This window comes from Salmo trutta, chromosome 31, assembly GCF_901001165.1.
Source record: "Salmo trutta chromosome 31, fSalTru1.1, whole genome shotgun sequence".
Taxonomy (NCBI): Eukaryota; Metazoa; Chordata; class Actinopteri; order Salmoniformes; family Salmonidae; genus Salmo; species Salmo trutta.
The window spans coordinates 14,345,076-14,400,815 of NC_042987.1; the positions used below are offsets into that span (position 1 = coordinate 14,345,076).

General features: G+C 39.7%; 1 protein-coding gene across 9 annotated transcripts; it reads left to right on the forward strand.

The window, feature by feature from the left end:
• Positions 1 to 13,294: 13,294 nt before the first annotated feature.
• st18 (ST18 C2H2C-type zinc finger transcription factor) lies at positions 13,295 to 54,700 on the forward strand. 9 transcript variants are annotated; one of them, XM_029725361.1, is made up of 22 exons: positions 13,295 to 13,792; positions 28,152 to 28,270; positions 31,417 to 31,468; positions 32,378 to 32,408; positions 32,871 to 33,064; positions 36,492 to 37,289; positions 38,357 to 38,491; positions 39,906 to 39,996; positions 40,099 to 40,191; positions 42,515 to 42,804; positions 43,426 to 43,640; positions 45,839 to 46,081; positions 46,600 to 46,712; positions 47,450 to 47,512; positions 47,887 to 47,955; positions 48,770 to 48,832; positions 49,124 to 49,204; positions 51,020 to 51,244; positions 51,434 to 51,522; positions 51,701 to 51,804; positions 51,891 to 52,037; positions 52,336 to 54,700. In XM_029725361.1, exons 1-22 carry the CDS (start codon positions 13,633 to 13,635, stop codon positions 52,474 to 52,476), a joined length of 3,516 nt encoding a protein of 1,171 aa, XP_029581221.1. In that variant the 5' UTR covers positions 13,295 to 13,632; the 3' UTR covers positions 52,477 to 54,700. The 9 variants fall into 9 exon arrangements, with proteins under 9 accessions (XP_029581221.1, XP_029581223.1, XP_029581224.1 ...); XM_029725363.1 differs by having other exon boundaries at positions 43,429 to 43,640; XM_029725364.1 differs by having other exon boundaries at positions 42,578 to 42,804.
• Positions 54,701 to 55,740: the final 1,040 nt, after the last annotated feature.

Consider the following 55,740-nt stretch of genomic DNA (forward strand, 5'->3'; position numbering starts at 1 on the left):
GAACAGGCATAACTATAAACTATAATGATCGCAGAGTGTTCTATGATGGAGGTGTCAAAGGTCAGAGGAAGTTCCCTCCAACCAGTCACAGTAGTAGGCGGAGACTATTATGGCGAATTTCCACCAGAGATTTACCAAAAAGGCTTATGAGGTTGAAACACACTGTGGCTTGTGTTTCCCAGCTCCACGGCAATGGCCTCAGTGGATCTGTTCTGACTTAGGGCCAAGGCCAGGCCACTGGTACCTTTCAGCTGGCATTTATATAACAATGGCTAACTGTGGACTAACTGTGGGTTAAAGGTAGTCTCAGCTAAATGGAGTTGACACGAGCAGCACCGCAGATACAGTATTGAGATGAGCGAGATGTTAGACTTCGCTCTCACAGACACACACAGTATTTGTGTGCATGTGCATGGGTTCGCTTCACACTGTTCACAGTATGGTAGCCAGGGCACCAAAACGGGGGAGAAGTTGAGGCTAGCGCTTCAACGCTCTTAGTTGTTTGCGGAATTTGACCCAATATTCCGTTTACTTTCAGCATCTACATCCTATCTCTGAGTCTACCTTTAGCACCTTCCACGGTTAATACATTACAAAGCACCTTCTCATAAAGCAACTGCCTTGACGACGCAGAGGTTGTTGATTCTGTATGCCTCAAGTCTTGATTCTAGTGTCACACTCCTGATGGAAACAGTTCCGGGAAAAGAATTACACTAGAGCTTACTTAGGCAATAAGGCCCGAGGGGGTGTGGTATATGGCCAATAGACCACAGCTAAGGGCTGTTCTTACAACGCATCACAGAGTGCCTGGATACAGACCTTAGCCACGGTATATTGGCCATATACCACCAACCCCTGAGGTGCCTTATTGCTATTATAAACTGGTCACCAATGTAATTAGAGCAGTACAAATAAATGTTTTGTCATACCTGCGGTATACGGTCTGATATACCACGGCTGTCAGCCTATCAGCATTCTGGGCTGGAGCCACCCAGTTTATAAATTCATATAAACGCTGGCAACACTGTAGGTTAAGTCTCAGTTGGAATTGCACTCCATTAGAAATCCAGTAGAGATCCACCATCTTTGATACAGCATGCCTCTGTAAGATGTAGGGGAGTGACATCAGAAGCAATGTATGAAGTCAAAAACTTAAGCAAACTTACAATAAACATGTTGGTTGTTGTGCTGACATGCTAGCTAACTTACAAGATCAAAATTACAAATGTGTGTGGTCCAACTGTCCACAATTTGTGAAGCTAAACTATAAGAAGTGAAAATATATCAATTATGAATTTAGAGCCTTAAAACGTTTTTTTTGTGACATGACAAACTAACTACTTGCAACTTCAGAATGGGAACGCTTCTGAACACAACTAGAAAGAGCTACGGAAATCAACGTGCCGATATAATTCATCCATCTTATTGTTGTTTGTTATTTCCCAACTGCCACAACTCATAGAGAGACTACAGTACAAACATGGCTGTGTCCCCCAAAAGAAGAACAAGGAGTGGTAGAGGTGAAGCGTCAAAGCCAGCTGCTAAACAGAAAAGCTCACTGTCTGTTCAAGTTGGGAGGGAAGATAGTTTGCAACAAAAGTTGCACTGTTGGCCTGTTGAGTGTGGTGGTGTGGTGTCAGCTGGTCCCAGGCCCAGTGGCCCTCACCGGGCTCTGCTCTGCTGACGGGAGGGAGGGAGAGTGGCTGGTGGCTGGCCACAGCTCAGGACATGGCCTCGTTTGTTCACGGTCCCCCATCTCTGAAAAGAGTTATGCTGTCTGTTTTGAATGGACAGCGTTTTTCTTTGTGTGCTGGATCAAAACAGAGGGTGCAAAGTTAGTCAGCAAGTTGCATAGCTATCTGCATTCTAATTCTTCAAGCCTCTTTTGTATGTAGTTTGGACACAAAGTTTCACACTGTGTTTGACGTGACTGGGATGCTGGAGGTAAGAGATCATTTTTTACCCCCAAATACAAAATAGAACAGGCTAGATTCTAATTCAATAGTCAGCTACTTCTCAGATATATAGACTACAGCACTGTACAGTAGCCTACAATCATCATATAACCTCAGAATATAAGAAATGGTGGTACAGTGAGTATAGGCTATGTAGCTCAAATATTTATATGCTTTTTTTAATCTGATCTATTTTCTAACCACAAGGTATTTGACTATGAATCCCTGGCACTTTTTATATTACCTGAAGGCAAATGGTACAGATTTCTACAAGTTATTTACAACAACAGCCAAACCATTCCTCTGGAAACTAGGCTGCAGATCAAAGGATTGTTTTGATCTCTACTTAGCATATTTGTTTAACCTAGCCAGTGATTCTGAAAAGTGCACAAGCTTTTGCCGTGATATGCAGAGCACCCTTTATCCGTCTTTTTCTTGTGTTAGCTCTGGATTTAAGTACTTTCTGTATTTAGGAGACAACTGGATTTGCCAGCTTTTGAAATTTAGTTGCCCACTGCTAGCAGTCTTGGCAGCCAGGGATAGATAACTAGGTATGTTCCACAGCTAATCCTGATCGGCCTTCTAATAGTATTTGTGGACTGTACAGCACTCAATTAGGGCATAATGTTCTATTTTTATTTCCTTTAAGTTGGATTAAATGACAAAATGTGTTTTGCAGTTTTTGCATGTCTACTATTTACTTTTTGAAGTATTGTTTTATTTGGCAGTTTTATTCGGGCAATGCTGCTCTGCTCTCAACACACATGGATGCAAAATGTCAAGCAAAGAAACAATGTCCAAGCGCCCTAAAATAAAATACGTCAGGGCAATCAGCACATTTTCTGGAAAGAGAATGCTTATGCACACAATGCCCTAATTCTCTCTTACTTTGGGCTTTGGGAAAGATGAGCACAGGTTTATTGAGAGCCAGAAAAGGGGGCAGATGGCTCACAAGAGGGATAAACCTGGGAAGTCATGCTGTAAACGTGTTTTACAGAAAACAATGAAAGGAGCGGACAAAGCGATTGTGGCAAAGTCCTTTGGAAAATGGAAAAGCAGCTCTCAAAGGTCCAGGACCATGGAGAAGCCGGATGAGCCGTCTGAAGAAAGCAAGGAGGAGAACCTTTCCAGCTGCACCTGTGAGTCCCCACGAAAAGGCAAGGAACCAACAACCTATGGAGGAAAAGTACCTCATTTCCTTATTTCAAATAGTCATAGGCCTATTTCTCTCAGCTTATTTTTCTTGTGGCCATTTTAATTTTTACTAGCAGCATTGTTTTCAATTTGACACTCTCTAGCTAGCCTGCTCTATCCAGCCAGTGAACAAACAAACCACATTGTTGGGCAGGAGAATTCCTTTTGAGCGAAAGTGTGTCTCCAATGATACCGCGTTGCCAGGAAAAAGACAAAGCAAAAAATAGCAAACACAAAAACAGTCACAGGTGCATGGGACTGAGAGAGAACCCAGTGAATGGTCACTGCAGTCCCTAGGAGGTCTTTCAATGTAAGCCAGTGCGGTGGGTGGACTTCTGACAAGGACATTGGTGAGCAGCCAGGTGGAGTGTGTAACTGAGAATGCTCCTGTTTATTCTTTTCACATGCTAATGTGGCTCCAATCTGACTTCTCTCTCTATGCGGCAGAAACTTTACTTTGGGTCTACGTTCATTCTTTCCTTTCAATACCTACAGAAGCATTTTGATACCTTGCATGCATTCAACGTAATCATTTAGGATATGCATTGAACATGAATTAGTATGCGGTATTAAACTGCTGCAGGTGGTGAAAGAACAACAATCCAGTGTGACATGGAGATTAACAGGCCTTTTAGTGGTACTCTCTCAACATAAGGTCTGACTTTCCACTCCTATTTGATGTACCCCTATTTACTTCCACGCTTACATTAACGTGTGTTTGTCTTATCAGCATACACAGTTTGCATCAAATATCCGGAAAGGGCAGATACGCTCCACGTTCTGTACACAAGCACCAATATGAGGACAGAGGAAAAACTGGGGAGTATGTGGATGATACAAACAGGTCATTTAGCCCATCTTGGCTAATGGACCCGCAATTCTGTCCAATTGATCAATTATCCATCTTGTTACCCTCTCATAACACCAACCTTATAGTAAATAGCTACCTTTAAAATGTATCATAAGCTATCATCATACGCTGAACAAAAAAATTAACTCAACATGCAACAATTTAAAAGATTTAACTGAGTTACAGTTCATATAAGGAAATCAGTTAATTGAAATACATTCATTAGGCCCTAATCTATGGATTTCACATGACTGGGAATACAGCTATGCATCTGTTGGTCACAGATACAGTACCTTAAAAAAGGTAGGGGCATGGATCAGAAAACCAGTCAGTATCTGGTGTCACCACGATTTGCCTCATGTAGCGTGACATCTCCTTTGTATAGAGTTGATCAGACTGTTGATTGTGGCCTGTGGAATGTTGCCCCACTCCTCTTCAATGGCTGTGCGAAGTTGCTGGATATTGGCGGGAACTGGAACACGCTGTCGTACATGTCGATCCAGAGCATCCCAAACATGCTCAATGGGTGACATGTCTGGTGAGTATGCAGGTCATGGAAGAACTGGGACATTTTTAGCTACCAGAAATTTTGAACAGATCCTTGCGACATGGGGCCGTGTGTTATCATGCTGAAACATGAGGTGATGGCGGCGGATGAATGGCACGACAATGGGCCTCAGGATCTCGTTACGCTATCTCTGTGCATTCAAATTGTCATCGATAAAATGCAATTGTGTTCATTGTTCATAGCTTATGCCTGCCCATACCATAACGCCACCGCCATCATGGGGCACACGTTGACATCAGCAAACTGCTTGCCCACACGAGGCCATCTGCCTGGTACAGTTGAAACCGGAATTCATCCGTGAAGAGCTCACTTCTCCAGCGTACCAGTGGCCATCAAAGGTAAACATTTGCCCACTGATGTCGGTTACGATGCCAAGCTGCAGTCAGGTCAAGACCCTGGTGTGCAAACCCCCAGTTTCATCAGCTGTCCGGGTGGCTGGTCTCAGACAATCCCGCAGGTGAAGAAGCCGGATGTGGAGGTCCTGGGCTAGCGTGGTTAAATGTGGTCTGCTATTGTGAGCCCGGTTGGACTTACTGCCAAATTCTCTAAAACGACGTTGAAGGCGTCTAATTGTAGTGAAATGAACATTCAGTTATCTGGCAACAGCTCTGGTGGACATTCCTGCAGTCAACATGCCAATTGCCCGCTCCCTCAAAACTTGAGACATCTGTGGCATTATGTTGTGTGACAAAACTGCACATTTTAGATTGACCTTTTATTGTCCCCAGTACAAGGTGCACCTGTGTAATGATCATGCTGTTTAATCAGCTTCTTGATATGCCACACCTGTCAGGTGGATGGATTATCTTGGCAAAGAGAAATGCTCACTAACAGGGATGTAAACAAATGTATGCATACAATTGAGAGAAAAAAGCTTTTTGTGCATATGGAACATTTCTGGAATCTTTAATTTCAGCTCATGTTGTGTTTATATTTTTGTTTAATGTAGTTCAATCGTTTACGTATCTGTGCATATCTGTCTTTTCCAAGTTCAGTTCCTGAAAAGGGCAATATGGCAATATGGCTCCACTGTACTACAAAAATCCCTCCTAGTGTAAACTCCATAAATAGCATCAAAGGCAGCATTGTCACCTGCACCACGAGCATCTTTTCTGCATAACCGACCACTACAACAGGCAGTCTCAGGGGACATACAGTTTTCCTATTCCAGCCCCAACCCTGAATTACTGTGTGTTCAGTGTAATTATAAAGGAGGGTTGTTGCCAGGCTATAATGCAGAATGCCAGGTGCACACTAGCAGTGTCTCCCATTCCCACTAACTCACAGAGCCGTATCTACATAGCCTACAGGAAGGTACCCTAACCTCTAAGGGATTGTGCTGCTACTTCATTCAGCAGTAATCAATTTAGATTTCTCTCTCTATTCCTTGTTGAAATGTTGAAACCTGAAATCAGCCATATGTCTGCCGATAAACATACATCATAAAGAGGGAAAGGGAGAAAGTGCAACACTTGGTGGTGCTCTATTTTCCTAAGCCTGCTTAGGTTATGTGACTGAGCCACAGTTGCTCTGTGAAATTGTATCCCGATACTGGCACTGCATCCTTGTGAGGGAGTCTTGTAAAATGGGTTTACTTAGCGCCTTTGCTGGCATTTTCCGAAGATAGCAAATGCACAAACACTGCCCATGATCGGATTAACTGTACAACAAAATGATGTAACTCTTTGTCTTGCTTGTGTGGCATAGGTTTTCCTCTGCATGAGTTTAGTGGTCAGCTCAAAATGTAGACAGGGATGTTACAGAGCCAACATGCAGTTCAGCCATAAGACAAGTAGCACTATATAATATACAGTATATGAAAAGATTATGTATCTTCTGTAGTTTACCATTGGACATGAATTGATTGTAAAGTGCCCGTCTCCAAAACATGGCATTTTAAACGACCGGGTCATTGAGACCTGCTGAGAGTGAGATACCCTTGCCCTTGGGCAACCATCCATGGAAGCAATCTCCCATAGTAACACACACTCCATCAATCTCAATCGAAGTATACACCTACTGAATAACACTTATTAGTTATTATTAATGCCGTTGCCCTTTTTTGCAAGCACACACGTCTTGTTGATGTCCTTCTCTAAGGCCTTCCTATGGACGCAAGGTAGTTTGTAACCATGTATACACATAATATACTGTATAACACTGAAATAAACCAAAGAATGCAGTATCTTGTACAAAGTATACATGGCCCACACATGTACTGCACACCTAGTATTCTACAGAGACTAGAATACAAAGATGTATCAAGACCTTTCTTTAATCACTCAATTACAAATCAGTTGAAATATCTCCACGTATCCTACTTATTTACATTTTAATTACTACTATTACTTATTTTTCATTTTTTTGGGATGTAACCATAGAAAGCTCAATTCCTCCCCTACACTAGAAAGAAGCAAAATGACTGTTTTTCACTGGAGGTTTAGATGCTTGTTTATCACTTTTAAATACCATCATCTTTGCTGAAATCCCCTCTCAAAAGAACCTTTCACTTGCTGGAATAAATTCAAATTAAAATTTAAATCCCTCTTTGCATTTCTTCAGCCTCTTTTAAAATAGCTGCCTCCTTTTAGAAAGCTGTTTATGTAGTGATCTGTTCATAATCCAGTTTGTTTCTCAACAGCGAAAAACACAGAAATCGTATTATCACTATCTTGGAGAGATGATGCGAGAAATCAGGAAGTATAAATGTCTGGATCTGTGGAAGTTTTCAAAGTGCTAAATCTGAAAGAATAAGGCGAAAGCCCTTTGATGAAGTACTCTGAACAGTAGCATTTGACTTGCAAATATCGATAGTACATTGTACTGAGAGAACTCAGAAACGTATCAAATACCTTTTGTGATGTTATTCAAAAAAAAATGGACAATGGCTGTTCCTTGAACGAATATACAGAAATCTTTCTCTCATTCACAGCAATCTGAAATATGTGCTAGGTAGATAACTCATCAGAAATGTTCTACCATGTGATATACAGCTTTCTGTACTGAGCGTATGAGGATTTAACCATTGGCACAATGGGGGAACCTTACATGTCAAGTCTTCCATAATTCTATAAACAACAACCCTTCCCAATCTCACAAGGCTCACGTCTAATATTTTGTAGAAATCAAAATGTAATCAAGAATTTAATTAATAAAAACTGAAAAGTGCCTTGTGATAATAACTATCCAGTTGAAAATATGTAAAATAACTGGGAAGAGCCTGTTGGAAGATTTAATTTGCTCCAGCTAGATTGGGTTTATTGTTGGAAACAAATTATAATTGTGCCTCTAGAAAGTTAACAAAGATCTAAACAAAAGGAAATCAATGGCCGAGCCCATTAATCACTCAAAGCAAGCTACTTGTGCTGAAGAAACTTACTTGATAATCAATTTCTTTGTTTTGCTCAAAAGGGCATTTGCATTCTGATTCACGTCAGCAAGCTTCCTGTATTGGGCGCAATCAAAACATTGTAAACCACATTAATGGGAGTATTTCTGTATTTTCAAGTGTATCTCTCTCTGTGTAGGCATCATGAAAGCTGTGGCTGTCATACAAACTGCTGTAAACGGCTGTTATTAACACGGACCCCTGCACTACTAATAAGGGTCAGTGTTGATTTGTCAACAACAATTATCAAGGTGAAACATTGTGCCAGACTCTTGTGTTTAATTAATTAAGACTTATGATTTTGGCATTGATAATACTGACCTTCGAGCACAAGTACAAGCAATCCAACTCTGTCTGTAGAGATTCTGCTGAAGATCATAGGTTATAAAATGGAGGGGAATTTGTGAGCTACGCATTGCCGAATGCTACTTATTATTACTCATATCTTTACAGTCTACCGCTCATCAGTGTCATCGTTACAGAAGCAGTTAGACACCTGTTGCCATTGTTTGTGGTCATCCTTTTGCCAGGCCATCCCAGGGGAACCATTGCTCCCCTGGCCTTTGTAGGTGGGTCTGATTGTCTCCTTAACAGACATGGAGTTAAGATCTGTTGAAGACCCGTTGAGACTCAGACCAAGACCCAACCTCTTTATACTCAGACCCAGAACAAGACCCAACCTCTTTATACTCAGACCCAGACCAAGACCCAACCTCTTTATACACAGACTCAGAACAAGACCCAACCTCTTTATACTCAGACCCAGAACAAGACCCAACCTCTTTATACTCAGACCCAGACCAAGACCCAACCTCTTTATACTCAGACCCAGACCAAGACCCAGCCTCTTTATACTCAGCCCCAGAACAAGACCCAACCTCTTTATACTCAGACCCAGAACAAGACCCAACCTCTTTATACTCAGACCCAGAACAAGACCCAACCTCTTTATACTCAGACCCAGGACAAGACCCAACCTCTTTATACTCAGACCCAGAACAAGACCCAACCTCTTTATACTCAGACCCAGACCAAGACCCAACCTCTTTATACTCAGACCCAGAACAAGACCCAACCTCTTTATACTCAGACCCAGACCAAGACCCAACCTCTTTATACTCAGACCCAGACCAAGACCCAACCTCTTTATACTCAGACCCAGAACAAGACCCAACCTCTTTATACTCAGACCCAGAACAAGACCCAACCTCTTTATACTCAGACCCAGAACAAGACCCAACCTCTTTATACTCAGACCCAGACCAAGACCCAACCTCTTTATACTCAGACCCAGAACAAGACCCAACCTCTTTATACTCAGCCCCAGAACAAGACCCAACCTCTTTATACTCAGACCCAGAACAAGACCCAACCTCTTTATACTCAGACCCAGACCAAGACCCAACCTCTTTATACTCAGACCCAGAACAAGACCCAACCTCTTTATACTCAGACCCAGACCAAGACCCAACCTCTTTATACTCAGACCCAGAACAAGACCCAACCTCTTTATACTCAGACCCAGACCAAGACCCAACCTCTTTATACTCAGCCCCAGAACAAGACCCAACCTCTTTATACTCAGACCCAAAACGGTGGCAAACTCGAGACCAGTTAAAATGTTGAAATGCGATCCAGACCAAGACCATTGTAAAAAGTCAGCAAAAAAAGGCATATTATTCCTAAACATTATCCATTCATGCCCAACAGGCTCACACATTAGGGAAGCAAGGCGCCCTGGCACTTGTGTGTTTAATCATTCCTTCTTGGCCACATAACTCTGGCAAGAGGAGGTATTGGGCGATATATCTTAACCATGAACTTAGATACTACTAAAACCATCTTGTCCAGAACCATTAGTCCAGACCCACAGCAGAACATTGGGTGCCGAGTCACAGATCCAGACATTTTGGGCACTGACACCCAGACCAATGTGATCCTTAGTGGTCTCAATATCAGGACCATGAGATTGAGACTCTAACTCTCACTATCTTAGTCTGATAAGGAACCGGTCCGTTTTGTAGACCATGGTACACCAACTTAAAGGAAGACTTATGAAAAGTACGGGAAAAGTCTGCAATCAGACTTTTCCACCATCACAGCAGATCCCTCAGTTATGCTATGTAGCTTTTGCAGTACTGCAGTAACTTCGACGTAATGTAACGAGGCTTCGATTAAGCATTGGGTGTGCGTCTTTAAAATATAGCGTAAGGTCGCCCACAGTCATACACTAGTTCTCCTCAAGGGTGCTGTCGGGCAGTACTAATCGTTTCTTTAACTGCGATGTAGTGACATGCAGTGAAGATAATGATGCCCGTGGAAAATGTCGTTTATTTTCAAAGAAACCTTCCCTGCCTGCTGACATCAACATAAAGATAGTTACACATCCCGGAGCTACATCAACAACATGCACTTATGTTTTGTTGCTCCATATTTGCATATGCAAATTTTATTTATTTAATGTACCAGTCTTTTTATGTGACTCTTTCTGCGATGAACAAGGCATCAAGTGGTTGCACAATGGCAGACGGATGAGTATACGGGGTTCACACTATAAACCAGGAGGTGGTGATTGGCTATTCATCTTATTTGAGGACAATTATGAAGCGTTTTATCTTAAATTAACCTCACGTTATTTTAGAATATAATGATGTTAACATATCCGGTTAATGACTGGAGAATATTAATGCCTACTTCGTTGTATTGAGTGAAAACTAGAGCTTTGTTTTGCCATGTAGTTGACTGTATTTGAATTGAGATAAAAAAAAAGTGATATGGTTGGTTGACCTCATAAAGGTCATTTATGGTTCTTACCATGAAAAAAAAGAAATAATGGAAAACATTATACAATACATGACCAAAAGTATGTGGACACCTGCTCGTCATTCCAAAATCATGGGCATTAATATGGAGTTGGTCCCCCTCCTTTGCTGCTATAACTGCCTTCGGGCAGGTAGCGTTCTTCCGGTATCTGCCAAACCCAGATTCGTCCGTCGGACTGCCAGATGGTGAAGCGTGATTCATCACTCCAGAGAACGAGTTTCCACTGCTCCAGAGTCCAATGGCGGCGAGCTTTACACCACTCCAGCCGACGCTTGGCCTTGCGCATGGTGATCTTAGGCTTGTGTGCGGCTGCTCAAGCCATGGAAACCCATTTCATGAAGCTCCCGACGAACAGTTCTTGTGCTGACGTTGCTTCCAGAGGCAGTTTGGAACACAGTAGTGAGTGTTGTAACCAAGGACAGACGATTTTTACGCGCTACGCGCTTCAGCACTCGGCAGTACCATTCTGTGAGCATGTGTGGCCTACCACTTCGCGGCTGAGCTCTTGAAGGGCAGAAATTTGCCGAACTGACTTGTTGGAAAGGTGGCATCCTATGACGGGGCCACATTGAAAGTCACTGAGCTCTTCAGTAAGGCCATTCTACTGCCAAGGTTTGTCTATGGAGATTGCATGGCTGTTTGCTCGATTTTATACACCTGTCAGCAACCGGTGTGGCTGAAATAGCTGAATCCACTCATTTGAAGAGGTGTCCAAATACTTTTGTATATATAGTGTATATGTAGGTTTTACACAAAGCCTGTATGGTGCTCAAAAACAATAGGGTGCTTTGACATTTCACTTCTTTGCTAACATAATTTGCAGCAGAATGCAAAAAAGCTTTTAGACACAGATGTGACCAATTGTAATACTTTTCTGAATGCAATCAAACACTTTCTATAAACACGAACAGGACTTTTGAAATGTGAACCCTTTTCTGACATGTAATTTCCTCCAACCCACTCCTCTTTTCATTCCTCCACTAACTCACCCCCCAGTTTTGTGCGTATTTCCTGTTGATGAAATAGTTTTGAAAACACTATAGGCTGGTTAACGGGTCATGTTGTAGGCTTTGGGATAAACCTTTTTACAGATTAATCAGGGACAAAGCATATTTTTTGCGTGTTTGCGTTATACTTCCACTGAATTTGTGAAAAACCGAACTGCTGGTCCTACTACACTGTCCTCTGTAATGGTTTTCATTTTGTCAGGATTGTTGTTGACAAGTTGATCCTTTTTAGGGTTTTATTTGATCAATGTGTTATTCTCACATTACAACAGTCTTACAGTAGTTCAGGACATGAAGTAATCAGTACTTTCTTGGACAAATGCATATGATGTTCTTTCACTATGATTGTCTGCATCGGCTAAGGAAAGAAAGGAACATGTTTTTATTATTTGATATGATTTTTAAAGTGATGCCTCTATGCTTTCATATTTTCTAAACCACCATCTCACACGAATGATGCAAAAGAAAGACCAAAAGGAACAAGACTGTACTCTGGCAGTCCCTCTTTTCAGCATGTACCAATGGCTCTTGAAATACAGTTACAAAATTAGACTTTCAAATGAGGTATTAAACAAGTTGATGATCAACTGCCAAACCTTAAGTAATGATATACCCCAGCCATCCTCAAGTCCCCAGCCTTGCATAACCAAAATTCGCAGATGACAAAAAAGCACAGAAAATTCATTATTATTACACATGGTGTTCACACGTCTCTCCCCGGAGACTGGAGCGGCATAACCTAGAGATAAGCGTGTTTGGGTGGCCCCTGTTGTCAGCTGGGGAAGGGGATGCTTGCATCTCTAAGAGGCCCCTTACGGGTATCACTTATTTGAAAGGCTAAGCTACGGCCCCGTACCCCCATACTAACCCCCCCTCGCCGTTCTTCCTGCCCCTCCCCTCCCGCCCCAGGCTCCACCCAGAAGTGTGGCTTCCTTTTGTCATTGTAATCTGGCCCTGTTTGCTAAACGCTTCCACTGTTTACTCTCTGCTACGGGGGGCTTGTATTAACAGGAGTCAGCAGGACGCGGGTGACATCACTGGCGCTGGGGCTGGGGGGCTTTTGTAAGAACTGCGTTTGTTCTCTCTCTTTATTCCCCCTTCTCTCTCTCTATCCAGGCCTGTCTAATGCATGAGCTAACTCAGGAGGCTGACATGGCCTACAGGGAGGAATTACACCGAATTACTTAAATATCTGCTATGCAGCAGCTAGCCTTCCTTCCTTAGTCACCAAACATCACTTCCAGGTCCCTGCCTTTTACTGATAGCTAGTCCTCTCCGGTAACAGAAAAGGTCTAGGACAAAAGGGGTATTCATTCATTCAAATAGGAGAAGAAAAAAAAGACAGACAGGTACTAAGATACAGAAGGGGGAAAAAAATCAAATTAACAGACAAGGCTTTCATGACATACTTTGGTTGTTGTTGCCGTAGCGATAAAGTCGCAGACATTGAAACTCGTCTGTTGAGCCATTGTTATCATCCCTGGCCATCTGCTGCCGAGGAGTGACATTCCCGCTCATTTGCATGATGAGTGATATATGGGAAGCTTGGGAGAGCATATGCCCCACTCAGTCCTATGACAAAGCAAGTGAAAGTTTTAGAAGCATTAATATAAGGGGTGGAAATTAAAAAGGAGGGAAAAAAAATATGAAGATAAATCAGCGTGTGTTCATGTGTGCGCGTATGTGTGCAGTGTGTAATTGTGTGTAGTGTACTGTGTGTGTGGAGGGCTGACGCCTGCATCTGCCTCCTTGTGCGCCTGTTTGTGTGTTTGCGGATGTGGGAGTAGAATGAGGAGGGGGTTGTCTGCTGTTGATGTGCAAATGTGCATCATATTGAAGGGCTGTGAATGGGGAGGTGTGACGTAAAAAGGGACCCGAACGCAGGTGCTTATCTCCAGGCTGTCAAAGGCACAGTATGTCATATTCCTGGGGACTACCTTTCAAAGACACAGCACCAGCTCGGCCATCAAGCGACTGGGGGGAAATCAAACTTTCTGGATCATAGAAGTAGGTTTGTGTCAAATGATTTTCTATAATAGTAATGTAGTGGTTATGCTGGTGTTGGTGGTCAGTTGTTTTTGTCATTGACATCAATCGTAGACTGTGAGTGCATGTGAAAGACGAGCGTTTTTACCCTCTTGATGTTTGACGCTGTCATATGACTTCATCAAAAGCTGTTAGGGCTATATACCATCTATGACTGTTTTACAGTTAATGCACATGCTTAAAGCTATTTGACAGATGACTACTAACGTGTTAAAAATGAGTTTGCCATGACTAGTTTTACGATATGAATACACAAATAATATAAATTGTGCACTTCAAGAAAGTATTTTTCAGCTAAACACAGGATGGTTCTGTGTTCTTAGAAAACCTAGTGGAAAACAGCTTCTGCTCAGGTCTCCGACTGTTAGAGAGGAGATTATATGGCTCAAACTGTTTTTTAAGAAGTATGACCTATTTTTTATCATCCAGATAACATTAGATGCTGTCTACACAAATGCTGTGTGTTTAATTTAGCTAGAGTATAAGCTACGGTCTTAGAAGAACGCATGTTAGTATTGTGTGTAGAGACAAAGCATTGTCAGGTTGTGCTGGACGGCTTTCGCAGTGACAGCTGTACACACGACTGTCGAGCCGTAATGCACTTAAACTTTGACTTAGCCTTCCGGTAACATGGGAGTTTGTTGTTGAAACCGTTTCTTACATTATTTTTTTTTAAGCTTTGGACTCAGCTTATGTACAGCAGGACTTTATATGACGGTAACCAAAGACAAAAGTTGAATGAATGTTTGTTGGAATCCTGTTGTATTCTAAATGTTGTATTATAGTCGGTGATAAGTGTTCATTGAGACTTTGCGGTGGCATACATGGTCCATACCTTACAACTGAACAAACTCTAAAGAGACACAGTACTCCAAGGTCTCCAGGGAAACTGTTGATTTAGTGGGAAGGATGGATGTTGCAAAAGTTGATCATTTACTGGTAACTATCAATAGACTTAGGACTGTGCCTTGGAAGGGCAAAGCTAGGAGAATATTTTAAGGGCTAATTTGGAAGAAAATGAATGCATTTTTCATAACATACTGTAGGTAGGGATTTTATCGAGACAACTGGTGGGTTGATAAGTGAGTTGTGTATTGAGAAATACACAACTAGTGCAGCTCAGGATTTTTTCCAGGCCTTTGCATAGTACACATGATTACATTAACATACAGGCGTAACGTGTTGTGCGGGTGAGAAGACTTTAATTGGATTAAAATCCTTAAAGTAGTCAGTAAATTCGCATCAGCTTCTTTTTTAAGATGTAAAAATGTGTATATTTGTTTGTGTAGTTTTCTATTTCTACCTTACGTTGTTTTGTTAAGCTTAAGTAAGCATGCAGAATAAATTTAAAAAAACATTCCAGCTTGTCTTTTAAACAGCATGTTCCTATTGGAACAGTTTAGAACAGACCTCTCAAATATTACATTTTGTATCCTGTTATTGAAAAACCATACTAAATAAAACAAACAACAAAATGACCTATTTATCAACTCCCAAATCCCTGAATCCCATTTGACCTGTGACATTTTAAAAAGGCAGCGAGGTATACAGATACGCCATGTCATATATAATAATTCTTTTCAAGTTAGACATGTCCAATAAAACGAGTTAGAGACATGTAACAAACTGAGACAAACCACCAAGACCATGATCATATAGTCACTCTTTACATGCTCTTGTAATACCACAGCTACAACAACACAAAGATTCCGGATGATATGGTATTGTAGTGTAAACAGTCATCTCCCCTCTACACTCTTGCTGTACTTTATGAAGCCCCCTTCCTGCTCCAAGCAAGTCAGTTGCTACATAATAGGGTAATGTTAAATCTGCCTGCGCTCCTGTATGACAACAGGAGCTGTCCATGGTACCTAGAGAGTAACGACTTTGTTGTCCAGAGGGGGAGGTGAAGTGGCAAACTCCACTGCTGCATGTCGGTTTTTTTCTTTGTGAAAAGCTTGCTAAGTTGAGTTCTGTGACGATACATTGATTGTTCTATGGGATATCAAGTGCCCTCCTGTGACTTGTTAACTTTGTCACTTTGCACTCGACAAATCTCTCCATAACTCGACGAATAGATTCAAATAGTTATTCAAGACAAGAGCACACTTTACCTTTCAAAAAATGCGATTGAAGAGCAAGTCAAATATAGAGAAAGTAACTGTTGAGCATTGTGAAACACTGCAGGCAGAAAATAGTTACAGTAGAAAATAATTGCAGGAAATGCTCAGCGTTCAGTGTCCTGTTTTTCCACACTCAAACTTCACTTAGTTAATCCATGAAAATGAATTATGTGGATTTAATTCAGCAAGGTTTCAGAAATGTTCCATCTGCTGTTGAGCAGCTGGTGAAAGGATAAATGTAATTAATTACTTAACTTTTGAACAGAATTCCACAAAAGCGGTTCTGTTCGTGTATGATTGGGAATGAATTTGAAATCCCAAATGTACAACAGCAGTATGTATTTGTTATAACAATGCTGAATTAACCTTTTTGCTGCATGTGGTTGGTTTTCGGCCAACCACTGATATTCACACCAAAATTGTATTTTTCATGCCTTCAGAAAGTATTCATACCCCTTGACTTATTCCACATTTTGTTTTCTTACAGCCTGAATTCAAAATTGATTAAATAGATTATTTTTCACACCCATCAACACACAATACACCATAACAAAAAAGTGAAAACCTGTTTTTAGACATTTTTGCAAATGTATTGAAAATGAAATACAGAAATATCTCATTTACATAAGTATTCACACGCCTGAGTCAATACATGTTAGAATCACCTTTGGCAGCGATTACAGCTGTGAATCTTTCTGGGTAAGTCTCTAAGTGCTTTGCACACCTGCATTGTAAAATATTTGCACATTATTATTTTTAAATTATTCAAGCTCTATCAAGTTGGTTGTTGATCATTGCCAGACAGCCATTTTCAATTCTTGCCATAGATTTTAAAGCCGATTTAAGTCAAAACTGTTACCAGGCAACCCTGCAACATTCAATGTCATCTTGGCAAGCAACTCCAGTGTATATTTGGCCTTTTAGGTTATTGTCCTGCTGAAAGGTGAATTAGTCTCCCAATATCTGTTGGAAAGCAGACTTAACCAGGCTTTCCTCTAGGATTTTGCCTGTGCTTGGCTCTATTCCGTTTATTTGATAAAAAAAAACTCCCCAGTCCTTGCAGATGACAAGCATACTCCTAACATGATGCAGTCACCACCATGCTTGAAAATTTAAAGAGTGGAACTCAGTGAGGTGATGTGTTGGATTTGTCCCAAACATAAAGCTTTGTATTCAGGACATAAAGTTCATATCTTTGCCACATTTTTTCCAGTTTTACTTTGTGCCTAATTGCAAACAGGATGTATGTTTTGGAATATTTTTATTCTCTACAGGTTTCGTTCTTTTCACTCTTTCATTTAGGTTAGTATTGTGGAGGAACTGCAATGTTGTTTATCCATCCTCAGTTATCTCCTATCACAGCCATTCAACTCTGTAACTGTTTTAAAGTCACCATTGGCTTCATGGTGAAATCTCTGAGCGGTTTCCCTTCTCTCTGGCAACTGAGTTAGGAAGGACGCCTGTATCTTTGTAGTGACTGGGTGTATTGATGCACCATCCAAAGTTTAATTAATAACTTCACCATGCTCAAAGGGATATTCAATGTCTGCTTTTTTATTTTTACCCATCTACCAATACTGTAGGTGCCCTTTGCGAGGCACTGGAAAGCCTCCTTGGTCTTTGTGGTTGAATCTGTGTTTGAAATGCACTGCTTGACTGAAGGACCTAACAGATAATTGTATGTGTGGGGTACATAGATGAGGTAGTCATTCATAAATCATGTTAAACACTATCATTGCACACAGAGCAAGTCCATACAACTTATTAAGACTTGTTAAGAACATTTTCCTTCTGAACTTATTTAGGCTTTCCATAAGAAAGGGGTTGAATACTTATTGACTCATGACATTTCAGCTTTCAATTTTTATTAACTGTTAAACATTTTTAAAAACATAATTCCATTTTGACATTATGTGGTATTGTGTGTAGGTCAGTGCCACAAAATCTCAAATGAATCTCTTTTAAATTCAGGCTATAATGCAACAAAATGTGGAAAAAGTAAATGGGTGTGAATACTTTTTGAAGGCACTGCCTCTGTTTTATTGTCATGTTGGTCTTCTTACAGATCTATATGTATAGGATTTCAGCCAATATGATGTTTAGTAACCCATATTTGTGCTTTGGCTATATCAAATTAATATAAAACCCACAATGGGTTAAGTATATATAATGGATTCTGTATAATGATGAAGCAGTAATCCTCTGAAGATCAATGTACTTAAGGCTATATATGTTTAAAATGCTCTTGTGGATCTGAGTGGGATCGACTATACATTTATTCCTGGCTGTGAAGTAGCAGTTGTTAGATATTTCCTTATGCGGACCATGAGATAAGTATTTAGTGATAAATACGAAATGTTGAAATACTATATAAAACTTTGATATTATAAATGTTGTATAACCTAACTCAGATCATTTGATATATTCATATGTGATCTATCTAGAAATAAATTCACTGAAAAGTGAACAGGTAGTATTATTTTTAAAAGAGAATAGATGTAAAAATGTATCGTTTTTAGTGAGTGGTTTTGTATGCTTGACATGTTGGAGCTATAAGCGATGTCCCTAATTAAAATGACATGGGATTTGTTTCCGCTCTTTTTTATTCAAAATATATTTTAACATTACCTTGATTGTAATGTTACCTCATTGGCTGCGGTTTTGTTTGTTGGCCTAACTATAAAGGATCTGCTTGTACCCTTGTGGGTTGGGAAGAATTAGGATTTATGAATTTATTTCCTCTGTTGTATTGTTTAAACAGCTTTGGTTTAGTTTTGATCCCTTCCTCTTGCCTTTGAGGCTGTTCCACGGTGTCAGCTGTTGACTGATAGTAAGAGAACTGCCTCACAGTGTGAATGAAAGAAAACTAGCGGTTGGTAAACACTGATAAGGGATAAATAGAAAGCGGTCAGGCAGAGATAGTTCTGTGGGAGCCCAGATTGTGTGCGGTCTGTTAAAATGAGATTCTGAGCCTGTCCTTTTTATTCTTACCCCCCTCCCTTCCCCTGTTCTGTGTTTGTCTGGAAAATCTCCAGTGACCCTGCACGGCAGTCCCAGGCACTATTCTCTTTTTGTGTTTTGTTTTGTTTTCTAACAAGGGTCAAGTTGGCCAATAGACATGTCCCTGATGCTTATAGACAGCTGTCATGACTGCAAGTACTTACAATAATTCATTTTGCAAGGAATTATAGGTCTGCTGCTCTACAAACACAGCATCAGTGAAATTGCAAAAAGAAAAGCAAAATGTGTAGAACATTATCAGAAATGTCCAGCCTTTTTGTCTGTTTGACAATTTATTGTCTTATAGTTTCACTTCCTATTTCTTAAAAAAAAAAATGTTAATGATTTGTAAGCTATTTGAGAATTAAAAGTTTTGGACTCAATTTAAATTTGAATCAAAATTGAATGTTGTAACAGCTTATACAGTTATAATTTAAAGTGAAATGTTTAAAAAAAAAATGTAACAAACTAAAGCACAGATACAAAGATACTGTACATACATTACATAGATCTATGGACACATACATAGATCAAGTATATAGATAGCTACATAAATCTATAGATACATGCACAGATCTATACATAGATACACATAGATACATAGATACATACAGTACATACATACAGTACATACTTAAATATGCTGAACTTCATCACCATATAATTATAAGCATATGTGTCTAAATACATAAAACCATGTCTTGATATGATCGTTTAAACCAGAAATTGTCTACCTCACACCTAAAACGGAATATCTTCCACACAATGTTTTATTCAATTCTTTTTTTTAGGGGCAATCTGTTCATTCTTTTGGTCATTGATTTTTGGGGGGGATTCCATCTTTTATGTGATTAAAAAGACCTTCAGAGGTCTTACCTTGAGGGTCACCATGTGGTGTATTTACACAGAAAATAATTCAGCCCATTGTAGCCTGCCAGCTAATGAGATTGGTTGTTAAGTGAATGACACAAAGGCTACAAAAAAAGCTTAGCTGCTCCGTTGAATATCACAGTGTCCCCGCGCGCGCGCACACACACACACACACACACACACACACACACACACACACACACACACACACACACACACACACACACACACACACACACACACACACACACACACACACACACACACACACACACACACACACACACACACACACACACACACACACACACACACACACACACACACACACACACACCACGCGGCAGCGTCACACTGGACTAGCCTGGCTACCCACCCACCCCTCTCCGATTTCCTTCAAAACCATCACCTCCTTGATGTTACTATGAAAGGCAAAACAAAGGCTAAAAGGGGCATGGTAAGTCAGGCTAACAATTCTGTCCTGTCGGAAATGTTCGTGTCTGTGTGTCTGTGTGTCTGTGTATCTACGTGTGAGTGAGTGAGTGAGTGAGTGAGTATATCTGTGTCTGTTTTGTGAATGCAGAGCTTTCAGAGTAAATAATGCTCTCAACAGATTAGTAGATTCATGAAAGGTTAGCGTAGCTTCTAAGGAGACTTTCACTTCCAGACATATTGGCTAATGTGATAGAGGACGAGACCCAGCTACCACATGAAGTTGAGACCGTTTCCTCTCCTTGCTTGCTTCCTTACTGTGACTTGACACGCTAGGAACCCCCTCCATTACGTCATGGTAGTTTCTTCGTGACTCCTCTGGTCAAACTCAAGTATGCATTCAGTTCTTTAGAGCGCTGTCCAAGTGCTGAAAATAAAAGTTTTATAGGTTGTTTTAAAGGGGACATGGTAGTGTATTTCAGTGCATTCTTTTTGGCTATTTCTTAATATTACAAAGTTACTAAATATCTGTCTGTGTATTCAGTTCATGTCCATAAAGTATTTTTTTTCTGACTTAAACTTATTTCTGGCTTAGACTTTGTCCTATGCTCACGGGACAGTAGCAGTAGTATTCTCTACAGTTTTAGGCTGGTTTACATATATGTCAGTATATTATGTACCCTACATCATTTAAGTGTATCAAAATATCATGCATGGCCGGCAGACTGCAAAGTGGGTTAAAGTCCATCTTTTTTATTAAACCCTGGAGTTAAGTCAAATTTACATTTGTTAAAGATTATTCATTTTATTGATGCATATAATCATAATCATGGACCATCTGCTGATCTGGCAAGCTTGGTCCAAACTCTAAAACAGCCCTGCTAACCTTTTAAGTACAAAATACTATAGTCAGGGCTTAACTCTTCTATCCCAGAAGTGTGTGTGTGTGTGTGTATGTGTGTGTGTGTATGTGTGTGTGTGTGTTTGAGGAGATTGTATAGATGTTGGATAATACTTTATTCAGATCCTCTAGGGCTGCTCCAGACATATTTTTTATATCACGATCGCTTCGATAACCATGATATTAAGCATGATAAACTGCCAAAACAGGCTGGCTAACGGTACACATGACCAACTTGTATACTTTGACTGCACCACACACCGAATGTGTACATTGTCATAGTTACAGGCATTTAACTGCATGGTATTGTAGTTGTTCCTGGTTTTGAACAATATTTGTAAAATGGTCAATGGAAACTATTGTATTCATTTCCCCCATTAGAATAACTAAATTGCTTTTATAAGCGTTATTGCATTTTTTCGAGCAAAATAAGGATTTTTACAGTAAGACATCTCCATAAGGCATACAATACTTTTAATGTACTACTCATTCCAAACAAAGCTGATGCAGGCTGAGAATTCATATGCCAGAGGTAAATCCGAGTTAACACGGAATTATACTGGCATGAGTTAAAGGACTAGAGTTTGTAATCCAGGTGGCCAGGGGATCACACAGTGGCAAAAATCACTTAAAACTCCCCCAACATCCTGAGCCACGGAGCTCAGTGAGCTGGGAAATTTTTCAGAATTGATGACAGCACAGCTATATCAGAGAGTAGAGCTGAACACACACAAACTGTGTGTGTGTGTGTGTGTGTGTGTGTGTGTGTGTGTGTGTGTGTGTGTGTGTGTGTGTGTGTGTGTGTGTGTGTGTGTGTGTGTGTGTGTGTGTGTGTGTGTGTGTGTACGTCTGTCCACCTGCGCATGTGTATGTGGGTTGTGTCTGTGTTTATTGGGATCATTTACTTTCTAAATGTATATACTTACTCAGTAAGAGTTGAAGCCAGATAACATGAGACCTTGACAGATTGGTATTATCCCCCTTTGACAGGACGAGGGGCTAGTATTCTGCATCCCATCTGCATGAGCATAAATACATGTTTGGAGCTGAAAGTAAAGGATAATGGCCTCTATTTTAACAGCCGTTGACTCCAACTCTTCATTAGTAAAGTGACCAAGTCTTTTTTTTGGCTCCATATCCAGAACATTGTTGGATGTGAGTGGCGGTGCAGGATGAGAAGACATGGATCGAGTTTGTGTTGTTGTTGTTGTGTGTGTGTCTATTCGCGTATACATGTGTGTCTGCGTGTTTTGCGTGTTTTGAGTATATGTGCGTGTGATTGTGTATGTGTGGAGGACAGGACAGGGCAGGACAGAGGAGCAGAGATAGAGTGGAGTTGTTTAATGACAGGAACAGCTGACTCATTTAGAGAGAGCAGTGAAAGGTAATTAACCCTGGGAAAACTACAGCTGCCATGCGAGCTGTTCACTTCAGCGCAATCTGATTAGGAATCAGGCTACAGCACTGCCTGGCTCCTTTCAGACACACAAACACTGTGTACAGTGTGTGTGTTTGTGTATGGTGTGGATGCATGTGTGTATAGGGTGCATGTGTGTGTGTGTGTGTGTGTCTGTCTGTGTGTGTGTGTGTGTGTGTACTATGTAAACTTTTCCCTTAAACCCTGAGGCCTCTAGACATGGGAGACCTGCCTTTTGTGGCAAGGGGATTAGCTTGAACGGTTACTACGTTTCTCCAAATTGCCGACCACCTGGTAGCATTCAGGCAACCCTCCTGCGTGAAAAGGGTCTCCTTGGGCAGGAACAATGGCCAGGATTACTTTGTAGTGATGACAGACACCCGGGCTGGAACTTCTTTCCCCCAAAACACCTGTCAATGAATTAGTCTGTGTTAGTGTTTTGAAAAATCTATCTTCACTGATGATTTCAAAAATGCAAACTAATATAACATATGTGTTAATGGATTGTGCCTCGGAAAAGAAACGTAAATGGGTACAATCCTGTAATGTAGGCTAAATTTAATTTGGAGTATTATTTATCTTGGTAGTTATAGCTAGCATGGTAGCCAACCATTCCACAAAACAAAGCAATCTGCTGTTTTTGCATTCTCCAAATTTCTGTTCTGATTCAGATTGATATTTGATAATTGAAAATGATCTAAAAAGCCATATTTCATAGAATAATATAACTACAAAGGTACCCCAAATGTTGTAAATAAAACCACCTGAAATTGGCTCTCTGATGGCGAAAGAAGAAGAACCAATCTGGACTTTGTGCCACGATGACGGTGTGGTCCTGGTCCAGATTAGCTCAATTGAGAAGGGAAGGCTTTGGGGTGACTTTGGAAAGTGATTACAAGATTTATAAATCACCTCAGCGCAGGTGTCACCGTCTGACTCTTTTATGGGGTGTCTTGCTAGCTGGCTCCAATAACGAGTTTCCCCTGTAGTTATGCCATCATAACAAATCATTGAAGCAATAGTGGCTGGCCAGCCAGGCTCCTAATTGTCTGTTACAAATTCTGGGGAGCCTCACCCTCTTTATTGAAGCTTCTCAGTCTTGGGGAAGTGATAAGAAAGAAGCCAATTTTGTATAAAAGTACTAATTTGGCATTAGACACAAACACTTTGCTTAGCGGCCAAGATGGCTGCATGAGAGACTGTAATGTCTGAAATCACAGTTGTCTTCAAGATTTTGTCTCAGTGTCTTTTAGAAGTCTGGAAGCGCCCCTCTATGAGGAAATTGATGCGTAAAAAGTGAAAGTCCATTGATCAGAAGATATTCTGTCTCCCTTTTACTTTATTTATGTGAATGGATTGGTGTTCTACAATTTGGCGATTGTTCATATGGTTTCTCTTCTCTCTCTCTCTCTCTCTCATTGAATGTATATTACATTCTCAATACTGATGTAGTGGGGAATTAGGCAAGTCAGGTATGGCTTCTTCCATAAAGATGTAGGATCTGCATTTGATTGCTCTTTTATTGCTGAGAATTGCCCTCCACAGCAGAAAATGCTAACTTGTTGTGTATTTGAGTTTTAAAAAGGCTCCTCAAGTTTGTAATTTCTATCTCTGAAGTTTCAGAGTTGATTTGCGCTAACAAAAAAAATGTATCAACCCCTACAAATATGTTCATTTATTATAATATACATAATAATTCACATTTCCTGTTGCTGCAGGATTATTTTCCTGCTAGAGCAAACTGGCTGAAATTAATATCCTGCATTTGTACTTTACATGTACCTGGCTTAGCTTCTTTATCCTACTTGCTGTCACTGTCCACAGTTTTCTCTACTGTTTTGACTTTTTCTACTTTCTACATTCTGTCATCTTGTCATGGTATTGAATATACAATCTTCACAATGGAAGAGGTATACTGTGAGGATTTTTGATGGGATGAGTTGGGAGCGTTACAAAGACCACTACTGTGTATGATATTTTGAACTTCTATAGTCCTTAAGACAATTTTCAGTAAAATTGCAGGTGTTGTCACAGAGCTGTTTCTCACGAGGTCCTTTTTTTTATTCGTTCTGAATCATAAGAAAGTCACCAATAATGAAACGTCTCTGAACCCGTTTGTTAATATGGAACGAATATGAGATACTGCATTTTATAGAAACGTTACCCTAATTTTCTCAAGAGTTTATAAAATGCATCTGTATGAAATCTAAAAGAGAATGTCCCAATCATTCTAAAGGCTGGCTTTGATATGAATAGGAAAATCAGAGACCCCCCCTTCCTCTCTTTCACCCTCCCCCTCCTAAAACGTCTCTTAGCTATTATTCTAATGTCCAGCTGCTAGCTTTTTAGGCAGAGGGCATCTGATGGCTGCCTGGTCACAGCACTGCAAATAGAAAATCCTTTTTTCAAAAACTTGTTTATCAAAATAGTCTCTGAGCAGGGCTTGATTAACTCACTATGAATGAATTTGCATGTCAATGAAAGGTGGTGAAAGGAGTTCTGTGTTCCTTACCATCATATAACATTTCAATTTGGCTCTCCACTGACAAGGTTTATATCACTGTCTGCACACAAGCGACCACCATTATTGTAAAGCGTACCTTTTTTGTTGTAAAAAAAAAAAAACACTTTACATATTGCTGATTCAAAGCACAGTGGAGGATAACAAAACCCCATGTTACATGTACAATTATGATCAGCTTGCCATATACACGTAGACATTCATTACAAGGAAATATTAAAGTAAATTGTGATATCTCTTGCCGTTTGCTCTTTATTATGCAGAAAAAGAAAACACTTAGCATGTAAAATGAATGTGACATTTTTTCCTGGGATAAACTATAATCACAGAAGTTACACCGCACATTTCGCCTTTTTTTTCTCCTTCCCATAGATCAGAGTGTAATTGCCAGTAATCAGGTCTGTTTGCTGCTGATAAAACCACTCTGAATGCGATGAACCCTCTTTGTGTGATGACTCAATTATGCCAGAAGTGGCTCATCAAACCTGGCCCATCAGCTGCTTTAATAAATAAGGAGGAAAACTTGCTGCAGGCGCATTATAATTCCATTCATTCCATAATTAAATCCATTCCAGTTTTAACCCTTCGTTCGTATAGTCTGCCTCTGGAAGAGGAAACAAAAACAGGAGAGGGGGGGGGACTGAACAGACAGTGACCTTGTGCAGAGCATCTACCCATCCCCATAATTCAAAATGATACTGCTAAAGAAAGGTTAAGAGAAAAGGCCCGGCGAGGGGAAAAAAAGGATAGGTATCAGTTCAGATAGAGCTCTCTTTCGTTATTTATGCATTGTCTCCGCACACAGCTTTAGACAGTAATTATGTTAAAAGTGCAATCTAATCATAACAGTTGGTTGGGGTGAGTGTTAGGGAGCTGACATTTTAAACATCTTATTTGGTGTAATCTCATTTGCCTAGCTATCGTCCTGCCTCTGCCCCAATCTGAAGGAAATGTAAACAATGTCATTCCTTTTCATGGTCTTTGAAATATTACTTGCACAACTGTAAGGTTGTATTGGTTTTTAAATGATTTGCCGCCAGTGTCATTGACTTAGTTTTACTTTATCACAATAGTGCCGACGTTAATTACACGAGGGTGTCCCAAGTGCAGGGATAAGCTGGGAACAAGGGGACATTTCAATGGCTCAAGGTCAATGGTGACGATTATTGTACTCATGAATATCCCTATTAGTTGGCTCAGTAGCAGCGCAGCAGTTGTTGGGATGGGTCAAAATAGTAACAACGCCACTTGTGTAGATGGCGACATACAGGTGCACCGTTAGTGTCTTGGTAATCAACCACAATAGTAGTAGTCCTAGTCGTAGTAAGTGGTAGTAGTCATTGTAGATAGTGGTATAAGTGGCAACAGTGGTTCCTTCAATATCAACAATATGCGAAAAACCGCAGTACCTTGTCAATGGCTAACCTTTTGAAGTTGAATTCAAGCAAATAACCTCATATCTGTAATCATATGTATATTTCCCACTTGTAGTATGTACAGCAATGGTGAACAATAATTATGAACAATATAGGCTTGATTGCATTTATGTTATATTCATTCACCTCCCTTTGATTAGAGCAGGGGGAAACCACAGTTGGATCCTAAGTAACATATCCAATGGATAAGCGGTCCCCATTCAACCCCTCTCCAAACAGTGGATGAGGCCATGGTTATTCATGACTGCTTGGACTGAGAAGCCCTCTCCTCTCCCAGTCCCAGTCCCAGTCAGTCAGTCCCATTCTCTCCTCTCCTCTGTGGTGGGAAAGGTAGCAGATGGGGTTAGGATGGGGATTGGGCTGGGCCCAAGGACAGCAAGCAAAGCAGCCAGATTAGCACATAGAGAATCACATAGAAACCCTGAGCATCAGGCATTAGGCAACTCAGTATCCCCAGAGAAATCTGCCCCACACATGGGCAAATAGTCCTCCGAGAGCAAGACGTTATTTGTCTATTTTTGTTGGGAGGGGCAGGAATATGACTCAGAAGATGACAAACCCACCGGCCTGCCTCAAATAGTAGTGGGTCTCTTTTTTCTTATGCTAATGTCTCCCAGAGTCCTCCCTTTTGTTTTCCAGAGGGGAAATGCTCTGAGTGCCTTAATTAAGATGATGTTTTCTGTTTTTCCTTTTTTTTCTTTTTCAAAGCTAACCGAAATAAATAATTCCTGTAATAAGATCTGTGAAGTGAAGAGGCTTAATGTACTCATTGTGTTCATCCTTGTTTTCCCTCTTGGATGTTTTGTATTAATTAGACTGCGCTCAATCTCTGTCAAGCAATCAATTTGCATCTTGTTCCTTCATTCCACTATGTGAGGTATTATCATGTTTCCTGCTCCCCACCATCTCAGACTGACTGCACGTTACTCACCATGTATGTCTATCATGACCAGAAACCTTTAGCTAGCAGTGAGGCTTGGAATAGTAAGATCATTATCGGTAATTCATTATCCATTATAAACTGGGTGGTTCGAGCCCTGAATGCTGATTGGCTGACATCCGTGGTATATCAGACTGTATACCACACATATGACAAAACATTTATATTTACTGCTCTAATTACGTTTTTAACCAGTTTATAATAGCAATAAGGCACCTCGGGGGTTTGTGATATATGGCCAATATACCACTACTAAGGGCTGTATCCAGGCACTCTGTGTTGCGTCGTGCTTAAGAACAGCCCTTAGTCATGGTAAATTGGCGTTACACCACACCCCTCATGCCTTATTGCTTAAATATACTATGGTAAGTTGATTCTATACAAAATTGAAAATAGTGCATTTCGGTGAGATAACTCACAACAGTTCTAAAGTTGTATCTTTCCACTCCACTTTTTATTTTATCCTTTTATTTATTTATTTTGCATTAAAGGTATATATATATATATATATATATATATATATATACCTTTAATATATATATATAAACTGGGTGGTTTGAGCCTTGAATGCTCCGCTTTGCGTCGTGCCTAAGAACAGCCCTTAGCCGGGGTATATTGGCCATATACCACACCCCCTCGTGCCTTATTGCTTAAATATATATATATATTTGTCTTTACAGAGAATGAATTTCTCACTCACATCCTGAAACAAGTCAACAATTGTGCACACATCAACAAAGGTGGACTGCGTGGACCTTGCAGCACGTCGTATATATTGCCCAGAAAACTGCAAACAAAGGTAGGCCTAATAATATATTTGTATATATACTGAACAAAAATATAATTGCAACATGCAACAATTTCAAAGATTTTACTGAGTTATAGTTCATGTAAGGAAATCAGTCAATTGAAATAAATGAATTAGGTGCTAATCTATAGATTTCACATGACTGGGCAGGGGCACAGTCATTGGTGGGCCTGAGAGGGCTTAGCCCAATCAGAATGAGGTTTTCCCCACAAAAGGGTTTTGTTACAGACAGAAATACTCCCCGCCCACTCCTAGATGATCCCGCAGGTGATGAAGCTGGATGTGGAGGTCCTGGGCTGGCATGGTTATATGTGGTCGGTTGGACTTACTGCAAAATTCTCCAAAATGACATTGGAGGCAGCTTATGGTAGAGAAATTAAGATTCAATTATCTGGCAACAGCTCTGGTGGACATTCCTGCAGTCAGCATGCCAATTGAATTGCACGCTCCCTCAAAACTTGAGACATCTGTGGCATTGAGTTGTGTGGCAAAAGTGGACTTTTATTGTCCCCAGCACAAGGTGCACCTGTGTAATGATCATGTTTTTTAATCAGCTTCTTGATATGCCACACCTGTCAGGTGGATGGATTATCTTGGCAAAGGAGAAATTATCACTAACAGGGATGTAAACAAATGTGTGCACAACATTTGAGAGAAATAAGCTTTTTGTGCGTATGGAACATTTCTGGGATTTTTTTATTTCAGCTCATGAAACATGGGCCCAACACTTTACATGTTGCGTTTACATTTTATTCAGTATATATTTTCTAGTAACATTTGGATATTATAGCATGCTGCTCATGGATGTCCTGAAAAAAAATAACATTATATTTTACCAATTCACTTTACCTGTGAACGGATATAGTTGTGTATTTCTAAGGCTAATGGAAGTGGTAGCCAGGATGTTTTGGATGAGCAGCATGTTTAGCAGTGTCGTGTCAACGCCCTTTTGACCCCTGTGAAATCACAGACTCAGATATTGTTTTACATATGCAGGGATGTGTAGCTAGCTTCGCTGAGTGTGCTGCTTTGTTGTTATACCACAGCACTTAACTAATAAGTAATGTATCTTACTTAAGGTTTAAGGTAGGCTGAAGGTTACCATGCCTCCCAGTTTATGAGTCCAAATTGGCTAACTGAAACCATAACAATGTCCGGACAGCTTTGTTTAAGGATAGCCTCTTTAAAAATACTTTGATCACACTGTCAACAGTGAAGAAACGGGGACATATTTTGTACTGACCAATGACCACCAAAGAGCCATCATCATTTATAATGTCATACAGTTTTGTGGCATGTCAGGAATATATGACACAAACAAATCACAGCCTGAGAGTGTAGTAAATATTAAACACAAACAAGGTCTTATTTGAATAGTATGTATCTATTTGTACTGCCCATGTAAATACTCTTTGAACGTCATGCGTTCTCTCCCTGTCTGCACAAGTTTTCTACTTCTCTCTCATACCCTTAAACATCCACTGGAGCTGCTCCATTACCATACTTCCGATTCCTCCTCTGCAGAATTAGATACAGCTAAACAGCTTTGAGTATAAGGACCGACGATAGCAGTTGTCAAATGGGTGCCAAAAGCACATCCTCTATATACCCTCTCAGAACCTTTGTGCTGCTCATGAAGCAGAAACTATAATGTTGAACATAAAAGGTTCGATCGGTTCCTTCGTCTCCCCTCAATAATACATTTAGTTTAATAGATACAGGCATTTGAAGGAGTACAGTACGTCATTGAACTCTCTCACAAACATATTGACTGCGTTTGTAAAAGACTGATCTGCTGACAAATGATCAGTGAAATTACTGTATGTACTCCTCAGTGTCAGAACCAAGGTCACCGGGGATCTAATGTAGATAGGAGCATTAGTATATTCAATACTTGTTACCATAACGCTTTAGTGTTTTCATAAAACATGATATTGTGGCTTGACTTGTAAGAAAGAGGAATCGAAATACTTAATTTACAGAGCATAAATAAGGTATTAAATGTTCTGGTACAAGAGGTTATATTATGAAATATTGTTTAAAACAAGTAGATTTACATAATGTGAGTGTTGCTTCTCAATAACACAGAGGTGCATCATTTGTAAATATTTGTCAACCTGTGAAATGAATACAGCAATTACGCTAGCTGAATTTGAAATGTATTTGTGTTACTGTAGACATTGTAGCACATACACAGTATCTATAAATGCTTACAAAATGAGTGAGTTGTCTGTCTGCATGTGTGTGTCTGTTTGGAAAAAGTGTAATGAAGTAATCAGGTACATTAGTTGTTACAGAATGTCATCTATAGTGTTTGGGTAGTTGTTTGTCTCAATAGGGCCCTAGTAATCAAAAGTAATGAACCTATTATGTGCAGGTCCTCTGAGGGCCCGGCGTGGCATTAAGAGTGTGGCACATAAAAGGTTTATTAAAGGAAATTAAGGTTCATCACTGCCACACCTGCTCCCCTATTATAAATGTATGACAGGTCAGTGCCTTCAATCACAACAGCAAACCAGAGAGAGGAGTCATGTTTCCCATTACCAGGAAAAGTAACAGCGGATCCTGTGACTCACAGATTTCACTGGCCTGTGACCACTATACACCGCCATCAGCCAGGAATAATTACGTTTAATAGGTTTTATTTGGGATCCACACGTATGGTGGCGAGGGAGAGTGGATGGAATTTAACAACTATTTTGGTCTAAACACACTACTGTCTGTCTGTACGCTACCACCTGCACTTTAATGTCATTATTTTGCATTATTACATTTTTCCCACCTCAAAGTTTTTTTTGTTTTGTTTTAACTTCACCTTAGCTTGGCATTTTGCTTTTACATGCTACATGTGTTTTCGTGACTCTACACCGATTAAATGCCACAGATAATTTGCACGTAACTACATCAATGTTTCGGGGGGAATATAGGCTATTGTTGATAGGAACGGTCGAAATCATTTCAAATAAACTTCAACCACTGACGTCAAGGGCTCTCCAACGTTAAATGGATCCACCGTCTGCTGATAAAATGTTAACATCATTTTTTCACTCCCCAGTTGTCAATATTTACAGAATCTGTACTTCGATAGAAATGAGGGTTACATGCATAATGATACATAGTGTGTTCGTTATTTACAGATGGATTCAGAAGGAGAGGATAACACACTTCGAACATGCAACGGGGGCAAAGGTGAGTAGCTTCAACAACTCTTACCATGTTCAGGCAAGCACATCAATAGCAGTAACCGAGCGCTTCAGCTATTCATACATATTCCCCTTATATAGCTCTGGGGTCTAGGGGGATATCAGTTCAACAATCCAACTTTACAACTGTCAATTTTAACGAATGATCTTACCAATTTGAAGAGCACTGCATTGCCATTACATTACTCAGATGGAGAATTACTTCATCAAATTGGAACAGTGGCTCAAATTAGTTAAGGAGTGCATATATATATATATATATAGTGTGATTGAAAACCTCTAGACAGGCGATGCCATTATGCTAGTTTTCAAAGCCTCTGAAGTCTGGTTGGTGGCACCAGAGCCATTACTACATCTGGAAAATGTATTATGGAGTTGTGCTTCATGGGAATACAGTGGACCTCTGAATGAGATTTGCCTCTGTGCTGCGTGGCCCTCTGGGAAAATCGATTTGCCTTTTCAGATCATGTTGTCAAAGCTGTCAGGAGGATGATCTACAGTGGATTGGGGGAGTGGATTTGTTATCAATATAAAGGGAATCTTTGCGATAATTTTGTTCATATTAGAAAGCTTTTAAAAAAAAAAAAATAGTAAAACATTTAAATATAGCAACACGTTTTTTGACAAGTAACACTAACTCTTTTTTTTATAGATAATCTGCTAGAGTACGCTCCAAAATTCATGCTAGGCGAACACCCCACTACCATGAGTGTACAGTAGTAGGCCACAGTGTTCCTTCCCGACTGGTTATCCAAAAGGTGGAGCTACTAGATCAGTAGCCTTGATCAAGATTTTGTTTCCCAAGTAGACAGATGCAGAGCCTGAGTCACTCCACCAAGGAAATGTGAACATGACTATTTACCTGACATACCTCTGCTTCTGCTTCTGTTTCTAGTTCCAGTTGAATGCATCACCCAGGCTCCCGGGTAAGGGTTCATGACCTCTATTTGAAAATAAACTCTTACAGATATCCTCTAACTCACCCCGGGTTTCTATGTCCTTAAATACAGAGTGAAATAGGCATCCTTTGTTAGTAGATGTGGTATGCTGGCCATGCTCTTATCTTGATAATAATGGTTATAATTACATTTGTCCCCGTAGCTCTTCACTGCTTCTACATACATCATTTTTTAATGGTATTTTTGGGGGATTTGTTCATCATCTCAGCTAAATACAGTTTCTTCAACCTAATGTTGACCTTTTTTTCACTCTAGCTACAAATGACACTTGTACTTTCTGAGTCCCACAAAAATACAATCGGTGAATAAACTGACAATGTTACATTTTAGGTTCACTTTCAGTTCAAAGTTTCCAGATGAACCCCGGTAACGGCTATGGCACTTTGTTGACCCCGTTGCTCTTTTTATTCATCCATCCCCCCACAATAGCACATATGGGTCTATGGCTGCTAGGAAAAGACTCGCCCAGGAAGGGGTGCAGGGCGCCCCCGTCAACAAGAGAAAGTCTCTCCTGATGAGGCCCCGCCACTACAGCCCCAGCGAGGCGTGCTGTGAGGAGGAGAACGAGGACCTGGCACCGTCACAGGACAAAGAAGAGCTGAGGAACATTGACACTCCAGCAGGTAGACAGATGTCCTGTTGTTTTGTCTGTTTTGATGAACAATTGACGCTGAATTTTAAAATCCCATCTGTTGCATTCATATTTCCGTCCCTCTCAATTGCCTTTTAGGGCCCGGCATCAGCCAGACCCCATAGTCATTATGTACTGGAAGTGAAAGACGACACTGCTGGGTCTACATAAGTTGTGTCTGTCTCACATCCTCAGATTGAAGTTCATCTGTCATGATTTTTTTTTTGGCATGGCTTTTCGCCCACTTTTTTGATGAGGCCAGATTTCGGACTTCTCATTTTCTTTTTTTTCTGATGTGTTTGGTTTTTCGGGAAAAGCCATTCAAAAATAGGTTGAAAACACTGAGAATTGAAACATTATGATCGTGTTTGCTTGAAGACCCTTCTGTTTTGAATCACATCTGTTGCTGTTAAAGAAGTTAGTTGAGTTGAGTGTAGAATATACACTTCATTGATTGATTATTAACACAAGCTGATGTTGAGTCTTAAAAATAACCATCTCCCCTTCTGAGGAGGACATTGGCATTGCCTAAACATGTTCTTATAAAACCAATGTCGCTGATGCAATAGAATAGAATACACTGGTGCTCATTTGTCAGGAGATACTAAGCCCAAGCTACGTACTCAACGACTTAAGGAAATATTTGTGTTTATTTCATTTAAAAACATTGTCCCCCTCCAAAAGCAAAACATTTCTATTTCCTAATGAATTGAATTTTGAGCATTTTGGCCACAATATCCATGGTTTACACATGCATTCTCACCCACTATAATCTGCACTTATTTGGTATATTTTTAACGATGTAACTAAGCAACAAACGTAATTGTCCCCTTCGAAAGCTTTTGTTAGGCCCTCTAACACAGTCCAAATATACATAATTAGGCATAATGTCTACAGCTCATTATAGTACACATGTGGGTAGTTAAATGGACCAAGAGAGTAGCTCAATGAATTGTGCAGATTCATTGGAAATGGAATTTATTTGTTTCTGGGGTTCATATAACATTACAATTATCGTAACCCTTTTTGCACTAGCTTTGCCATCCGTTTTTTCCCCCTCTGATAACTTTCTTTGTTCATATACCTCCCTCTCATGGTCTGTTTGCATTTCAAGCAGAGCTTTTATGTGTCTGCATTCAGTCACCACTACTTTCCGACTGCATTATAACATTTTAATCAAGAAAAGTATATATGTTTTTTTAAAATCAAAATAGGGCCCTTGCCAACAGCAAGCCCTATAAAATACAGTGAACATGTATCAAAAGTCAGGCAACACAAACAAATGACTGCACATTGGGTGGTTAACATTGATCTACATACATTTGTAAATATAATTTTGTCACAATCTGGTCCGGGGCTATTTTATGTGAAAAGATTGTGACAGTTCAAGTGGATAGAACAAGCAATAAGAATGTAACAGCGGGATACTGTTCATATCTGCAGTTCATAACAAAAAGAGGGAAAAATAAGCCTCTCATTTGGTCGAGCCGCATTGCGTTCAACTCCAGCCAAGCTCCAACCCTGCTGCAGAGCGCCGGTAATGGCTATTCTGGAGTACAAACTGTTCACCTGTTCCAATACACAAACCACAGGAGGGATCCAAGTGCAGTCTCTTTTCCACTGCACTTCTCTCACTGTGTGTCATCCATCTGGACAAAAATAAGTACTTTTTTTGTCTGCTCTGCTAATTGTAGCTAAGCATAACTGACTTTTACTCTTTGGCCAGGCTGCTATTTGTATGCCTCTGTTTCGAAAGAAATGTCTCTAACAACAAAGAGATTATTAGCCACGTTTTGCGTTGCAAAATCCAGCTTGATATTTTGTGGGGTTGCGTCTAAAAAGGAGTTTCATCAAGTCAATTTCATTCAACTTCTTGCTCTGCTGCTGGTATGTTTTGACCTGTCCTGTATTATATTCAATACATTTACCTACATTTGCACAACCTAAAATCATATGCTTCAAAACAAAAGCCAGTTTCTTTTTTTGCCAAAGGTCCGTTTCCAGATAACACTTCCTGCATTTAGCAGCTTTTCTTTTTTTGTGGGATTATGTTTTGTACTGTGGCCTGACTATAATGACGAGTTGTATCTGTTTGATCATGTCTATATCATCCTCAGCGGAATCCACTTACAAGCCTACGTAGCCTATATGCATCCTAAATTATTCCCAAATCTATCATCAACCAATTGGATCCCTCTCATTCCATTCTCTGTGGGCTACTTGTAGTTTGGTCCATGACGTCTAGCCACTTAAGAGGATAGATCTACTCAGTACAGTACAGCCTACTTATGATTTATGAAGTAAAAACCCTTATGGCCTTACCAAAGAGCTTTAGCACAGAATATAAGTTTAAATGATTTGGAGGATCAAAAGAGATTTCATCGAATCAATCCAGATGATAGCTTGCCATTGTTAATCATTGACCATGAGTTAATATTAATATAATCAGGGGTGTTACTAAAATAAAGTGTCATTTAAAATGCATTTTGGGGAACTAAGAGGCCTAGCTTTCCTGTCAGTTCCACTTAAACTGACTAAGCTGGAAACCAGAAAATGAATTGTCAAATATTTGACCATTACTCACAGTCCTGGGATACATTAAACATTTTGATATGTCAATAAAAATGTCCACTGGTAAACAATTTAAAAGCTTTCTTTTAAAACTGTTTAGTAAAGAATCAATATAAAAATAAATTACTAGGTGCACTCCACATAATGACATATTGAAAAAAATGTAATTAAAGAATGGAAAAGAAGAGGAAAACAATGGAATATTTATTTTATATTTTTCACTGACATTTTCGCCACTTTCTTGGTTCTTATGCTTACATATAAATATGGTTTCTTAAATGAGTTGTATACGAACGACTACACGTTAATATCTAAAAATCATAAAGCCCTGCTTAGCTTACACCTAATAACTACTTAAAACTGATGTTCAGTGTCACAAGCGATGTAGGCTAAATCTCTGTCATAATCTGGTCCGTCTTAATCCATATCAAGTTGTTGTATTCTGATTGGAGATTTTAAAGAAGACGAAGACAATCTTTTTCTTTATCTCTAGGTTTCATGTTCAACTAGCCAAAATAAGTGTCTCATGTATTATCTCTGACGTACTTGAGGAATTGCAGCATAATCTTGCAGTTGCTGTCCTGTCCATACTATTATTATTTTCATTACATATTTGATTTGTCAATCCTCTTAACAGTCATTTAATACTACAAGACATGAAAACGGTCATGAAGTGTGCGTTGAATGTCTCTGCTAAACATTCTAACTAAGCTCAAATGGGGACATACAAATTGTTACTCTCTCTGCCCAGACAAATGTTCTCGGAAAAGCATGGCCTTAACATGAACAATTGATTCAAAACTGACAGCATCGTTTTTTACTCTCTTTGCTCCTACTTTGTTTCTTAGATGGTTGCCAAGATACGCTTAATGAAGTGCCCAACATAAATGGCTGCCAGGACTCAATAACAAAACCCCATGATTCCTTTGGATGGTCTGAAGTGGTGACTGATGACTCTCTCCGTGAGGAGGTTGCCGCCTCGGAAACTCTGGAAGATGAAGAGGTGGAGGAACGAAACCAAGAAGAAGAGGAAGAAGAAGACCAAAGTCAGGACAGGATGAGTATGACTTGCAGTTCCTCGCCACGTAAAAGCCCATACGGGGACAGCCGGAAAGCCGAGTGGGAGCCTCTGTCCCTGTCTCATTCTGCCAGGGTGAACGGCTCCATCAGCAGCCCCTCCAAAGACACCACCAGAGAAGGACACCCATTGGGCAGGAACGGCCACCAACACATGAGAGACGACAATCCTGACTCGGACCTGAGGGGGTACAACATGGGCAGAGTAGGCCCCTTCCAGACAGGGGCCCTGCGGCTCTACCGACCAACCCCCAGTGAGGAGGACAGTGAGGGGGAGCCAGAGGTGGAGAGGTCTCCCCAGCTGGAGGCCTGGGCGCTGGGCCTGCAAGAGATGGAGAGACCGCTGGGCCTGGAGATGGACAGAGACAGAGGAGACAGAGACAGGGACAGAGGGAGGGTGAACCTGAGCCTCCTGGAGCAGGCCATGGTCCTGCAGTCAGAGCAGAGGCATGTCATCCACAACGCCTACAGGGAGATGGACAGGTTCCTACTGGAGCAGATGACCAATGAGAGGAGGCACCAAAGGCTACTGGATGTGAACTCCAGGGTGAGCTATCATGGATGCAAAGGTATGGATAATAGATTTGAATATGTCTTATTTCTTTGTCAATTCAAGATTTTTGCTATTTTATCAGGTTTACGTTTTTTTCACAACAGGCTTTATCAACGTGATGACAGAGAGGACCCTTTTCTTTAAGCCCTTTCTCTGTTTTTGTTTGGGTACTATTTCAGAAACTTGAGCACAATAGAACTACATACAGTGAATATTGCGCTTATTGTAATGAAGAGTAGTGGGCATAAAAGAAGTACGCAGCAGACATGATTATGCATGTTTATCTAGTACGTTTCAGACCTCTTGTGATTTTAATAATGAGGCTCTTCGAAACATAAAAATAATAAAAGAACCATATTCCGAGGGGGAAATCGGAGGGAGGAGCAGGGTAAAAATCCTCTTAAGTACTAAAAACATTTTGGCAACAAATGAAGTAATAAATAAACAGACTAAAATAAAAAAAATAAAAAATCTTCTGATGGAATTGCTACTACTCAGAAAATTGGATTTTGATAGGAATCATCTGGATATTTAACCATGACCATAACTCTTAAATCCACCCAAAGTACCCCTCATGTTTTCCACTGATTCTTCAAATGACTGAAGCCTAATGTGTAATCCCAGATGTAATCTTTCGATGGATGGGCATTAAGAAATGAATGCCCTGTGTTGAACTGGAAGCCTTAACTAAAATGACAGATTAAAAGAAGCATTTTGCAAAAAGTGTCTAGCTCTTTGCATGATACTGTCCTGCAATCTGTAAGTTTCTATGTAGCTACTGTATATCTATAGCCCTGTAGCTTCAGTATTTAAGTGTGTTTCCACTTAGCAATTCCCAGAATCTCACTTAAAATACATTTTCGAGGAACATTCATGCAAGAAAACCTCTACAAGTTTAATCAAATTAAATTAGGTTCATTAGCTAAGACAATATTTCCAAAATACTTTTTAATGAACCTTTGTTTGTGTGGTAAGGAAGGTTATAAAGCATGTTAAGAATGATACTGCAACATTCTTAAAGGTGACGTTATGTATGCCTATGTACAGTATATGTGAATGTCAATGCTGATTGTCTCCTCCCAGACTCTCCACGGCCAGACAAGAAGGATATTAGGTGTCCCACCCCTGGGTGTGACGGAACTGGCCACGTCACTGGTTTGTACCCCCACCACCGGAGTCTGTCTGGCTGTCCCCACAAAGTCAGAGTTCCCCCAGAGAGTAAGTTTTTGAATTTTACTGTTATTTAATCTAGGCAAGTCAGTTAAGAACAAATTCTTATTTTCAACAACAGCCTAGGAACAGTGGGTTAACTGCCTTGTTCAGGGGCAGAATGACAGATTTGTACCTTATCAGCTCAGGGATTTGAACTTGCAACCTTTCGGTTACTAGTCCAACACTCTAACCACTAGGCTACACTGCCACCCCCTGCCGTCATATAGACACCTGCTGTATACATCATACATACACAAGCATGTACACATAGAATAGAATAGAATGAGATGTTGTTATCAATCATGAAATAAGTTCTGATGTTCGAACGAAATCATGAAGTTATCAAATACAGATGTAGGATCTTAATTTGAGCCAATTTGCTACAGCAGGACAGTAATCCTGGAACAACAGGACATGTGAATTATTATGTGGATTATAATGAAGGCCATTTTTGTGGGGGTTGATGCATTTTTCGTAAGGGAAAATCAAGTCTGAAATTTGAAAGTGGAAATTACAGATGCATTTATAAACCTCAAATGCACTGCAAGTTTAACATTTCCTGCAACAAGGTGGTCAAATTAAGATCTGTAGTTGCAGAAACTCTTTGATTGAAGGGCATCTCTACATTTCCATTTATAGAATCATGCAAATAGAAAAATAATACTTGTTGTCACCTAGGAACTTGGAGTTTACTTATAATTTCTGAATATTGAAAAGGCTTTTTTATTGGCTGTGATTTAGTCATTTCAATGTAACATAATAAACATCCAACATTAAACACTGATGTTACAAAAGGAACATAAAAAGCAATTACATTTTGTTCAATATGAAAGCATGTGCTCTTAGACCAGAGGCAGTGTTTGCAAATCAAAGGGGTTACTAACTCTGTATTCAAAAATAAATAGACAAAACCAGCAAACTAATTGGAAAATATGTACAGAAAATAAAAGTTTCCAAGGATACCGAGTGGAACTCCAACAATGACAATGTTTTATGAAAAAAATATCAGCGCTTTCTTGTTATAGTCTTATTTCCACTAAGGTATTTACATTATGCAACCAACACACAGTGCACTGACAATGGGAACAGTGTTAGTTAGAGATGCTTGTGTCTTCAAAGGATCTGTGCACTATAACCATGGTTTCTTTCTGATGTCAGTACATAAGCAATGTGTTAATTGAATAAAATTATCAAGAAATGAACAAGCCGAATGTATGCCTATAGTTTTCAACTTGATTCTTTTCCTGTCTTCTCATGTCTGTTAATTATGTTAACTCTTGGCACTCCTATGACTCCTATGCCTACTCTAAATGATGTCACCGCTGATGCAGTATATTCACCACTGATGTACAGTACAGCTCTCCTGCTACTAACCCTACTGTTTCACCTACTGGCCCTCTCCTCTCCTGTCTGTCCCCAGTCCTGGCCATGCATGAAAACGTCCTCAAGTGTCCTACTCCCGGGTGCACAGGAAGAGGCCATGTAAACAGCAATCGTAGCACCCACCGGAGGTACAGCCTGCAGGACTAACCTATTAAAAATGACAAACTGTACATAGACAGGTTCAATGTCAGACTAATGGGTTTGATTTCCTCCTATTCCTCCTCCTCCAGTCTCTCAGGCTGCCCCATTGCTGCTGCAGTGAAAGTCTCCAAACCTCAAGAGGAGAGCCCCAAATGCAGACAAGCACCAGAACGATTGTCCAGGTAAAATCACATGGACTGAGAATGTATGTTATAACACATGTTAAAGCTGTAATATTGCAGTATTGTCACTCAGACTGTTGACGATTATTGAAGCGCATGTGGACATACATTATGATGACAGTAAACCGATGAGACATTGAAAACTATACTATAAAACATTTATTCTGAGAGCATAGTCCCTTTGATATAAAACAGTGTTTGTGCTCGTTGACTATCAATATCATATCAAAGCAGGAGCTATGCTGATTAACATTTACAGTATCGTGTCCAGTTTATCCAGTCAGTGTATTGTAAAAGGAATGACAATATATAGCCTAGCAAAGCATCACAGATATGGTTTCTCAGTATCATTTGTTCTTAAGCAATGGGCTAAGGTCCCATGAGATTCTCCCTATTAGAGACGCAGAGCATAAGAACCCTTTGTTCCCTGAAGAGAAATGACAGGCAGACTGCCTACTCATACAAAATGAATTAGTTGGGCAACATGCCTGTGTGATAACGTACAATACAGATCAGATCCCCACAATCCAGGAAGAAGACGTTGATATCACTATATGATTCAAACGACACCATGTCCATTCCTTCACAACCACCTCGTATTGATATTATTCAATGTTCTATTACTTCCACAATCACCACCACCTCTTCCACGGCATGTTGTGCATAATGTGCATGTACAGTGGCAAGAAAAAGTATGTGAACCCTTTGGAATGATCTGCATTTCTGCATAAATTGGTTATAAAATAAGATCGGATCTTCATCTAACTCACAACAACAGACACGCACAGTCTGCTTAAACTAATAACACACAAATTATTGCATTTTCTTGTCTATATTGAATACATCATTTAAACATTCACAGTGTAGGTTGGGGAAAGTATGTGAAACCCTAGGCTAATGACTTCTCCAAAAGCTAATTGGAGTCAGGAGTCAGCTAACCTGGAGTACAATCATTGAGACGAGATTGGAGATGTTGGTTAGAGCTGCCCTGCCTTATAAAAAACACTCAACAACATTTGAGTTTGCTATTCACAAGAAGCATTGCCTGATGTGAACCATGCCTCGAACAACAGAGATCTCAGAAGACCCACGTTTAAGAATTGTGGGCTTGCATAAAGCTGGAAAGGGTTAAAAAAAGTATCTCTAAAAGCCTCGATGTTCATCAGTCCACAGTAAGACAAATTGTCTATAAATGGAGAAAGTTCAGCACTGTTGCTACACTCCCTAGGAGTGACCGTCCTGCAAAGATGACTGCAAGAGCACAGTGCAGAATGCTCAATGAGGTTAAGAAGAATCCTAGAGTGTCACCTAAAGATTTACAGAAATCTCTGGAACATGCTAACATCTCTGTTGACGGGTCAACGATACGCAAAACACTAAACAAGAATGGTGTTCATGGGAGGACACCACGGAAGAAGCCACTGCTGTCCAAAAAAAACATTGCTGCACGTCTGAAGTTCGCAAAAGAGCATCTGGATGTTCCACAGCGCTACTGGCAAAATATTCTGTGGACAGATTTAACTAAAGTTGGGTTGTTTGGAAGGAACACACAACACTATGTGTGGAGAAAAAAAAGGCACAGCACACCATCAAAACCTCATCCCAACTGTAAAGTATGGTGAAGGGAGCATCATGGTTTGGAGCTGCTTTGCTGCCTCAGGGCCTGGACAGCTCGCTATCATCGACAAAAATGAATTCCCACGTTTATCAAGACATTTTGCAGGAGAATGTAAGGCTATCTGTCCGCCAATTGAAGCTCAACAGAACTTGGTGATGCAACAGGACAATGACCCAAAAGACAGAAGTAAATCAACAACAGAATGGCTTCAACAGAAGAAAATACTCCTTCTGGTGTGGCCCAGTCAGTCCTGACCTCAACCCGATTGAGATGCTGTGGTATGACCTCAAGAGAGAGGTTCACACCAGACATCCCAAGAATATTGCTGAACTGAAAGAGTTTTGTAAAGAGGAATGATCCAAAATTCCTCCTGACCATTGCGCAGGTCTGATCCGCAACTACAGAAAACGTTTGGTTGAGGTTATTGCTGCCAAAGATGGGTCAACCAGTTATTAAATCCAAGGGTTCACATGTTTTTTTCCAACCTGCACAGTGAATGTTGAAACGGTGTGTTCAATAAAGACATGAAAATGTATAATTGTTTGTGTGATTGTCTATTGTTGTGACTTAGATGAAGATCAGATTACATTTTATGACCAATTTATGCAGAAGTCCAGGGAATTCCAAAGGGTTCACAGACTTTTTCTTGCCACTATATGTGTCAATTTCCTAGTTCCTTACATGCACTTTATTTGACACATACAGTAGCCACTCTCCTCATCAAATCCAACAACAACACCTCGTCTTCTTGGATTCTTCTCCAACCAGACCTCTCGGCCCCCTCATGAAGAAGTTGGAGTTCAACCAGTACAGCTACAGGTTCGCCCATCACCATCCTGTCACCGCCGCCTTGCAAGCCAACCTCACCAAGGACATGGACAAGTACAGCAAGATCCGCTTTGATTACGCCAGCTTTGATGCACAGGTCTTCGGCAAACAACCTCTGATGGCACCCAACCAGGACCAAAAAATCTCTCCTTCACACTTCCCTGACTGTGAGTTTCGCACATTTTATTTGATTCCGGGGGGGGGGGGGGGGGCATGTGTCAAGCCACATTAAATGTGCTTGTGATTTAATGTGCAAGTGTCGCTCATCTTCTGCCACAAATGTGCAGCCCATAAATGGTCAGACAACATCCAAACTATGAGTATGCAACACACTCACAAGGTTCCTGTAAACAAGACAATCATGCTTGTTTAGTATTGCTTACATTTACAGTTTAGTCATTTAGCAGACGCTCTTATCCAGAGCGACTTACAGTTAGTGCATTCATCTTAAGGTAGCTAGGTGGGACAACCATGTATCTTAGTCGTAGTAAGTACATTTTTTCACAAAGTAGCTATCAGCAAAGTCAGTGCTAGTAGGATTTTTTTTGAAATAAAAAAATAGTTTTTAACAGATCTGTCAGATCCTGAGAGAATTGTCATTTTATCAAGAAATACATGTTTTATCAACACAGACTTTATTTATTCAAGCACAGACTGATTCCATTGCAACCACACAGTAACAGCAAATGTATAGCTGGTTGCACGATGCACCATAATATAGTGAGTATAATCAGTTGTTCCTGTATCTATCTCTGTGTAACTTGCTGAATGTGTGTTCTGTTATCTAGCAGCTCTACAGTACACTGGCTTCCTGGGTGCCCCTGGCAACCTCCTGCCCACGCCTGACCCCGGACGGCACAGCCCACCCACCCATTACAAACCGGGATGTGAGGGGCTCCAAGACACCGCAGCCACCACCGCCATCCTCAACCTCTCAACCCGCTACCGAAGCAACATGGAGGCCATCTCCATCTCCGGCCGGCCCCTGGCATCCTCCACAAAGGTAATCAAATTAGACCACTTGGAAAGGTATTTAATGGGGTCATTTTAAAGCAACTCTGATTTGTGTATAAAAAGGGAGAAACATCAAAAGGACTGTTTTTGGCAAAGAGATCGTGTCTCTGGTGGCAGGGAAACAAGAGGTTCCCTTCCATAAAGCTTTAATGTACACAAAAGAAAATTTATATAATCACATCAAAAGAAAAAAAATACTATCAGCCTTATTTCTCAATTACAATTAGACTCTGTAGTTTCTACTTTTATGGTAATAGTCACAATTAATCAAAGATAACCGAAGAAATCTGTCATTAATTTTGATGTTTTTTGCCGATGAGATCTTAGTCGCTCAATTTTACCTCTAAATAAGATGTTTGGTGCAGTATTTCTAAATAAAAAAATGTGCATGAAAATGAGTCGTCTCTCGTTGAATGATAACAAAGACTTCACTGAAGAATCCCTACTGTTGACCAATCACTGACGAAGGGGCGTAGACTTCGGTTACTGACTTCGGCTTGCCTCAAGAAACAATTTTGTGCGCCTGAACAACCAACAAAAACCTTACTGTCACAAAATGACGTCATAATATATGCACAAACTCTTCCTAACTGTTACAAACACCCTTATTTCTCAATTACAATTAGACTCTGTAGTTTAAGTAAAACATGTGGTCATGCATATGATTTCTACTTTTATGGTAAAAATGTATAACCGTATGAAAGTGTATCTTGCATGCTGCAGATGGCGGAATATATTTTTGCTTAGTAATATATTATCCAGGATAAGCTGTGTCTCTATCAGATGGCCTATAAAACTAGTTCAGTGGATTAAACCAATCAGCTGAAGGACTCATTAGCTGAAATCTTTTATTCACACAAAACCAAAATCTCAGTGATTTATTAAATGTGCACCAGTTTAGTTTAAAACTTGACCCATTTGTGCAGGTCCTGTATAATCTCTAGAGGGGGAAAAAACAGCAACTGCCCTGTCCACTACGTGGAAAACCATAATACTCTCAACTGAACTGAAACTTGGCCTTCCTATGCATTAAGTTTGAGCATAACAGCTAATGTCTCAAAACCCAAACAAGGCCTCTCTACATTATGTAATTTATGACAGAATATTGATAGATAAATGATTCAAGGTTTCCAACACCTACACAGTACAGAACCCAGCTTGGTGAGCTGAGAATGTGGTCCTGTACCAGGTGCCAACCCACTGAATGAATAAAACAGTGTTAGCAACTTAATCATTTGTGCTCTTCTGCATTGGACTTATGTAGCATACAGTACACTGTATGGGCCCATGCAACTCATATGTTTGTTGTATCTCTGTAGGCTACCAGTGATGCAAATGCAACAAAAATGCATCACAACTCAATGTGAAAAGTTCATGCAATTGAGATTAGCTACAGACATGTCACCATCACAGACGTAATTAAAATGGACAGCCACACACGCATGCAATGTCCATGAAAATTATCCCCTTTAATTAATTTGAAAGGCTCTCTTTTGTTACAAAAATAATGGGGGATAGCTTTAATGGGACATATGCGTTGAATAATTGGTTTCATTTATAGGCCGTATTTCGGCATTTAATGAGGTAAAACTTTTAATACTATAAAACCTATAAAGCTGAAGCACACAGCCCAGCATTTCACATAACACAGAATGAGTAACACATCTGTCAGTGAGAAAACGTATGCTGCATTAAGCTTTTTAATTTTTGTTTTAATGGTGATGACCTAAAACCAGCACCCCCCCAGCTGCCATCTTGGTTTTGTGTCCTAGAAAACAGATAGATTACACAGCTGCCACAAAAACACTACACACCAAGCAACGATTATTATTTTGTTCAACAGAATTAATGCTGGCTTAACACCACACTTTACCCCGGTGTTAGATAATCACTCTGCGTCTTATTTTCATGTAAATGTGTATTTGAGGTGCAATTCAAGTTATTTCTCACAGGAATTATAGTTGTCATTTTCAGAGTGGCGCACACTTAAAGCATTGTAGTTGGTGCTAAGGCATGTCATGGAAATATATGAATTTCAATCTTCATAACTTCATAACCCACATATTTTTATTTCCCATGAAACTGGCATACCTGTATGTTTTTTATTAAAGACAGTTGACTATTTCAAAAAAGTTAATTACCTTCGGACTATTACAGAGTCTGACTTGTGAACTTCTTCTCATTTAGGACATGCCCATAGAAGTGGATGAGAACGGCACTCTGGACCTGAGTATGAAGAAAAGTCGGGAGGTGAATGCCCCACCCAAGGTGCCTTTGGGAGACGTTGCCCTGTCCCCTCCTGAGTCCACTCTCAAGCAGGCCGGCAGTGTGCACATCAGCCCTGCCTTCTACCATTCCCTGTGTGAGAGAGACGCCTGGGATACACCTCTCAACTTCAGCAAAGCACAACAAATGATGCACGACAGAGAGGTAAAAACTCTTGTTAAAGAGAGTGTTCCTCACAGCTGGTATTCCTGGTTGTTGTTGATTTAAAAGGCCATGACATTTGTACTGTTATTAACTCACCAACGACAACATCTGGCGCTGAACACAGAGTCTTTGAGGAAGTAAATCCAAATGTTTTACATCACAAGTATATACGTCATAAATACTGTCCGTGTGGATTAAATGTGACTTTAAATGGATGTATGGTTTACTGTAAGTATCCTTAAGCGTAATACCTCAGCCTTACCGCCTAACCCCTAGGCTTGTGTTTTAAGAGTAATAAGTGGGACGTTTTCATTGATAATGTTCAAAACTCAAGACTGAGACAGGAAGTCAGGATGTTAAGCAGATTTTTAAAGACACTTTATTATTAAGACTGCATCCGAAATGGCACCCTATTTCTCATGTAGTACGCTACTTTTGACTAGGGTCCATGGCTCTGGTCAAAAGTATTGCACGATATAGTGAAAAGGGTCCATTTGAAACGTACATATGTCTCTCAGCAGGAGGATTTTGACGAAGCTTCTCTGGAGAACCAGAGCTACTCCGGAGACGCAAGCATGTTAAGCCCCAAGACCAAGATGCTCTTAAGAGATGCTAAGAAAGAGCTGATGAGGTATATCATGTTAAACATGTCGGGTCTGCTCATTCTGGGGGTCCAATGAGGGGAGAAATTGACATATTGAGGCTTCTTTGCTCAGTCATCTGTGTATAATGTGCATTTCCCTCTAAAAAGGTCAGCTGACAGATGGTCAGTATTAATAACAAAAGTGTAATTCCCGACCAGACCTTTTAAATGGGGCAGTATATTATAAGTGGGGTGACTGAATACACGCTCAGTGAAATGCACTGGACATGATCTATCCTATTATTAGCTCTTATATTGTTACCTATTATATATTACATATCGTTGTGACTGGTATGTCTGCAGGTTCATGTGGAGAGGAAATGTATCTTGTTAAAAGTGAGTTTTTACATGTCCGTATGTCCTCAGTTTACCACTCTTGACTTTGTAGTTAGACTCTGTATGTTCTCTTGAGTTTGGCTCTGGGGATTTGATTCACTTTATGGTTAGATACGATTGAGTAGTTTACAGAAAACAATTAGATCTTCCAAGTGAGCACCTTTCAATGAACAACTTTCTGCCACTCCAAATAAACACCTTCAGAGACATTGTTGTAGTGAATGTGTTCGGGAGTAAAATATGTTCTACTAAATTTCCTGCTGTACTAACACTTCACACTTCCAATTCCACTAATAACAATTCAACGTCGTGTTAAAAAGGTTAATACACTGTATTGAAAGTCCATGTATTGTAGAATATGGTCTAACTAAGTGTTGTGTTCTCTGCAGCTGTCCTACCCCCGGCTGTGACGGTAGTGGCCATGTAACAGGAAATTATGCGTCACATCGAAGGTAATTACACACTCGTTAACACCAGCTAGTAAATACTGTAAGGCCTGGTTCAGAGGAACTATGTGGATTGTTTCATGTTGATCAGCATTATATGCTGCTGAAAATGAAACTATTTATTTTGTTGCAACCTTATTGTTGCTGTGGAATTTAAGTAATTTAAAACTAACTTGTAATTGTATTGAAACGTTGGACAGAAAACAACTGTACAAACTTAAGATGACAATGCAAATGGTTATCATATGGTTTGGGAGAGGATGACCTCTCTGCCACATTGCACTGTACAGTATATCAATCACTGTCAGACTTCAATTGAATTGAACTATGATCAAAGGGTTCATTGTAATAACTCTCTGGTGTGGATTCTCTGTCTGTAGTGTATCTGGGTGTCCCCTGGCTGACAAGACTCTCAAATCACTGATGGCAGCCAACTCTCAGGAACTAAAGTACGCGTTGTCCTTTCAGTCATCATCAACTGTTTCCAGCCAGTAGTTCACCTGTTTGTATCCACTCACTCAACTTTGTACTATTTTATTGGATTACATTATACATTCTACCTGGTCTCATGCTGTTTTAGTCATACAATACATTGACTATATTGAATTTGGACTTTTCTCCACTTTGTGTGACCAGGCTGTATACACTGAGTGTACAAAACATTAAGAACACCTTCCTAATATTGAGTTGCAGCCCCTTTTGCCCTCAGAACAGCCTCAATTCGTTGTGGCATGGACTCTACAAGGAGTCAAAAGCATTCCACAGGGATGTTGACTTCAATTCTTTCCACAGTTGTGTCACGTTGGCTGGATGTCCTTTGGGTGGTGGATCATTCTAGATACACATGGGACATTGTTTAGCATGAAAAAACCCAGCAGCGTTGCAGTTCTTGACACACTCGAACCGGTGCGCCTGGTACCAACTACCATACCCCGTTCAAAAGCACTTAAATCTTTTGTCTTGCCCATTCACCCTCTCAATGGATTAAAAATCCTTCTTTAACCTGTTTCCTCCCCTTCATCTACACTGATTGAAATGGATTTAACAGGTGACATCAATAAGGGATTATAGCTTTCACCTGTTCAGTCTATGTCATGTAAAGAGCCTGTGTTCCTAATGTTTTGTACACTCAGTGTACATAATGCAATGTACCGTATATCTCCTGACCTCATAAAGGCCCTTTGCCTTCCTTTTTTTTATGCATTTCAATATTATATAATTGTTCCAGAGTTTCACCTGTTTTGTCTGTCTCTCCACCTGCAGGTGCCCAACACTTGGATGTGATGGATCTGGACACGTGACCGGGAATTATGCTTCACACAGAAGGTAGTCTAGACTGGATGACATGAATGACTGAATTGATTCATAGAAATGTGTTTGAATCTTGTTGTTTATTTTTATGAATTTATTCATCTTTGACTTTTGGTAAACTGTTGCATATCCAAGAAGATACGATTCTGACGACACCTAACTGATTCTTGAAAACTGATTTTGTTGTTTAGAATGTTGTGTTCAATGACATGCTTTGTGAGAATCACTGATGGAAGAGTTTGCTTGATTTTAGCCCTAAATTAGTGTTCATTATTGTTAAACCGTATTGTCTCTAAACATTTGTAGTTTGTCAGGATGTCCACGTGCCAGAAAGGGAGGCTTGAAGCTTACACCAAACAAAGATGAAAAAGACGACCAAGAAATGAAGTAAGAGATTATTCTTATGATTGTTGTTTTCCATTTTTTTACTGGCATGACTACATGATTGCTGTCTCAATGAATGAAAATACTTGCATCCTGTTGTTAAGAGGTCATTATACCAGAAAAATGAAAAGGAAATTGTTTTTGTGCCCATCATTAGTAGATCATATTTCAAGGATTAACAACATGTGTATAATACATGTTTCAAACACTGTAATACTTTTGAGTTGTCTTATCACTCTCTTGTGAGTGTTTTCCTTATCATCGTGTATTGTTTATTACAGGTCCCCCATACTTCTGTACGGGTACAAAGCTTTGATTCACTGATGTAAAGCTGAATTATTCTAGATGCAGTTGTCTCTGGAAAAACTGATATTGGTCTTAAAAAAATAATGTCATTGATTGCTGCTGCTGCTTAAATCCAAAGTCAGATGTATGAGACCTTGTTGACTTCTACATCTGGACAGACACAGATTTCCCATTCTTTTTAATTACTAATGCAGGGCCAAGAGCTTAGGAATTAGACTGGAATAAATCGCATACACATTAAGAGAGGGCGGGGGAGCGACAGGTAGCCTAGCAGTAAGAGCGTTGGGCCAATAACCGAAAGGTTGCTAGTTCGAATCTACCTACATGTAGTGCATCTGTAATGTTACTAGATTATTGTAAATTGTAGGCCTTATGGCATGCTTCTATTGTCATGGTGCCTTACATCTACCTGTGGTGTGTGGATGGATGGAAGTAATGGGGTTGTTTTGTCCTCTAAGTGCTAGCAGTACTCTGAACAACGAAGTGCATCAACAAGCTTCGTTACAGTAGTACTCTGTTTGTAAGCTAGCTCTGCTTCCATTTGTACCATCTCAACCTGCCTTTCACCTTTACCAATAAGGGAAGAGTTCAGCAACCCTCAAAATTACATTCTTTCACATGACGGGATACATGACAATTATGTGTAATTCATGTCACTCCATTACTGACCTGTAGAAAACAGAGCTGGAAAAATGTAATTACCCTTATAACTCTTAATAATATTCAACAAGACTTGTGCTTATGTTTTTCGATTACAACCACCAATAACCTACCTAGCACTGTATATGTAGGCTATATCAAACTGTACGTGTTTATTATTCCAAAGTTTTTGTGGATTAGCAACTTGGTTGATACGATTACTTGAGCCTGTTGTCAGTTTTGTTGAATACATTTTTAATCAGCATTTGACTGGATTAATCAACGTAATGGTTTGACAACTCTTCCGGTCTAGTTAGTGAGGGATATTTATGAACTGTGCAAATGATTTGTTTGAGTATGTATGTATGTATTATGTGTGGTTTAACAGGTTAAGTAAAGTCGTCGCAACTCAGTTGACAGCATTTTGATCTACTTACATTTCCATTGTACCTAAACTGTAAACAGCGATAGATTTACATATCTCAGATCATACTGTATTTACTACATCTGTCATATCAAATGGCCTGAACTGCCAAACTATTCTGAGGGAAAAACAGCTTACTGGTGACAATAATCTTTCTCCTCTGCCTCATCAGAATGAGAATAGACGTCTCTCACAGCAGCACTCTGTACTTTGTCAACAGTCTGTGTGACAACATGAATCTCTCCACTAGCAGTATAAGGGGAGCACATCAGATAGTAACAGACTCCTGGGTGTATTCTGAACGTTGTAGATATATAATTAATAGACCTGACACAGTTCCATATTCTATCGGACAGATAATCATATCTGTTCTATGCGATGCATTTCTAGCTGAATGTTTTGTAACATAAAATCCTCCTGAACAGACCCCTTGTTCGTCTCCCTACTAGGTGTCCAGTGATAGGTTGTGATGGGCAGGGCCACACATCGGGGAAGTACACATCTCACCGCAGTGCAGGGAGCTGCCCCCTCACTGCCAAGAGGCAGAACGAGTCATCCATCAATGGCCTCCCCTTCCCCTGGAATAAGGCCTGCAAACAGGAACTGCCCCACTGTCCCTTGCCCGGCTGCAATGGCCTTGGACACGCCAATAACGTGTTTGTCACCCATAGAAGGTGAGGTTGCACCGCATCAATTTTGTCCCGGACGATTCCAGGGAAATGTTTATCATTTCTATTGATACTACTATCCTTGATCACTGACCCTTAATTAAAGGCGCACTCATTGAACAACTAAATAGCTTTGAGATTGACATTTGTGAGTTGGTAATATTTTTTTGTAATTTGAATTTTACTTCTAAATAGTTTGTCTGGATGCCCACTTAATGCTCAAAGTATCAAGAAGAAGATGTCAGGAGAGGAGATGGTGACCATTAAACTGAAAGCAAGCAGTGGTAAGTCTCGGCGGTGTATTGTACATACAGTATATGCTTTGGCAGGATAATATATTTTATGGAAATGTTCCTCTTAGTACCATCAAAGTATGTGTAGACCCCCTCCTAGTTGATCCACTGAAGCACAGTAGCAGGTTTAGTTTGAACTTCAGAAGAGTACTCTCCATTTTCCCAACAGGAGTCGACAACGACGATGACATGCAACACTTGGATCATGAAATCAAGGAACTGAATGAATCCAACCTGAAAATAGAAGCTGACATGATGCAACTGCAGACCCAGGTAAATATCCACATCTGTGATGATATGATGGTTTTCAAAGGACTCCGGCCTGATTCAGTTTGACAAGTTTTCCTCTTCCCTGAAAGCAGATTTCGTCAATGGAATGTAACCTGAAGACAATTGAGGAGGAGAACAAAATGATTGAACAGCACAACGACAGCCTTCTGAAGGAGTTAGCTCGCCTCAGCCAAGCTCTCATCAACAGTCTCACAGACATCCAACTGCCTCAAATGGTACAGTAGTCCTCATCCGAACCTCCCCACTTGCACGTGTAGCATTTTGGAACCATATTTCTATCTATAGTGCAGCATTTCCCAAACTCGGTCCTTGGGAGGGGTGCGCGTCTTGGTTTTTGCCCAAACACTACACTGTTTTGAATTAGCTGTGTAGTGTTAGGGAAAAACCCAAAACGTGCACCCCTTGGGGTCCAGAGGACCGAGTTTGGTAAACCCTGCTATAGTGGTATTAAATTCCTATTCTCACTATATGCTTCAGTTTGTGAACTAATATTAGAACATGTTTGTGTTCCAGGGGCCCATAAGTGAGCATAATTTCGAAGCCTATGTGAACACATTAACAGATATGTACAACAACTCGGAGCACGACTACTCTCCCGAGTGTAAGGCTCTCTTGGATAATATCAAACAGGCTATAAAGGGAATCCACGTTTAAGCTGTCAAGCCACCAAGAGGAGGTATCTTTGAGTTGGGATAATGGTATTGGATGACTGTGTTTTTCCTGGAGAGTGCAGTGCTGGCTTAGTTGCATGTATAAGACAAAGCTTTGGGAAATGTATCAACATTTCACAGTTGAATACATTGCACTGAGACAATTACCAGCTGAAAATAATTTTTCATGTTTTTTAACGCTTCTGTATTCACTTGACATGTTACTTCTGGTGAGATTTCTACCCCCCTTGCACTTAATTATTTTGTATGGTTTGCTTGATTTAAATCTGTATTTGTTATTTTTTGTCATTGTTATGTTATTGCTATTTATCATCTTTATTCATCAATGTATTTATTTAAACATTTTTTAAATTGTATTTCTATGATTGTAAAATGCTAAATATTTGAAATCCTTTGACTAATTGTATATTACATTGAAGCACATTCCAGTTTTAATCATAGCTCTCTTTCGCCGTCTAGTGGTGGTTTATTTATATGTCAGATCAGATTATAATAAAACAATTTGGATCTCCCATGAACTCTACTAGAATAATCCAGAATCAAATTTTTTTTAAATTGTTGCTTTCGATTTCTATTTAATATTCAACCCTGAATGTATGGTAAGACAAAATGAAGACTCAAAAATGCAATGCTACTGTACTGTACACTCATAATTCAACAATATGTTAAAAGTTGACTGCAATTGGGGAGTTGCGTTTGGCTCTTAGCAAAATGCAACATTGTTTTATTTCATTCAATTAACTGAATGTCAAATTCAACTTTGAGTGTGTTGCTAGAATAGAGCAACTGACAGCACTAAGAAAATTGATAAATCCACTTTGACAAGATATTGTCTTTCTTTTTCTTAAATTATATAGATATTAAACTGCCTTCTGTGCACACACTGTGTGTGCATATATGTGCCTACGTGTAAATGAATACATAAAATATACAGTTCTCTGTTTTGTGGTAGGACAGTATTATGTGGATGGTGTGTAATTTATTATACAGTACACTTATTTTCAAAGGAGAAAATGTTCTTAATGACTGTTTATATGCCATTTCAAATATTTAAGCATCGTCTCAGTAGCTGTAATCTCAAAGTCAGGTCTTGAAGTATCACAGGTTAAGAAGTGTTAGTGCTTTTTTTTTTTTACTTTTTACTTATTTTCAGCATGGAAAAAAAATGGCGAGGAAGGTGTTAGAAGAAATGAACCACCACCATACAAACATTTACTCTGAGTTCAACTATTATGACACCTTTTAAAATGTATGCTCATTATTACTTAATGATGGTCGGTGGCATTTCGGTTTCAGTAGTCACACCAATTTCAAAATATCCCCCAAAAGGCACTTGGTGGCGTAAATATCACTGACGGTTCTTTAGGGCCAGCATGTATTTTGAACCTGCCAATCATTTTGCAAACTGTCAATAATTTGGATTTTCAGTTCATCACTATTACCTGAAGCAAAAAGGGACAAACAAACAATGATATTGCTAGTTCTTAACTGTTTGTTTTCAATTGTTTATGTTTTATTTATTCTTAAATTGAGTTGTGAATCAGTTGCACTTTCACTTTTTTTCTGTTGTATTTCAGTTGAGTTCTATTGCCCTGGGGTTCCAGAGAAAGATGACGCTTTCTTTGTTTGTGAGCATTGCTCTTGATGTCACAGTACAATGTTATTATTTTGAAGTTTGCATGGGTTGATAGTCCTATCAAGTTACAATAAATTGAGTTTGACTAGGCCTACTACACATGTCCTGAGGAAGAATTCGAAGAAGTGCATATCTGCAAAACATAGCCAAATTAAGGACACTTGTTGAGAAAAATACTTTCTGTTATTCAAATACTCAACACATTGTAAAGAATTGTAATCTTGAGAAATGTAATCATTTAACATTTTGTTTAACTTAATAATTGTGTTAATTTATTTATAATTCGTAATATTTAATTCATATACCACACATTGTTTGCTCAGGAAGTTTTGTGAAGAATATTTATTTTTCCCTGTTAGTATTTGATGTTTTGTAATGTGAACTGGATTTTTGTGGAATGATATTAGTATGATGAAACTGTATTGTATTTTCTTTCCTTTTTCATTCAAATGTTATGCTTTTTCAGTTCAAGTAGTTTGTAAATCGAAAGTATTACTTTTGCTATTTCATAAGCAGATATGCGCTGTGTTGTACAGTTTGTGTATGGTAGAAATAAAACTTTTTAAATGGTTGTGTGTGATTCTCAGACGTAATGTAGTACAGTATGTTGGTGTTGCCATATTGGTGCATTGGATCACTTTCCTCCCCATACTGTCACTGTAGCTTCATGAAGTCAATACCTGAGGATGACAAGCCTGTGCCACCTGGTGGTGAGTTGCAATAAGACAAGACATCTCAGATGAGAAAGTAGGAAAATACAGGTATATAGGACTATTCTTTGTGCATTGCTGACAATTTGGTTGCTGATATGTATATTAATTGAAACCCATTCAATCAATTGACAATCCTCATAGAATTGTACAAGAGTATCAGTATGTTCATTCGAATGAAGCCAGAGACTAAATAGAGTGAGTGAGCAGGCCTTGCCAAGCAGCTGGGGGACTACAACAGTGATAGATTTCAAAGAGAGAGTACAAGAGCAGAAAGCACTACAAATCAACCCATTTGAACTTGTCACCTCATGATGAGGTTGCTTACTAGCTAAAACTACATGACATCCAGATACAGTTAGCAGATTAGCAGTTTTCATCTCAGCACACCTCATCAAAACTAAGTATAGGCCAGCTACACTCCCCTCCATGCGTATTCGGACAGTAAAACCTCAACAAATATTTGTCTCTATACTCCAGAATTTTGATTGATTTGAGATAAAAAATGTCATATTAGACAACAGTACACAATGTCAGCTTTTATTTCAGGGTATTTTCAAACATATCTGTTTTACCATTTGGAAATGAAAGCACTTTACAGTGCCTTCGGAAAGTATTCAGACCCCTTAACTTTTTTTTGTTATGTTTGTTACTTTAGAGCCTTAATTCTAAAATGTATTAAATGAGAAAAAAACTCCTCATCAATCTACACACAATACCCCATAATGACAAAGCGAAAACAGGTTTTTAGAAATGTTTGCAAATGTATTAAAAATTAAAAACAGAAATACCTTATTTACATAAGTATTCAGACCTTTTGCTTTGAGACTCGAAATTGAGCTCAGGTGCATCCTGTTTCCATTGATCATCCTTGAGATGATCATTATTATCACATCAGTAT

Excerpts from the sequence above, each read along its gene's own strand:
- st18 (XM_029725361.1), top strand. The coding sequence starts at position 13,633 with ATGGGGAGGTGTGACGTAAAAAGGGACCCGAACGCAGGTGCTTATCTC. Across the intron at positions 37,290-38,356 it reads GAGCTATCATGGATGCAAAG|ACTCTCCACGGCCAGACAAG; the intron begins GTATGGATAATA and ends GTCTCCTCCCAG. Across the intron at positions 47,513-47,886 it reads AATTATGCGTCACATCGAAG|TGTATCTGGGTGTCCCCTGG; the intron begins GTAATTACACAC and ends CTCTGTCTGTAG.